The sequence below is a fragment of the Centroberyx gerrardi genome, chromosome 24 (assembly GCF_048128805.1).
Source record: "Centroberyx gerrardi isolate f3 chromosome 24, fCenGer3.hap1.cur.20231027, whole genome shotgun sequence".
In the NCBI taxonomy this organism is placed as follows: domain Eukaryota; kingdom Metazoa; phylum Chordata; class Actinopteri; order Beryciformes; family Berycidae; genus Centroberyx; species Centroberyx gerrardi.
In genome coordinates, this window is record NC_136020.1 from 19,308,707 (window position 1) to 19,380,795 (window position 72,089).

The 72,089-nt window shown below is 43.8% G+C and overlaps 2 protein-coding genes and 1 pseudogene across 4 annotated transcripts in view; 1 reads left to right on the top strand and 2 right to left on the bottom strand.

Annotated features, from left to right (window-relative positions):
• LOC139912146 (histidine ammonia-lyase-like) overlaps nt 1–3,637 on the bottom strand; it is a 12,531-nt pseudogene extending 8,894 nt beyond the window's left edge. The window contains exons 1-6 of the transcript XR_013504072.1: nt 3,387–3,637; nt 3,252–3,303; nt 2,663–2,693; nt 2,467–2,541; nt 1,657–1,729; nt 17–83 (exon numbers count right to left, since the gene is read on the bottom strand). The product of XR_013504072.1 is annotated as a histidine ammonia-lyase-like (transcript). The remainder of the gene's footprint in view (nt 1–16; nt 84–1,656; nt 1,730–2,466; nt 2,542–2,662; nt 2,694–3,251; nt 3,304–3,386) is intronic.
• A 21,874-nt stretch (nt 3,638–25,511) lies between these two features.
• On the top strand, nt 25,512–33,059 carry podxl (podocalyxin-like). The gene is made up of 7 exons (XM_071899863.2): nt 25,512–26,205; nt 27,077–27,279; nt 27,461–27,484; nt 28,757–28,895; nt 29,011–29,054; nt 29,192–29,311; nt 31,129–33,059. The coding sequence occupies exons 1-7, from the start codon at nt 25,512–25,514 to the stop codon at nt 31,321–31,323; spliced, it is 1,419 nt and encodes a 472-aa protein (XP_071755964.2). The 3' UTR covers nt 31,324–33,059.
• Nucleotides 33,060–37,506: 4,447 nt separating this feature from the next.
• Nucleotides 37,507–59,067, bottom strand: mkln1 (muskelin 1, intracellular mediator containing kelch motifs). Of its 2 annotated transcripts, none has more exons than XM_071899865.2 (18): nt 58,983–59,067; nt 57,703–57,772; nt 55,651–55,793; nt 55,007–55,095; nt 54,577–54,686; nt 53,536–53,728; nt 53,244–53,321; nt 52,882–52,947; nt 50,875–50,987; nt 49,861–50,073; nt 49,067–49,288; nt 48,224–48,353; nt 43,668–43,815; nt 42,537–42,651; nt 41,640–41,779; nt 41,069–41,171; nt 39,903–39,957; nt 37,507–38,136 (listed from the first exon to the last, which is right to left on the bottom strand). In XM_071899865.2, the coding sequence occupies exons 1-18, from the start codon at nt 59,060–59,062 to the stop codon at nt 38,015–38,017; spliced, it is 2,190 nt and encodes a 729-aa protein (XP_071755966.1). In that variant the 5' UTR covers nt 59,063–59,067; the 3' UTR covers nt 37,507–38,014. The 2 variants fall into 2 exon arrangements, with proteins under 2 accessions (XP_071755966.1, XP_071755965.1); XM_071899864.2 differs by having other exon boundaries at nt 53,205–53,321.
• Nucleotides 59,068–72,089: the final 13,022 nt, after the last annotated feature.

The window sequence follows — 72,089 nt, forward strand, 5'->3', positions numbered from 1 at the left end:
ATTAGCAACCACTTACGTGAGCTGTTCTTTCGGTATGAGTGCGTGCGCAAACTTGCCAAAGCCGGTGTTGACGCCATACACAACTGCAGGGAAGAACAATTAAAGTTGGAAAAGATTCAATCTGGTCAATCTCAAAATAACTGACAGCAACAAATTAAAACAACAAACAAATCACAGTAGTGTTTTTTTAACAAAGTCCTTAGTTGACAAAATGATAACACTTTTACTGATTGGACCATCTATATTTTAGAAATATTGAATGATAGATAGATCAGGCAGTGACTCCAAAATGTTCCAGGATTTTGGAAATTAACTCACACTACCAGTCAAAAGTTTGCACACACCTTACTGAATGTACTGTTTTTAGTTTAGTTTAGTTTAGTTTAGTTTATTTCGGTCATATTCAGTTCCAGTGAATCAACATATTTCACTGTGTTTGAAACAAAGAAATAAAAAAAATCAAATGTAACATCTCAAATACAATACATTCATGACTGAAAAGGTATAGGCTGAAGCCAAAGCTTATTATGCCTACCCTTATTCCATTACTTACAGTTATCCCAAAATGTATAAATTAAAAAATGAAAAACAAACGATTAACCTTTTACTGTACAAAAAGTATTCAATTAATAGTTTTGTAACTGTCAAATATATCATTTCCAAACATTCTTTTAAACTTGCCTAAAGTACTACACATTTTTAGTTCATCTTTTGCATTGTTCCATAATTGAACCCCTACAACTGACACACATCTATTTTTTACATTTGTCTTGACCTACATACAGTCTGGAAGTGTTTTGTTTTGGGCTCTATAAATTATTTGTATCGTTTTAAAGTTAACTATATCCATACATTTTAAAGTATGTGAATGAATGAATAATGGGTTGGTTGGGTCATGATAATCAGCTTTGTTGATTATTCTTATGGATCTTTTTTGAAGTAAGAAGATAGCATTTGTGTTTGTCTTATAAATGTTTCCCAATACCTCCACACAGTATGTCATGTATGGAACTATGAGTGAACAGTACAGAATGTATAATGATTTATGATTCAATATGTCCTTAGTTTTGTATAATATTGCAATAGATTTAGACATTTTTAATTTAACATGATTTATGTGTGATTTCCAACAGAGCTTATGATCTATTATCACACCCAAGAATTTGTTTTCATACACTCTCGCAATTTCTACATCATTAATCATTATTTTTGTATCAGAATTTAGTTAAATTTAATGATAATTTATTAATATCAAACCATTTCTTTAGGATTTTCAATTCTCCTTCAATTGTATCCATCAGTTGTTGTCAATTTTTCCCAGAGTAAAATAAATTTGTATCATCTGCAAATATTACAGATTTTAATAAATCTGAATTTTTCATTCTCTTAAAGCCATTTTGATCTAAAGTCTTCTGCTTAAATGCTTGAAATTTATTTCTTAGACAAATATAAATAGTAAAGTTGATCCTGTGTATGAATTTCTTTCTAAACCCTTTGCCTTTCCATCAAGGCAAAGAATCTAAAATATAAGATAGTTTGGATTTGTTTAACACTTTTTTTGGTCACTGCATAATTGCATTTGTGTTATTTCATAGTTTTGATGTCTTTACTATTATTCTAAAATGTGGAAAAAAGTAAAAAATTGAAACTCCATACCTCTGTTTTCTCTTATGATGGTGTCGATGACATCTCTGGCTTTCCTGACTCTCTGCTCAGCCTCAGCAGTCAACTGGGAGGAAAACACAAGATCAGGGGCCAGTTGCATAAAGCTGGTTTAAGACTAGTCTAGTCTAAGCCTTAGACTGGTCTTAGATTCTCAGGGTGGACTAGTCTAATTAAGACTATCTGACAACTGACTTATTTTGAGGTAGGAAAAGTTAGCCGCCTTCCCCCCTGGCTAATCTTGAATTAATAACTTTGTTGTTATGGCAACGAGTCGGCCTAACTGTCAGAGTGGGAAGTTTAAATACTGAAGCTGTTTCATTAAAGAGTATTGAATATTTGTTTTTGGAAAGAGCCTTAAGAAGGGAGCGAGTGTTTAGTGACAGAAACAAGCCATTCGAGATCCACAACAATCAAGAAGTAGTAGGAACAGGTAAATGTAAGTGTCTATAGCAAGTTTGACTTAAGGTCACATTTAAGTCTGAAGCCGCGGCCACACTGATCCGTCAGAAAACGGACAGAATTACTAACGGATAGATTTCTGTCTGTTGGGTTGTTTTGGAATGTCAACGCTATTTTAAAAAAAACGCCTCTGATTTGTGGTGACGAATCCATCCGTCCGTCCGTTTTGACAGGGACGAAATCTGACGGAGACGGACGTGTCATCAGCGCTGCCCGGACAACGGACTAACCCTAACCCTAAGACCAGGTCTATCTTTATGCAACTGGCCCCAGCTTCAGCCTGTTTGTCATTGCCTCTTCCCTCATTTTAGAATACACAGAACATATGTGAGTTTTTCTCACCTTTATTTTGAACATGCCTTTGCCCAAGCTGACCAAATCAGCTGTAGTCAGGCTGTTGCCGTCCAGGGAAAGGTACTGGGACAAGCAACGACAGGAAGAACAGCATCACTGCACTTTTTGTGTGGTAAGAACTGTCAAAAGTTAATAGATTTAGCAAAACTGTACTAAAGCATACACATAAAAGCAAGACACCAACCTCTTTGGGCTCTTGATAAGAGCTTTCCCTACTGGAAACTGGTTAAGAGAATGTTTCTGCACAGTTCAGTAATCACTTCACAAAAGACAAGATGTATTTTAGTGTCCATCACAAAATAACAATAATGATTACTACTACTACTACTGAGAAGAAGAAGAAGAAGAAGAAGAAGAAGAAGAAGAAGAAGAAGAAGAAGAAGAAGAAGTGATATATCAAAAATAGAAAACTATAAAAGATAAAACAAACTATCACACATTCTGTATGCATATCATGCTATTTCAGTCATTCCCAAAGTAGGGTCCTGGGACCTCCAGGGGTCCTGAAGGGGCTGTAAGGGGTCCTCATGATCATGAGAATCAATTTCGACAATATATTTGAATTGTTGCACAACGAAAGAATGTAGGAATTTGGCCACCTGTTGAGTAGCTGTCTAGCTTCAGTGCAGATTCAGTTCTCTCCTAAACTCATACCTAACCACTGAAGAGTCCCTCAGATGGGGATCCACAGGACAACATGATATCTAATGTGTCTATGTGAGGCTCTTTGGCCCTGAAAACATGTAGGAACCCTTGAGTTAGTTGAAGGATACGTAGCTGTGGCCAGTGGAGACGAATCGAACTTCTCCTCCTCCCCCTCGACGACTGAAGAGAAACAACCGTTTTACAATCAGAAAACGAGAGAGCAGCGAAGCCTTCTGTGCGGGACAGGGGTCGGAGATGCTTACCCAGCTGCAGGAAGTCGTCGGCCTGCAGGACGTCCTCTGCCCGGTCGTCCGGGTCGAGCAGCTCTCCTCTGGGGCACCTCCGCATGCTGACGGCCTCCTCCCCGGCTCCTTCCTCCAGCTTCTTGGCCCCGGCGGTAGCGTCGCAGGGCCTCGGACCCCAGCCACCGGACGGAGGCGGAGGGGCCGCCGCCACCGCCGCCGCAGGGCACCCGGAGCCACTCGCCCCGAACACACACCGACACACACAGCATCGTCCCGGCAACACGCTCAGAGGGAGAGATGGAGAGGCAGAGAGGGAAAACAAGCCTCTTCCAGCCTCTGCAGCAATGATCTACGAGAGGCTGTGGAGAACCAAATATATACAAAAACATATTGGTTGAACAAGTCAAACTTGTTCTTGTTGAAACATGCAAAACATTGACTGCTCTCTCTGACTCATTAACAGCTGGTACAAAGTTTAGTTATGCTCATCACAAAGTCAAACGTTAGTCGAGATTGTGGAGCTTGGAGGGACTGAATGAGTTCAGATTACTAGAACGATGTGAAAACATTTGAACAATTTATATCCTGGGGTACTAATTCATTTAAACGTGTTATCACTCACTCAGGTTTACAAGGGTTTATTACTATGCAGTGTGTCGGTGTGTGTGTGTGTGTGTGCAACAGCCTAGTTCACGTCTTGTCCATATAGAAGACATGATGCTTTTTGCATCCTTAAATGTCTCTGTTGAACCGCTGTGATATTTGACTCCTGTGTAATTACCAATAAATGCAAATAAAACATTTACAATGTGTGCATGTGTGCGTGTGTGTATGTGTGTGTTTGTGTTTGTATGTGTGTGTGCACCTGCATGTCTTGAAGGACTTTTGTCAACTAGACCAACCCTAACCCTCGATCACTGTGTGTTTCACAACTTTCCCATGATGTACAAGGTGAACTGTTTTAAAGACAGTATGTTTATGGGAGATAAGCCGGTTGGTTAACTTTAAGGGAAATGCTGCCTATTTTCAGTAGTAAAACATGTCTGTAGTGTGATTATAGGCAAAAAGTTTTAATCTGGAGCCGGCTGGGTCAGGTCAGGTTACATGACAATGCTAATTTTCGCACGTCCTCTTTTCAGGACAATGCAATGCGACTGGAGGTTTGGATCTAAGATGTGAACCTGGCAGTTTGAAAGCGAACTGAGAGCTTATAAAGTGTCTCCAAGCAGATGAGCCAAACAATTCTGAAGTGCTATTTTCTTTTGCAAAAAGAAAAAGCAATTGTGCCTCACGAAGATCCACCAAAATATTCTCTGCTTTTTTGCATGTGTCCTCAGTAGATCGTTCACTCCGGTGCTCCATGCTAACACTTTAGCATTCACTATGTTGAGTGATAGTAGGCGACTAGCATTATCTCAAAAGTGAGAAAATTGGAAATTGAAGCAGCTCTTAAGATAAATGGTTAAGTAATATTAAACCAATACAGTATGGGGCTAAGTCTGACAGTTTTGTGTAGGAGATTGGTGAAATTTACAAAAATATGCTACAAAAATAAAACAATGTTTTGAACTTGCTGGAACTAATTTCTGTTTCCATAGGAAGTGAAGGTTGCGGGTTTACAGCTAAAAATCACTGAGCAGCGGATGAATACGTGGCTTCTTACCTGAAATATAGTTCCATCAGCTATATAGAGTTAATGATATTTCAGTGTAAACATTTATGAATCTACAGACCAACAAAAAACACCAACAACTTTTCATTACTTTAAGGCCAGTCTTATTACTTTGGATAATGCTAGTCGCCTACTATCACTCAACATAGTGAATGCTAAAGAGTTAGCATGGAGCACCGGAGTGAACGATCTACCGGGGACACATGCATGATTTTGGTGTCTATGTTCTCATTACTGAACAGGTAAGTTGACCAACAGGCCAATCTCCCAAAAAACTTGGTGAATTCCTTTAAGATCCCTGTCTCTAGATCCATGTGTCCACGATTTAGGATTAAAAAAACCTTACGTCTCTCTCTGTGTCCCACTCAGCTCTCCTATTGTCTGTCATAATAAAGAAAAAAAAAGACATTAAGGGGATTTAGACAGCACACTCTTTTTAAAAACAAAACAAATGCCTTCTTGGGTTGGGCACAGATTGATCCCTCGGGGCACAGATTTCCTCAAAGCCCAGCCCGATGCCTCTAACATCCCACAGTCAAACCAAGCTAAAGATAGCAGCGCTGGCCAAAAACTGGCGACACCGGTGAGCGGTTTCCTTGAAAGGTCAATCACACTCCAGTCAGGACAGCACAGTCCACTCCTCCGTCACACAGGCTGAAATAAATAAGAAATACTTAAAGAATTACTTCACATCCCTCCCTCTCCCACATCAACATTTATTTCACCTGCTATGTTTTCTTGCCATCTACCTTTTTTCGTCCTGCACTGCCAATGCAACTTATTCTTTATTCTCTTTTTATACATTTCAATTCTTTATTTATTCTCTCATCTTACACACTTTGTCTTTTTATTTGTTTTTTTATTTATCTTATCCTGTATTTCTTATCTAATGTCTTTATTTGCCTTGTGTAAAGCACCTTGAATTGCTTTTGTGTACAAAATGTGTTATATAAACAGTCTGTAGCACTTCTCTATGTTAAAAGGTCATTTTAGGGTCATTTTAGGGTCTGTTACACTGACCGTCAAGGCACTATGGCTCCGACCTGTGCTCTCCTGACTTTTTGTTTCTTGTGATATTGCTTAATCTCTGAATCTCAGCTTTATTGTACTCATTTCAGTCCCTCTCGATAAGTGTGTCAGCTGAATGCCTAAATGCACACGTAATGTAAATGTAAAATGTCGACTTTCCTGTGGGCCGGTCCCGCCCGCCTCGGGGCCCCCAGACTGGAAGCGGTCTCCGTCAGGCACACGCCCACACGGCCCATTTCCTCCTATAGAAACGTGGGGATCGCTCCTCGCCTTTTTTCCCCGGGAAGCTCCCGCTGGCCGTTTCCTGCGCCGCTCCCACTCTGTGAATAAACACCGCATTTCTGTGTCTGCTTGACCCAGGGACGGCTCAGATCCCTTGACAGACAGACACACACACACACACTCTCTCACCAACCTGCCTGCACATCGATCTTCTGTCTGAGGAACTATTCCCAACAAACACGTACACACACACACACACACATACCGGCCTCCTCCCTTTCCTCTTCCTCCTTTTCTCCAGCTCCACCCATCAGTCGGAGCTGTCTGTTCATCCTCCCATCCCCACCCATCCACTTGTCATATTTAAAACACACTATAAATAACAGCCATCCGTCATCCATCAGTCTCTCCAGACTGGAAGCCCCCATTCAGGCTTCACTGTGGCGTAATGGTGGGAATACTTTCCAAAACACTATACATTCATTTTGGAGAAAAAAAAACACATTTAAGGCCCGAAATTCATCAGGCAATATTTCAAAACCAGGACGATCTTATCTTCAAAAACAACGCTATTTTGTAGGAAAGGGTTTTGAGATGAATCCTAACTTTAATAGTAAGCAACAATGTTCTTTACATTCATGTCAGGAATCATTTTGGAAGAGTGGATGTCAATTTGTACAAGTGGTATGGATCACATTTTGGAATTAAACTCTTCATTTGGGGTCTGGAAGCGTGGAACCGAAGAGTATAGGCGGGCGGCGACTGTATTTTAAAGGTGCTAAGTGTAGCATTTTAACATCAATACATCATCACCACAATCATTTTCAAACATTAGGATGATTACAAATGAGACCAACGGCTCCATCGTTGTTTCAACCATGGACTCATTTGTTTACAGTAATTATACCAAGGTATCACAATTAATTTGACATGATGTATTGATGTTGAAAAATGCTACATGTAGCACCTTTAAGAAGTTTGTTACACAAATCAGGATGATGTGATCAAATCCCTGCCCAGTGATGTTTTAGTGGTGAAGACCCAAGTCTCACATATGCATTGAAGGTAGGTAGGTAGGTAGGTAGGTTTTTTTGTTACAGCAGCAATAGCAATACACAGAATAGAGTCACATAACAAAATAAAATTCTAATTAAAATATGCACATATATACTATATGTGCACAATATACACATGTGGAAATATACAAATGTTACTTAAGAGCTAGGTGTGCAAAGGAGCAAAAGTCGAGGTGCATAGTGTGTGTCTGGTTTGGGGGGGGGGGGGGTGGGGGGGGTGTTGTTGTTGATGGTTAGGGATGAGTTATAGAGTCTCATGGCGGAGGACAAAAAGGACCTCCTGTGCCGCCCCGTGGTACACCGAGGCAGAATGAGTCTCCTCTGCCTGGTCAGTGTGTGTCACGGAGTGGATGAGCGGCGGCGTCCGTGACGGCCGGCGGCTTGTCCGGTTTGTTTGTCCAGAGAAGAAGAGACGAGGCCTCAAACTGGGGATTCCTCTTCCCGGAAAGAAAGAAAGAAAGAGAAGAGAGCCTCATTGTCGGGGAAGGTGGCGGTGGACAGCGGGCGTCTGCTGCGGATCTGCCTGACAGCGTGCGGTGTCGGCTGGGGATGTAGCCATGCGGCGGCCCCTCCGGATAAGTCCGGAGGGTCTGCGTGTCCTATCAGAGGCAGATAGAGGCAGATAGAGGCATCCGTCTATCAGCTTGACCCCTGCTGTCGCTGATTCCTCTGAGGCTCCTCCGCCCGACAGCTTCCTCTCAGGCCTCGCGTCTGGAGAATGTTGCTGCATCACACACACACACACACACACAAATACACCTCCACTCCCCTCTTAGGTTATCCTACGTCACCTCCTTCCTCCCGTTCACCTTTGACCCCCCCCCTCTCTCGTCCTCCCCGTCCTCTCTGCGGGGGGAGAAGGAGATGAAGCTGCTTGGCGGAGCGAGGAGCGGGAAGGAGGGTAAACTCCAAAGCTTTTCGCGGTCAAAGCGGAGGAAAAAAAAGCACAGAACTCCCTGACACTAACCCCATCACACACACACACACACACACACACACACACACAGGCGTCCAGATGCAGCTCCAGTTGGTACCAGGCTTCTGATAACAAGGTGTGGAGTGTTCTGCGTCCTATCACTATTCCTGCGGCGTCTCCCCCCCACACACACCCCCCCACACACACACACACCCCCACATAACCTCACAGAAATGCAAACACCAATGACTGTTTACGATGAAAGAGTTTGCACTCTTCACATCAGTCATCACCCTATCAAATCCCTCGCATCCCTAAAGCGAAAAGTTATGCAAATATGCAAATGAGTCAAAACTTGCAGGAAGAGATACGCAGACAGAAGACAGGCTCTGTGTTGGGGAAAATGTGGGAAAAAAATTATGTTTTTTTACTCTTTTCCACATTTTAGAATAATAGTAAAGACATCAAAACTATGAAATAACACAAATGGAATTATGCAGCGACCAAAAAAAGTGTTAAACAAATCAAAACTATCTTATATTTTAGATTATTTAAAGTAGCCGCCCTTTGCCTTGATGGAAAGGCAAAGGCTTTGGAAAGAAATTCATACATAGGATCAACCTCACTATTTATATTTGTCTAAGAAACGAATCTCAAGCATTTAAGCATAAAGCCTTTAGACCAATATGGCTTTAAGAGAATGAAAAACATAGTTAATTCAATCAGGTGGGTCCAAACTGTTGACTGGTCGTTTACACCAGATTCCCACCCGAAAGAAAAAGAATGAATGACATTTCCATTAGGCAAAACATCGCTAAATCCCAAAAGACTACGTGAGTGTTTGAGTTATGCAACAACCTTCAGCCAAATCCATTTGTAGAACCAGGAGAGATAACTTGTACTCACACACACACACACACACACACACGTCGGAGGTACCTGCAATAAATCTGCTCTGCTGGATCTTAGAGAGGGTACAAAAATGCACTGAATCATGGGGAGGATTTGAATCTTATCTCGTTGCGCTTGGTACCGCATCTCAGAGAATTTCAGAAAAGCACAGAATGGGAAATTTGATGATAAGAAAGGCTGATTTTTGGGAGGTTTGAGTTGGGTGGGAAGGGGAACTGTAGGGGGGGGGGGTAAAGGAGATGTGTAAAGGTTGCCTGAGATGTGAAGGAGTGTGTGAAGGGTGTGTGTGTGTGTGTATGGGGGAGGAGGGAGTGAAGGTTTAGGGGAGACACAGGAGGTGCTGAGGAGGTTATGGGGTGTGTGTGTGTGTGTGTGTGTGTGGGGTGGTGTATGAGGAAGAATGCATTCCTGGCATGCCCGCCTCATTGTAGCAGGCTAATGAGGCGAGGGGAGGGAGCGAGCGCTGCCCCGGGCCGAGAGACACACAAAACCCGCCGGAGCGCCGCCCGGCACGGAGCGGCTGAGCTAACAGCCGAGGAATTTCCAAACGCCGGACATGAGAGGGCAAGGCTCGCTGCCAGCGCTTTGCTCGCAGCCGGCGCTAACGCAGCTACATGCAGATACAACACACACACAAACAAACACACACACACACACACACACACATAAAGATGCAGATATACAGTATACTAGGGTTGCTGATATTGGCCTTTATTAAAAATCGGATATCAGCCAGGCAGTGTCGTCCATCTCTGATATGATGGAGGTTCTTCCCTGACCACAGCTACACTGCAAAAACTAATTTGTTAATTTATTTTCTCTTAGAGACTTATCAAGCTTATTTGGGATTTTTTTTTTAATGAAATCATCTCACTGCACCGGCAGATAATTTGACCAGTTTCCACAAATTTTACTTTTCTTTCGGGATAATGTACCTTGTTTCAGGACATTTACTTGGTAAAAGTGAAATTGTCTTGGAGAAAGTTTCTTGTTTCAAGATTTTCTTCATTGTTTTACGATGATTTCTTGACAGAAGTCATATTGGCATGTATCAGGTGAAATGTATCGAAACCGGCAAGATTATCTGTTGATAATTTGACTAAAAATATCATGAAATAAGATTGATAGGTCTGGAAACAAGATAAAATCACTAGACAGCTTGTCATTTTTTGCAGTGTACATAAACACAGTCTGTAAAACCTGAGACTAAATTTTCTTTTCGTTGTACATTGTATTTATTTTATATTATATTTTATATTTGAATTGTTGAATAATGTTTTTTGCAAATAATTTATTAATTTAACAGCAGTAATGTATCAGTGGAGAGTTTTAGTGTCCTATGATGGTCCAAATGTGCTTTCAGAGGCTTTTCCACCCTGACAAGAAGAAAATTATGGGTGAAAAACTGAATACTACTTTTTTTTTGTGCGTGAAAGTGGTCAAATTTACAGATATTGAATATTGGTACAAAATTTTGACTATTGGCAGCTTCAATCCAGAAATATCAGTCTTCAAAAACCAAATATCTGTCTAACCGTAACACAATGAAAATGATCTCAGACACACTGTGGTTGTGATCAGGACTATCGGGAGCTAAAGTTAACATCAAACTGGACACATCCTTCCTACTGATGAGTCACAGCTGACCTGACAAGATAAAACAGTCAGGAAGCTCCGAGCCGTGACACATCCTTCCCCTCCTCCTTCCCCTCCTCCCTCTGTCCCTCGTCCCGCAGCCCGCTCACTTCTCTGCCCCGTCTGCACCGTCGCTCTCTCTCCCCCACGCTCCATCCATCCCCGGCCCGGCCTGCCTGGGTCCAGCTGGTCTGATGAGGCAGGATCCAGGATACATCATCCAGGCCACATGGGGGTAATGGAGGGTAAAATCTGAGAGGAGCTCCAGGATCAAACCGCTCTGCCTCCTAAAACAAACACGACATTCCTCCGACCAGCTGCTGGAATTAGGATGATTGGTGGCAGCCATGCATGCACGCACACACACACACACACACACACACACAGCAAAGGTGTTAATTTAACTCTCAGATTGAAAAAATCAACACTATTGACCTTATTCCCACGGCTGCGATTTTGAAATCATAGGAAACTACTAGAAGATTGGCTCAGCCTATAGATATATAAAACACAAGTGAGGACTTCAGATAGACCTAACAGTTAAAATTTAGCTCACAATCTCAGGAACAACTACAGCAACTGCATACATTTAGCAGGGAAGTTAGCTAGCTTACGAGCTAGTTAGCTACTACCTAGCTATAGGCTAGATTCTGGTGGCTAGTGGGCCAAATACACAACCTTAAAATGTGATTCTTGATATCCACTCATTTCTAATATGTTTTTCATATGTTTCCCGACATGATTGCCTTTTGGCACAGGCCATAGCTTGGCTGTACTTGCTTTTCCAGGGAAAGTTTCCCATCCTGACATAAATTCAAAATGGCAGCCATGGGAATAAGATCCATGCCAGTGTTTCTGTTTTGAAGCCAGAGCCACATCAGCTCTCTGAGTGGACAAACAACTCAGTCAGCACTTGTCAAGTCCAAATAAGGCTGCATTACACTATCTGATTTACTGCTCAAGGTAAACAGCAAGAAGTTGCATGATATTTTGTGGTCAAATGATTTATTCAACAGCAATGTAATGTAATTATGTCAACAATGACATAAAAATAACTTCTGGGCATGTGTTAAGTTTCAGGATGTGACCTGCTGTGTCTAAACATCAGATGGGTCACATGTGACAATGTTTGTAAACAGAATTACCACAAAATCAGATATGAATCGGATATGAAAAAAATTTCATTGGCACTGTAAATCAAAAAATCAACAGTTATTAACACTAGAAAATTTGCTGTGACATGCACATACACACAAACACTAACACTTGGGGCTGACACACACACACATAGACAGCGGGATTAATACACATGAACAAACTGAGGCTAACACACACACACACACACCCACGCATACAGACAAATTACACACACACAATGGATTTAAATACACACAAACGGGGGCTAACACACACACATACACTCGGGCCGGTGCTGACACTGAGGCAGACACCCACGCAGGACTCACATCCCCATGTACACACACACACATACACACACACACACAATTACCCATAAATCATGAGATCACACAGTGTAACTTTTGCGGACATGAAACCCAAGCAAGGCTCCTGATGCACGATCCTGCCTTTGAAGTTCAATCTCTAAAAGCTTTATTAATGACGCCTAACTGTTTCAGCGCAGGGAGACGCCCAGGAAAACCTCCACACCCCTGATTTTATCTCTCCTTATTTTCTTTCCCAAATTTCCCATCAACAGCCACTGGACCTTGCATCATGTCCCCAAAAGCACAATAGCAGTCAGACTATTACAAAGTCTTTTTTAAAGCAGGGGGGGGAGTGTTGTTGTTGCATTTTGTATTCAAAGGACAATTTGGACTAAATCCAGCTGAGACCAGTCAGTCAAGAGAGATTTGGACCTAAATGAATGGAGGCATAGCAAAAGTGCCCTGAAAGCAATTCCTGGGAAGTTTTTGAATATCCGTTGCCATGGCTACAAGCAACTGAGTCAACTGGGTGGTTCCTGCAGGGCAACAATCTGGCCCGAGTCCCTGCTTTTAATCCAAAAGTCAAACACGTCGCCAGCTGGACCCATGTGCCCCGTTTCTAGAGTAAATTAAACTATCATTGTTGGCTAATGGCAAAGGAGCCGATGAATATTCATGATTTAAAACTACTGGAGCAGACAGATATGGGATGTGTCTATTAATGTTTCTATTGTCTGTGCATAAATTATACTGTTGGGAAGAATGTTCTGTGGGATTTTAAATAATGATTTGACTTTTATGCTGTCTTGCACCTGAAGTTTGTCATCAGCTTTTTATTTCTTTGCCATATGCATACATGCTATATATTTTAAATATATAATAATATAAGAAAGAAAGAAAGAAACAAATAAACAAACAAACAAACAAACAAAGACTGAAACAAAGAATAAAAGAAAGAAACAAAGGACAAGTTTGTGTATGTCCCAAAAAGCATTTTCCAGTAAAAAGAAAGTGAAACACACTGGAGGAAAATTTAAAAGTGACTGATTACACAAAATCAAAACCAAATTTAGTACTTTCTAAAGGGTAGAAGTAACGTGTTTGACAGAATTATAACATTTTAGACATATTGAACTCTTCTCCCCAAAATCGATATATCGTGTTTTCAGAATTAACTCTTCAAATCTAGAATCGGTTATCTGCCAACCAATTTGTTTGTTGTCCATAAGGAGGGAAATTCACATTGTAGATTTGTAAGAAAAACTCCACAGTGAGTGATAATAGGGCGCTATTATCTGTTATTTCTACATTGTGTGCTTTTGTGCTTTAAAACGCAACCTACCCCAAAGTTGTAGAAAAAAGGAATTTGACAGACTGACTGAGAATCTCCAGAAGAATCACAAATGAAGAATGAAGACGCTGCTTATTAAAACATCAAGACGGATTACAGCTACTGACTACTGACTGGACTTCTCAGCCTACTGTCCAACTAAGCTCAGTCCTTTAATAACTAAAGTTGCCATGTGTAGCATTTTTAAACATTAACATATTATTGACCAATTAATTGTGATACTTTGATACAATTACTGTAAATAATTGAGACCATGGTGGTAGCCTCTATCTCATGCCAGTGGTATTGTTAGTCTTAGTGTTTATCAAAATTAAGACCACATTTCCCATAAACCCTTCTTGATGACAGTCTCGTTTGCATGCTGTAATTACGCCAATCTCTCAAAATTAATGTGGTAATGATTTATTGATGTTAAAAAGCTACACACAGACAGATGGAAACATTGGGCATCGGTCCCTTGTTCTACACTCAGCTCAGTTTCAGACTCAGAAGCACCAGAGCAGCATACAGGTCACTGACACTAAATACAAATATTAAAAAGTACAGGCCCATCAGTTTCAGGCTCATCTTTCAGCAGGGCCAACATTCTTGGCTTTTGTGGTTTTGTCCCAGAGACCCACATGAGAGGAGGATTTGGTCTAGTGTAGGAGGGGAGATAACAGTGGACAGAGTGAAGCATCTGAATCAGAATAATGACGTTACAGACGAAGACCACCAACAGTGAGACCAAGTCAAGACCAAGACCAGAGTTTTTCAAGTCCGATTCAAGACTGAGACTTTAAGTGGGGCGAGGCCGAGTCAAGACTGAGACCAAATGGGAGTCAAGTCTCGAGTCAAGACCCAGACTGGGACATTGAAAGTCCAATTCAAGACCGTAGTAACAGCACAAAATTGACACCAGTCATTGGTTCTTATTGCACACGAGGTCAAGATCCCATCTCACTAACAAGAAAACAAAAAAATCAGACGATATATCAGGGGTGAGAATGATATTTATAGACTCGATTGGTCTTGAAGTGAAATTCAGAGTCCTCATTGTCCGAGACAGGACCGGGTAAAAACGAGGTCACTTCCTAGACGAGACCAAAACCAGAACAGTCCCGTGAAAATAAGGAAAAGACGGGACTCCACTGATCAAAACCATCACCTCAAATCATCATGTCATCTTTAACTTTTCATGATGAATCGCCACATAGAATAAAGGCTTTTTAACCTATTTTGGAGTGCCTTGGATCACTTTTTTTCTACATGACTCATTTGTTTCCATACTGCACTCAACTCCATTATCTTTAACATCAGAAGCTAAGAAGCTTTCCAGCCTCCTATCTGTTTTTTGTCGTCTTTAAAATGTCATCTCAACACCGGTCGAGATATTCGGTATTACGGCCCTACAGAACAGTCATTCTTTTACATTCTTTCTTTGTGATAACTTCCAGGAAAAAGGTAAAACTGAGCGATTGCTCATTATTTGGCCACACACCCCTTGGAAGCCCAGTTTGGGAGCCACAGGACTACTCACACTACTCGGACACCAGCCAAGGACCAGTCATCCCTGGATGGGGCGCCTGAGTGAGTGTCTGATGTTGAAAGCGATGTAAAACACCCGACAACCCCAGTTTACATCAGTGACCATGTGGCAAACCTGAATCAGGCCGGCTATTTTGTGTTAAAAATGGATGGGGAGGAAGAACAGGTTGATACGAAAATCTGGATCTACAAAGGCCTGTCCCGTGTTTGAATGACTTCAGGAGAGTCGATGTGACTCTCACCCCGTGTCCTTGAGTCATGGACCATTTTTGGAATGAATCGAAACGAGGGAACACATTGTCTCGGAGCTTCCTTTGTTATTCAAAATGTCCTGGCCGGCCTGAGTCCACCCAAAAAAAAAAAAAAAGAGCTGTGGATTGGATCTCATCTCCCCCCCTGATTTCTCATGATAAGGGAGGCTGGGACAGTGCGGAGGAATGGGCAGTACCACTGGTCTGCTTCACTGGTTGGTAACAGCTGAACACTTGCTGGGGAGAGAGAGAGAGAGGACTGACTGAGCACAATACCAACACCAGACCACTGTGGGAGAGAGAGAGAGAGAGAGAGAGAGAGAGAGAGAGAGAGGCAGAGAGACACTGAGCGACAGCGGCGCAGCCAAGGAGACCGCAGAAAAACTCTCCCCCAAATCCCCAACTCTGCGGAGAAAAGAGAAAAGAGAAAAGGAGAAGCAGAGACAAACAAAAGCATTCTTGGCTTTCAGTTTTGTTTAAAAAAAAACGAAAAAAAAAAGAGAGAAAAAACTACAATACCTTGGGCGAGATCATTTACTTCAGATACAAATTCAAGGAGATAGGCGTGACAGGACGGCGTCAGGCGGCAGCGACACTTGGGTTTATCATCTGTAAAACATTTACAAAATACAGAATAACGGATTGTACCGCAGCGCTGAATGAATGGTAAATTCATCCGGGCAAAGAAACACGCAGAAACAGGATGAGAGCGACAATGCGAATCACGTGGCAGCTGCTGCTATCACTTGGTGAGTATTCAACAGTTTATTTAAATGCGTTACGAAAAATCACTATAATATTCCTATAATATTCTCATAGGGTCTCACAGTGTGTGTCCGTGGCTTTATGGTATTTGTTTTTATCCCATATGGTACGCTATAATATTCATATGATTTTATGGTTTTGCTGTGATATTTGTATAGTATATTTCTAAATTTTACTATAGGATTTCTATTCTTGATGTATAAAAGCAAAGTGTAGCGGTCCTGTGAGTGTCAGCAACAATGAAATCAGTCGCAAAAAGAAAATCTGAATCTGAATGGCAGCAGTGTCATCCAGCAACAGGTGCGCGCGGCTGCACTGACGTCTATTTTATTTTATTTCAGTCGGGGATGAAGAGGAGGGTAAAGCATTTTCAGACTAAAGTTTACCTTTTTAGACTGACCCAAGTCTTCATAATGTAAATTCATAGTATCTATCATAGTAAATAGTATCAAACTGATGCTATAGTCTTTTAATGGCAAATGATAGAAGTCCTTTGAGAAAAATACACAAGACATAAATTCATGCTTCTCTGAGAGTGTGATTGATTTTTATTTATATTGGTGGTTGTTTTATGATGACTGCATGGAGTTTACCCATCTTTTTATTTACTTTTTTATTACTGATTTCATCTACCATACCTTACTGATTTTAATTCAGTAGCCACAGATTCACATTCTAATCCCAATTTGTCCACTTATGCAGAAAAGCCTCAAAGTTAGAAGTTTAATTGGACAATAATTGCCTTAATTGTCCTATCATGACCACAGGCCTATACCAGCGAATCCATTAATCCTCAGTCATGAAACCCCATAACTGCTGGATGTGTACAGTGTGTGTGGAACAAGTGTAGGGCTGCAGAGCTGGGACATCTTACCCCCCAACCCCCCACCCCACCCCACCCCATCCCACTCTTCAAGAGCCAGGACAGACACAAGGAGCCTGAATAATGAAGTGCACCCATGACCTCCTATGTAAGAACCTGCCTCCCTCCCTGACTGAGGGGAGGAAAGTGTTTTTCTTTAATTATGCACCTGCCCCCCCCCCCCCCCCCCCCCCCCTCCCCTCCTCTCCTACACTACAGTAGGTGAATTCAGATGGGAGGCTTTTGTTTTGTTGACACTGCGCGGGAAAAAAACAATCTGTGAGGGCTGTCAGCACTTTTTCCCTCTAAAAATAAAAGCGTCACACATTTTTGGTGCGTGTGAATGAGCATCTGGGTTCATGTGTAGGAGGGAGAAAAACATGCCAGACACAAGAGCAGAGTAGGAGAGAGCTGCACAACTAATCTATAATCGTCTATAATCGTATATCGCGATTTTAGTTTGCACAATTAATAATCGTAGAATATCAGCGATATAGAAAAATGTCATTCAATTTAGAATGTCTGCTGTGGTCAAAACTAGTCAGGATGTTTCTATAAGATGTAAAAAGTCCCTCAATTTGTTCCTCAAATCATCAATAATAATAATCATGATTAATAATCGTGACTGCATCATTTTAGCCCTTTTCATGCAGCCTTAATACAAGTATTAAACTGATTTATGACTGTCATCACTCATCATTCATCATCATTACAGGCCTACAACATCATCAAAATGTTAAAGGTGATATTAGTGCTTAAAAAAAAACACTTTGGCAGGCTGGATCAGTCTCTCTAACGGAGCCGATACGTTGTAGGAAGAGTTATCACTCCTGTCCAGGGGTCCGCTCCGCTTCCTGACCTCCAACCACACCGTCTCTCTCTTCTTCGCTGGTCGGGGTCATGAGGGTTCGTGACGTGTTAGTTTCCTACAAGATAAAGCCGGCCCGGACCCCGGTGGGGACGCCGCCTGGCACATTCGGCTGCTGCCGCCCGCGCGAGCCCCGAAAGCACATGGGAGAGAGCGGAGAACAATAGATGGGAAAACTTTATCAACATCCCAGTTCCCAAGGAAGGCGTGGCAGCGGCAGACACTTCCCCTCTCCCACTCAGCCGCAGGGACACTTTCCCTGCGGCTGGAGAAACGAGAGAAACGATGTGGGGAAATTTTATTTGTAGGGAGGATAAAAACAAGGGGTTCCCATGCACCTAAATAGATGTGTTAACCCTTTGAACCCCTTGATTTTATCCTCAAATTCCTCCTTAAGTAGCTTTAAAGTTAGAAAAAAAAATTTTGTCCATACTGTACGACATTCTGTATCTGCTCGTTCATTGAAGCTATAGCTGTTTATATTGAGTGAAATATTCAAAGCTAAGATGCCATTTTTTTTTTACAGCAAATGGAAAAAATCTAGATGTCTTGTGCATCATTTTATACACATTTCCCTGCAATTCAGCATGATATATTTGGTATCTTTGGAAACCTCGGGATCTTGACGAGAATATAAGATACAGTTCTGTGGGTTTGAACAAAGCTTGGCCGCACAACATGCGTTTATAATGATGGATGCACCATTGGGACCAGCAGGGCTAGATAGATAGATGATTTAGTGCGGGATACGCGAGGAGATAACATCGCGGAGAGTCTCACTGTGCTAACTTTGAGTAAGTTAAATAATTATAAAATTCTAATTCGGGACCCCTGGAGCGCTCTCAAGGACCCATGGGAGTCCCGGGAACCCAGTTTGGGAACCGCAGAGGATCTTGTTTTTCAAAGGGCTGAGATATGGAGACAGGTTTCCTTCAGGGAGGAACCTCTGATCGCTGTAAAGCTGTGCATTTCATCACTGTCCGCTGCGGAAGATAAAGAGCCGCTCGCCTTCACCTCTACTGTAACCTCGCACTCCTACCCCCCCTTACCCAGCATGCCCTGCTGCACACCCAGGTGTCCATTAATCAAGCCCTGCGGCTGGTACCGCCACGGACCTTCGCTCAACTCCTGCTCTCCCCGTTCCTCCCCTTCTCTCCTGCTCTTTCACTCCATCTCCCTTCATCTTTCTCTCTCACACACACACACACACACACACACACACACACCTATTTGTGTCTTCATCCCCTCTTTACTTTCTCAACACTCTTCTCTCTGTCTCATCACTCCATGGGAACTCCCTTCACTTCTCCACTTCTAAGAAAACAGAAAGGCTGTTCCTTCATTAGCCAGGAGCAGTGCAAACAAAAAGTGTGTGTGCGTGTGTGTGTGTGTGTAAGAAGAGGCATGCCTAAGCAAAGGCCTGGTCTTCACTGGACCTCTCCAAATTCTCTTAAGTGATGTTGACTAATATCCCTCTGAATCCGACAGGAGATAAATGGCGTCTTAAACTCCCCCTGTTGCTCAATTTATCTCCTATCCTAACATACTTTCCAGAGGAGTGTGAGTGTGTGTGTGTGTGTGTGAGTGTGTGTGTGGTTGGAGCTGTAACATTGAACTTTACCATTAGCGCTCCCCACAGCTCAACTTATATAAACACACAGACCAGCCTGGTCTCCAAGGACGGGGAATGTGGCTGTTTGTGGACAAGTGTCTTGTGTGTGCATGCATGTGTGTTTCTGTGTGTGTGTGTGTGTGTGTGTGGCCAGTCATTTCCATTTGGCCGTTAGATTTACAGCGTCTAAAACCCCTCTACTTTCTCTCTCCTTGTCCTCCCCCTCCCCACCCTTCTCTCCTCCCTTTCACTTGTCTCCCTTTTATTCCCGAGGAGCGTTTTTACATTCACAGCTCCTCGCCTCCCTTCATTGGAGTGCACTTTGTATGAGAAGCCGAGCAAAGACAGCCTCTCCCCCTCTCAGTCCCTAGATCTGGGCTGAATTACCTCTCTCAATGGGACATGGTCTCTGGGGAGGAGGAGGAGGAGGAGGAGGAGGAGGAGGAAGGGGGGGGGGGGCACTGAACCCTAAAAGGCCCTGGCTGCAGCAGGGGGCCGGAGTGAGGGAGTGACCCGTCCTGGCAGAGCCGCACGTGGGGGCGAGAGGGGCCTTTGTGTGGGCTGTCACCTAGCTAACGGGGCGGCTTTGTCCCGCCGCGGCTTTGGAGCGACAGCTACATTTATTTATTTACTCTCTTCCCTTTGGCGCGTACGGTGCGAGTTCACGCTCAGGCGCACATCAATCCGGGGTTACAGTTGGTCTGCCTGGCAGGCCGGCGGGATAACTGGCTGGATGGCTGGCATGCACATGTGTAATCGCACACACACACACACACACACACACACTGGTTGCGCTGTGAAGCCCCCTGTGAAGGGAAAATCCGCCCTAAAACCCCCAAAGTATGACAGAAATGTTATGAATTTCCAGCTCCACAGTTCATATGCATAGTACATTTTTCCTTGAACTTTGCATAGTTCAAGAATAAAATCCACCCTAAAACACTGTTAAAAAAAATACGTATTCCTAGATAACTAGATGACATGACGTCATGCCAAGATATTTCCAGTGCAGCTATAATGGAGTTTAATAGCAGAAAGTTGTTGAAAGTCATTCTGGGAAATTTAGGGAAAGTGGGTACAACAAAAAAGTAAGTGACAACACTTCATCACAAAATAACTCCTGGAATGCAGTGAACATCACAGATTGATATTTAACAGTGTAAGAGTATATGAGGGGGGATTTTACAGTATTTGCTGAGGCAGGGAGCCATAAAACCGCTGCTTCTCTCCGCCCTTCTTCTCCTTTCTCTCCCTTCTTCTTCTCCTCTCGCTCCATGTTTCAGTGTGTGTGGGGCCTTGCTCCTGCGGGTATTTTTACAACATGGCAGACAGGAAGGCAGGACAATTCAACAAGTCTCCACCCTCCGGCCCGATTGTCATTCTGCTTTAACTGCGTACGGATGGAGGCTCTCACACTAAACAGGATTGGGTTGACGCCCGCTGAAGCCAAACAACAGGACCTCCTGTAGGGAGGGCAGGGAGAGAGCGACCTCTGACCCCTTCACTGGCCCTCCACAGTCTCACAGAGTATCAGGCCAAACAGCGCCAAGGTCCACAGGTTTACTATGGGACCGGCTTCAAAGGTAGATCAGGTCACTGAGGCCAGACAAATTTGAGATCTATAATTACAATTATACTTTTTGTGCAATTGGCATTTTCTAATTTAGCTAGCTTTGGGGCAAAAGTAGAGTGGGAGTGAGGAATTTATAGTTTTAAAGGAATAATCCGCAACATTCTTTCTTATTGATAAATGTCAGTTTTGCCTCTCTCTTTCGCCAATTGATATAATACATTAGTGATTCAACCTATATCCAGTTCATGAAAGCTTTTCCATTTGCTGTTCTAAACACTCGGTGTCTGGTAGGTCTTTCCCGGGAAAAAATGTCTGGCGCACAGGAAGTGATGCGTTTTACACTTCCAGCAGCAGCAACAGCGGTTTGTTTGGAGTAAACAGAAGAAGAACTGGGTAGTTAGCATGAGCAGCGATAGCCACCATGGCTGAACAGACAAAGAAAAGAGAAACTCAAACTGCATCAACAGAAAAACCAAGCTCCGCCCACACTGTTTGATTGACAGGTGATCTCTGGGAAAGGCAGTGCAGAAACACCACAGCAATGAGCGCTTCGCAACAAAGATATTGACAAAAAAAACAACCAAAAAACACAAGGAACTTGCAGATTACAACTCTCTAGTTAACACGCATTCACACATATCACATATACATAAGTCACACAGGCACAAATCAACAAAGCCATTTCCCATTGCTGTAGTGAGCCAAGAAGTGGAAGAGAGAAGAGCCAGGGAAAACAAAACAGGACGGTGCTCACACGCTCTCCTGTCTGACCCTCACGCAGCCCAGATGAACAGGTCGGACCGTGGGACAAACACACGGGACAACACGACAGGGGTCAGACCTGGTACAAACTTCTATATTCTGGTTGGATGTAGGTTAAGCTAGCAGCAGCGAGTCTGGAGGTGTGACAGTTGTAGTATAGGCTAGGTGAGGCACCGTTAGTGGTAAACATGGACACATGTGCTTGGGAATAACAAGCTCTGTTACTCCCTGGCAGTGTTGGGAGTACTCTGATTACTTTTTTGTGGTAACTAGAAACATAAGGCTTTCTTGTAATGTGTGTTATTAGTTCCTTTTCAAAATCAGAATGTCATTACTTTCACTTTTCTTTCCTATTGTTTCATTTTTGTCAGTGCAAGTTGAAAAAAAAAACACCTGAAAATCCTGCAGCATCGTGTGCAGACAACATGCTGCTAATAGGAAAAAAAAAAAGAAATCTAAGTCTGTTTAGTGAGATTGGTTTACTGTTTTAAAAACAGAGCAATAGACTTGCATTTCATTTGAAAACAAAGATCAACTCACTTGGCAGCACAAGCCATATATACGCAAAGTACTCAAGTTACTTCTAATATCGAGTAACTTTGTAATGTATCTGGTTATTTTTTAAGGTACGTAATAAAGTAACTAATTACTTTTAAAAGTAACTTTACCCAACACTGTACCCTAGGCAGATTAAGACACACCAGGAAGGATGGACTGTGTGTTAAAGCTCCTCTGTTGTCTTTTTCCATACCTACTGCGTGGAGGGAGGAGGGAGGCAGTGCAAGTGGATTTGAGAGACTACAGGTGGTGCCGTGTGTGTGTGTGTGTGTGTGTGTGTGGGGGGGGGGGTTGTGTGGCTTGGAATGTGTGGGTGAGGTAAAAACAGCCTTGGTACTGATAGCAGCAGGATCAGAGGGTGCTGTCACCCGCTAAGAAACAGATGCAGCAGTGACAGCTCGGGTCAGCGGGGGTCGGCCCAAACAGGACACCCGAGTTGACAGAGACAGTTATGAGATGATAGTTATACAAGTAAAAGCATGTATGGATTATGCAAGGGACGTATAATTCTTGACTTTTGCCAGACATTTCATAGTAGAAGGCTGGCAGGTTAGTGGTTACAGAGAGCGTCCCGTAAGATAAAGATTACAACTGATGTGTTGATCAGCAGCCGTGAGTCCTCCTTGGAAAAATACAGTTCCCAAAGTATGATGTAATGTTGAATATCTTTCCAGCTCCATAGTCAAAGGAAAAATCCACCCTAAAAGCCTTAAACACTATTAAAAAAAAACTATTGGCGATGTAAACTTGAATTCATAGGCCCATTTTGTTGTTTGGTTGTGTATTTTTGTTTTGAAATGTAGGAAATCACTGATGAAGCAGTAGTAGAGGAGGCAGGTTTAGGGAAAGTGGGTACACAACAAAGTAAATTACAACATTTCACCACAAAATAACTCCTGGAACGCACTGAATATCACAGAGTGATGATATACAACAGCGTAAGAGTATCTGAGGCTGGATTTTTCCTTTAATGCTGCTTGCTTCAATCGTTAAAGCAAGCCAAGCCTAGTTTAGGCCCCCGACAAAGCTGTCTAGTTCTGTCTCCAAGCCTCATAGGGAAAGGCCTATAGGAAACAAGTGTTGCATGCTGTCAAAATGCCACAGAGCAAAGAGCACCAGATGTACTGTAAACCGAAACACTCAGCTGAATCAAAGCGGCTCCTCTGAGTGGAGAACTTCAACAGTATTACCCTCTTAGTGATGATGTTCAGGGCAGCTGCCCCAGGCATGATAAGTGATGTGTCTGTGGTATCCAGAGACAGGACAGGCTTGGCTCTACACCCCTCCACTTGACCAGAACAGACTCTTATCTGGCAACTCCCGATACCGCCCTGATTGCCATGACGACCTGTAAAGTCCAGACTTACACTGTATTACAGGGTGGCATGTTTCCACTAGCGGTTGGGTGTGGTTCTACCCTGAAATATGAGAACTATGTGGAAATCAATTGATTTGGTCCAAGAATCGTTCCATTAATTGACTTGATGCATTGATGCAAGCTTTGATGTGGATTGTAGCAACATGGCTGCAATGTTTTTTGAGTGTGGTTATGGTAGGGAGTCAATTATGATGTTAAAGCTTGATGAAGAAGATTTATTTTATATTACAGAGTGCAAATGTGTAGAGGGAACTAGAAAAACATGATCTATTAAATACAAAAGTTTACTAATGTACTGTATATGTGGAGTGCTGATTTACTTGATGAAGCCCATGCACAGAATTTGTTCATGTATAATAAATGTCTATGGGAATTGTATTCTCTAGAACATTATCAATCTGACACATAATATATTTGCATGTCGCTATTGTTGGATGAAAACCTCCAAAATGTCAACTTTTCAGGAACTAAAAAAGACAAATTTGTTTTTAGCTTGATGACCATGCATTTTTGAGTTTATCTAATTGGTTTGGAAAAGGTTTCATAAAACATAGAAATCACTAAAATTGGAGTTACAAGGTTTTCACCCGACAGCGACAATGTTCAATATTCCACGATGAATGTATAATATAGTACAGGTGCGTGTCAGGGAATGTGTCACTGCACATGTACAGTATGCTGAAAACCTATGGTTGTGTGTGGTGTTGGGTGGGGGGGTAGATGGATGGGTAGATTGGGGTGTTGGAGGGGGGGGGGGGGAGGGGGGCATGAAGGAGGCGGATGCCATTGTTCTCAATCCCCGGGGTCTGAAGCTAAAGCCAGGCCAGGATTGTTCGCGGCGCACCAGGACAAGCCCGCGGTCGAGGGTGTGGTGCTTCCTAGGTTATTGTGTGGAGCGTCCTGTCCTGTTCACTATAAATAGAGAAACAGAAGGAGATGAAGCTCTGTTGCCGAAGTTTACAGCTGCCCTAGGAGCAGGAAATCAAAGAGCACAGGTCAACACACAGTTCATCATTGCTATCAGATAGATTTCCTAGTGTTCAGTCACCTTGAACCTTCACTGTCCAAGAAAAGGTGTGATTCTTGTAAATGTCCCGCATCTTAAGTTAATAAGCTGTTATCTTTACTATTCATGGGTTTGTTTCAATACTACACATTTAGCAACCGAGGTAATGTTTTGTGTTTGTTTTCTCTAGGCCTCCTATTTCACTGCGTCTGTTCAGAAACTGAAAATGGAGGAGCTGCTGTTCCGACGAAGAATCCTGATGCTGATCTTGTTCCGACGAAGAATCCTGGTGCTGGTCTTGTTCCGACGGAGAATCCCGGTGCTGATCTTGTTCCGACGAAGAATCCTGGTGCTGATCTTGTTCCTACGAAGAATCCTGATGCTGGTCTTGTTCCTACGAAGAATCCTGATGCTGGTCTTGTTCCAACGGAGAAAATTGATGCTGAACCTGTTGGGACGGGAACTGGTGGTAGCCCGACTGTGATAGGGGAAACTGGTGCTGACACGACTGGGACGGGGAAAACTGGTGGTGACGGCACTGGGAAGAAGGAAGCCGGCGGTGACGGCACTGGGACGGGGAAAACTGGTGGTGACGACACTGAGAAGAAGGAAGCCGGCGGTGACGGCACTGGGACGGGGAAAACTGGTGGTGACGACACTGAGAAGAAGGAAGCCGGCGGTGACGGCACTGGGACGGGGAAAACTGGTGGTGACGGCACTGGGATGAAGGAAGCCGCCGGTGACGGCACTGGGACGGGGAAAACTGGTGGTGACGACACTGGGAAGAAGGAAGCCGGCGGTGACGGCACTGGGACGGGGAAAACTGGTGGTGACGACACTGGGAAGAAGGAAGCCGGCAGTGACGGCACTGGGGTGACGGAAGCTGGCAGTGATGGCACTGGGAAGAAGGAAGCCGGCGGTGACGGCACTGGAGCGCAGACAGCCGGCGGTGACGGCACTGGAGCGCAGACAGCTGGCGGTGACAGCACTGGGACGAGCGAACCTGTAGTGGACAAAGTACCTACGAAGGAGCCAACAATCCCAACCTTGAACCCTAAGCCCAACGCAAGAACCACAGCTCCCACTGCTGTCCAGCTAACAGACAAACCAGCCACCGCCGTCCCCACGATCACCCCACGTGGTGCTGACCCTCCCAATACCACCAAACTGCCAATCACCCCACCCGCTGTGGCCCACCCCACAGTGGTGGACCTCAGCAGCAGCGGCTCAGGGGCGTCCACGAGACCCAACGTGTTTGTCGTGTCACCTTCAGTTCCTGAGATTAGAGTCACAGACAGCTCTGACAGCAAGGGGAAGCCCGCAACCACAATGACCTCATCAGGACTCACTAAACCAGGGCAGGACACCACCGGCTCCGTGACGCACACCGCCTCCAGCTCCAAGGATAGCAAAGGAGGTAAGGACTGTACCCTCGTCCCCAATGCTGATGAAAATCAGGTGGGTGGAGGGATGGATAGGGCTCCGCATGTCTATATGTTCGCCCGTCCGTCCTTCAAGAATAATATCTCAGGTGATTTCTCAGACATCACTGGTCTGTTTTTAACGAAACATGGAGGGATGATGCATTTGGCGCTGTGTTCCAGCATTAAAAAAATACACTAATTGACCTGATGGGGGCGCTATAATTAAAGGTCAGTATTTCTATCTTCGAAAGGCCCTAACTCGCCCTAAACCGCTAACTGAAACTAAACTTACTACACACGTCCAGCTGTCCTTATGGATTACAATGATTTGCCTAATGAGGGCGCTATGATTAAAGCTAGACATTTTTAACTCAAACAGACACCACTGATCCAATTTTGACAAAACTTGGAGGGATGATGCATCTTGTTACCGATTGGCCCAAAGGGGTGCCTGCATTATTCCTGGGGACCGATATGTTTTTTACTTGTTAATTATATACACTTCTCCCTGAAAAAGAACTCATCATCAATTATTTACTACCAAACACTGCACAGAGGGTGACAGTCCACCCGCCTTTAGGATTTTTGTTTTGACAGTTTGTTCGATCATTGACTTTTGTTCGATTATTCGTTTATTAATTTGTTCGTTCGTCCATGTCTCACATGCATCTCAGACACCCTTGTTCTCATTTTGACAAAACTTGAATTTGGAAAACTTGGAAAATGATGCATCCCACCACTGCATTCTTAGTGCATTCTTGCAGGTCAAAACAAGGTGACATTTGTCACTGATTGGCCCAGAGGGGATCTGCCTATTCATTGGAGACGACATGTTTACTGTTACCTTGTTTTTTCTACTTGAAGACGCAGTAGCAGATGTCACTACGAAGACAACGTTAGCTGTGGACCCAGCACAGGCAACATCCAGGACCTCACAACCACTAGGGGGCGCTGTAACCAAAACCGCTGTCACAGGCAAGATAGTAGCTACTCCAGGACAGACCGCAACTACAGCCCCGTCTCCTACAAGCACCAGCTTCACAACCGCAAAGAAAAAGACGTTTTCGGTAAGACAGAAATGGAGACAGATAGTGCTAATATGCGAGAAATACTGACAAATTTGCCTGAACCAGATTTTTCATGAACATCTGAGAAATAAGACTGTTATATAGAGACCCAAGGTTCACTGGTGCTTTTGCCTTACTCAGATATGACTCACATTCTATTTTCTGCTTCTTTTTTCTACAGTTTTCTCTGAATGAAGTACGGGAGGTAAGATATTGCTTTCTTTTGAAGTCAGTATCTTTAAATCTGAGCACCAGACTGTTTCTATTCAGTTCCATTAACATAAACAATTCATGTAATAATAAACAGAGTTCCTGCTCTGACTCTCATCAAACCTCGACTATTGTCCTGTCCATGGGAGGCAGGCTCCCACCCTTTCCACTCTTTCCTCACTAATATTTCCTCTCAAATGTTTCTTCGATTTAGAGAGTGGGTTGAGCAATTGCTTTGCACCCAGTTTTAGGTGTGGGCTTTTATAGCAGTAATACATAGGCGCCTGTTTTTTTTTACTGTGATAATGAGTATGCAATATGTACAAGGTGCTGCTGAATGCCGTTGCCATCACTTAAGTACGATTACAGAACATCCTTAAGGGTATTATGGCTTTTATACAGCAGTTACCCATGCATGTGTACTAATCTTACGTTTTATTAAAAGTAATATACATACATAAGACTAAAAAACAGGACAAAACAAAGAAAGATTGCTTGTAACTAGCTACCTAGTTACCAAAAGAGTTGGCATAGCAACCAGTAACACATGTGTATCTGTGCTTTATGGGAAAAAAACTAGCCTAAGTCTAACTCTGCTTGATATGAATGAGATTGTCTTCCCGTTTTTTTTTTTGCATCGCATTTTAAAACAGTGGTCGACAACACACCCCGCAGCACAAGCCATGGCATTTTTTGAAGTGCAAAACACAAAAGCACTGTAATAAGTTACTCTTAATAAAGAGTAACTCTGTAACATAACTAGTTACTTTAGTGAAGCAACTACTTTTAAAAGTAACTTGCCAAAACACTGAGTGAAAGTCACTGGAGGTTTCTGAAGAGAGGAGACGCTGCTAAACTTTCTGTTTCCAGCAGCAGGACAGGAAACAGTGAAGCACGCTATAAAAAAAAAAGGATTCCCGTCACTGGGTGGAAAAAGTATCTTAGTGGGAACCCTTCCTGCCTTTCACTAGTTTCCTTCTTTCCCACACCTCTCTCATGTTCACCCTCTTTCTGGCTCGCTACGCAGCTGGGCCGTTCCATAATACACCAGGAATAATCCGCACATCACAGCACAGGAAGCTGTGATCTCAACATTAACCTTTGACCTTTCTGTCCATCCACCCTCTGGCAGAATAGTAGTAAAGGAACGGTGATGTCATATCAGCCCAACCGCTGTTAGGTGAATTGTTTTTGGCAAGGATACAAATGAGATGAGATACAGATCAATCTAGATGTTTATAGATATTTTGCTTTGTCTCACGTTCAGAAAGAGGATGAGAAGGAGCTGGCAGCAGTGTGCAAGCGGCTGATGAAGGACATGCATGCCGGTAGCTGCACCCTGACATGGCAGCAGCACAGTGACAATGGCAAGACCGTGTTTGACAACGTAGAGATAAGTGGAACAGGTACCGCACCATCCTCCATTTGGAAAAGTAAAACTGTGGTCACATTAATTCAAAACAACAGAATATTCTATAAACTATCTGCAAAAACATAAAATCATAATTATTTATCTTACAGTGAAACCCTCCCTTGCAAGCCAGTACTATGACGAGCTCACCAAGGTAATGATGATTAATATCTGGATATATAGTATATGTTTAACAGTCTTTAATGGGTAGTGGGCAGTGTTAATGTACTTACTAACAGCCACTAAATGCACTAAATGTAAATAATTTCCCTCTGTCTTTTCCTCTTCCAGAAACGCAGTGATAACACCACCCTGATAGCCATCCTGGCCTCCTGCGGAGCTCTGCTAGCCATGATCATCGGCCTGGCCATTTACGCCTCCCACCACCGCAAGCCCTACAATGAGAACCAAGTAGGCAACAATATTCATATTCAATAACATCCTACTAAGAAACAACAAATTCCCACATCTGATCTGGTGCCATCATGGAGCTCCATTAGAGAATTGGCTTTGAGCAAATAATGGCTAAATATATAAAGCAGAGAAAAAGAGAGATAGCCTACCTGAAAAAGATTGTTGTGGTGTATAAGTAGGTCAAGTCAGTAATGTTATGCGTAAAACTGAATCTGATAAGGTAATTTGTTTCCAAATGTAGGTTACTTTGACACAGAAAATCCTAGCCTGTACTCCAAAGCACCACAGGTTTTGGCTTGGGAAGAATCAGCTCAGTTAGCCTGAACAAACAGTTGGTTTTTGGCTTTGTTAGCTAGCTAGCTAACTAGCCAACAGGCTAATTTCAAAGCAATCAAAGCAACCACTGTTAATGCTACTAACTCCTAACTATAGCCACTAACGCTAGCCTCTAATAGATATGTTAGCTAGTGTGCAAATCAGATGTGTTGGTTAAGACCGAGATTGTTAGCTAAACAGATGCTATTAGCTTACGGTGACCAGACGTCCCGGTTTGTCCGGGATTGTCCTGGTTTCAAGATGGGTGTCCCGAGTCCCAACAAATATCTGTAAAACACTAAAATGTCCCGGTTTTCAACATTCACTACCAAATTGTCCCGGTTTTCACCACAATTAAAATAATAGTAATAGTATTATACTTGTTTTCAGCGCTTACATAGACGTTTATCATGTTCTGTCCCGCTCATTATTACCTAACCCAATCAAAAAACATTAACAATGCACCACGCGTCTGAATTCAACACTGATTTGTCTGTATGTGTGTCAATCAATCAATGTGTCGTTGTCAAGGCTGTTGCTAGCCTGTGACGCTTGTGGCTGTCTGACAGAATCTGTCAGTACGCTAACGGTTAGCCGTCGTGCCGAAGAGAGAGTCGCTCTTTTCTAAAGACCTCCAGAAGGCTTATTACTCTTTTCTTCCTGAAGTAGCCGGCAACGAAAATGCTGCGTTCTGCACACACTGCCAGAGTACATTTTTGGTCGCACACGGTGGAAATGCCAAAATAAAAGATCATATTAAGACGGCCAAACATAAGCGGTGGCTACAAGCTAGTAGTCGCACCGTTGCGACCTACTTCAGCGGGGCAAACGCCGGTGACAGTGATCTGAAACTGGCAAATTTTAAAGGTATCTGACAATCAATAAATATGTTATATTACACCAGTGCAATCCTTGTGTTTTGTGTTTACTAGTGTTATTATACAGTTTTCAAATAAACTATGTTTTGGTGGATTTTTGGAGACAAAACATCATTTTTTGTTTGCTGAGGCGCTGTCCATGGTGTTGAAAGGTGCAGTCACTAGGTGTGCTAAGCGCTGAAATAATTGTCCGCCATCCTGATGAAAACGTCTATGGTGCGTGCATAAGTGCATACATGTGCGCGTGCATGAAAGTGCGGTACACTTAAGGGTCCCGGTTTGGGGGTTTGAAAATGTGGTCACCCAATATTAGCTAGTTAACAAGCTGACATTATCTAAACATAAAATCTAAGTGATCAGTTCCCAATCAAAATCAGCACAAGAATTATCAATTTCTATTGAATTATATTGAGATGGCCGAATTTTTAGAAGTTTAGAAACGCAGTCAGTTCACAGCCAAAAACTGATGACCTCCAATATGGCCGCCAGAGTGTGTGTCACAGTTACATCATCTGAAAGCCCTCTATAGGCGAGCACAGTTGTAACAATTCATCCCTACTGTCAGCTTAACCAGTCTGGAGAATAGATAGAACCTGAACTTTGCCCTCTTGATCTCCACAGCAACACCTGACGGAGGAGCTGCACACGGTGGAGAACGGTTACCATGACAACCCCACGCTGGAGGTGATGGAGGTGCAGCCGGAGATGCAGGAGAAGAAGATGGCGCTGAACGGCGAGTGCAACGACAGCTGGATCGTCCCCATCGACAACCTGCTGAAGGAGGACATGGCCGACGAGGAGGACACCCACCTGTAGGGACGGGGAGGGGGATAATAGAGGAAGAGAAGAAGAAAAAAAAAAAGACAGTGACAGGACCTAGCCACCCCCCCTCCCCTCCCACCACCAAAAAATATATATCCACGCTTCTCCACACCAGCCCCGCCCACTCACCCACACTCCTGACCCCAGCGTCCCGGTCCTATAGCGAGAAAAGACTCTTTCCCAGATGGAAATACATCAAAATAGAACAAGCAAGATCTCCAGTCATTTTTATTAAGAGCTGGTGATCAGCTCTATTTGATGTATTTCTGTGTTGCCATTTTCAGACTCTGAAAAGGCCTGAAAGCGGCAAATGACACGTCGAAACACTTTGACGATGAAACAAATCAAATCCAGACACATAGAGGCCTTGGAAGCATAAAGGACATGTTTATGGACATGTATATTTTAACCTACAGAGACTAAATTCTTCCCTGTTTTTATACAAATATTTAGAAACTGTGACCGCCTGCTGAGCACAATTCAAAATTCACAACTCTTAGTGCCATTTATTACACTGCTGTCATTTCAGTCGTAGACAATTCTGCAGGTAGGTTTAAGTTTCACCTTTTCTTATACCGTTCTCACCAAAAGAGTGTTGATTTGTACACGAGCATCTGTAAATAGAGTATTTTTATATTTGGAGGAAGGAAGGAGGAAGGAGCCGGCCCCCCTCGAGCCGGAGGATCTCGCAAATTGACGAACTTGCGTCATCCTGCGGCTCCGGAGGGCCAGGCGGGCAGGGAGAGGAAGAGAGGATCAAAAAAAAAAAAAAGGTAACGGCAACGTCAGCTGCCCCGGCAGTTCTGTGGGTAGAAACACTAACTTAGATAAGACGACCTCGGGATAACTCGACCCGTCCTGGTGATTTCGACTAGTGCGTCTCGGCTCTGAGGACCGCACCGGTGCAACAGAGCGTTAACTTTAACCACGAAAGAGACCAAGTAGACACTGCTGAGGAGGAGGCTTCTAGAGACGTGAAGACACATGAAGGGTTTCAGTCCAAAAAGCCATGTGTCCCATTTTGGCAAATTGCTCCACACAAGACAATTGCATTGTTTAAAATGTTCAGGAAACTTTACAAATATTTAATCGTGAGCTTTACTTTGATTCCGGAAATCATTTTGTCAGGCGAGGTGCCGCATTTTTCTCATTTTGGAACGAAACTCTTCAAGTGGACGCTGTAAATAGAATGACATTTTACACTGTTGTTGTTGTTGTTGTTGTTGTTGTTGCTGATGCTGCAGGGGGTCGAGTCTTCTGACATTTTGAATCGCCCGACTCGACGTCAAAAAGCCCCACAGCTTTACCTGTGCACATTTCTAGTTTGTTTATTTTTTCTATTCTGTTCTGCCAATCAACTGAAGTTAAAAATTTGACTTCCCTTTCATTTAAAATTTAATATATATTTACATTCACCATCGGTCCAAAACATATACAAGCGAATCGATTTACCTTGGGCACTCCAATCCAACCTGATGTTTGTTTGTCCTTATTCTGTGTTTGTTTGTGTGTGTACAGTTTCACTTTTATTATACTTGTGCCATTTTCACCAAAGTACGTACCAGTATTTTATGTATTTATGGTTTGTTTGCCGATGAAGGCGAACAACAGGGGTCTGACACACTGGAAGCTGTAAATTGTCAATCGCCTTGCTTTTTTTTCTAATCAGGGCGGTCATGTTTTCTTATACCAGTTAAGATTTGCAAATAAAGGAAGTGTTTTCCCATCTGGCTCCAGAGTGTGTCTCTTATATACAGATCGTACTACAACTATCAGTGTTACAAATGCTCAGAGGTGGGGACTCGAGTCACATGACTTGGACTCAAGCCCCAGTTTTAATTGCTTGAGACTTGATTTGATGCATGAAGAGAAGACTTGAGACTTGACTTGGGTTCTGGTGACTTGGGACTTGACTCTGACTTGTACTTTGATGACTTGAAAAGGTTTCTAAAGTCTTGACTTGAGATCTTGTGTTTGTGTAAATGACTTAGATTGAAAGTGATGAGATTTGTTCCAGCAGACGACTGAATTTAAATTCTGTTTTCTGAATTTGTATGGAATGATTGAATTTATTGAAGTTGAAACTGATTATAGAAATCAAACTCATGATGCTCTTACCAAGTTTTTATCCTATTAAAACCATATTGCATTGAAAAGTCCTAGATATTTAGTTTTCTTTAAGATATTAAATTGATACTGGACTCTTGATTTGTTCTGACTTGACTTGCTGTTCTACATTTAGACTTGAGACTTGACATTAATGACATGGACTTGACTTGGACTTGACTTGAGACTTGTGCCTCAAGACTTGAGACTGACTTGGGACTCGACTTGGTCACACCTCTGCAAATGCTAAAAAGAAAGAGCCCACTAGGGGGCAGAAGGACCACTGAGGCAGCAATTAAGAAAACCTGAACAAAATACAATCTTTATTCGTTATGTACATTACATACAATGCGATACTACAAGGCTTTCTACACATTCACGGTATCCACAGAGTAGTGCTCACTGATCCAAGAGTACCAGCCTTTACTCCTGAGTCCCACCCAGGGGTTGGAAGAAGGGCGAGATGGAAAAAAAAAAAAAAAGAAAATTAAAAAATAACATTCCATCCAGCAAACGTGTCAAGGATATTTACCCTAAAATAGCAACAAAAAAAGTAGTATTTGGCATTGTGTTGTCTTTTTTTTTTTTTTTTTTTTTTTTTTTTACAAAAGGTGCTTTCAATTGTTCTTTTTAAACACAGTTTTCTTCTGGCACAAAAAAAATAAATCCTAAAGCAAGCATGATGAGCCCTAAGTGTTGTAAAAGCATCATAAATAACGATCCCTCCCACAGCAGGCCCTTTTTCTTCTTTTTTTTTTTGCTGAACTAAATGCATTTTTTTTTTTTTTTGCTCTGGTATATTTTTCTTATCAGAGAACCGTTTCCATTAATCAGGGCAGCAGAAGCATTGGGCAAAACACACAGACACAGGCACATTACAACACACACACACACACACACACTCAATCATCCTCCTCCCCCCCAACCAAAACACACAAGCGCACAAGAATGACTTCTAAATAATCTGAGTAGTATTAAGCAACAGCAGCAGCTCTATCGCAAGAATTCGACTGAAATAAATCGGTTCAGGTGTCATTTTCCAAATGAATTCACCCGTCAGTCCCTGCTGATGCAAATCTGTCCTCACTAGCTTGAATCTGAATGGGGAGTGATGGGGAAGTGACTGATCTGCCATGTCAGTGACAGAGAGAGAGGTTTTACTGTGGCAGATTATGGAAATACCACCAGCGAGGGTGTTATTTACAGTGATGATGGGCACAACAGTAATGTAGCTCGGTACAATCTGCAGCCGAAGTACCCATAATCACAGTAAAGAACGTCCTCGAAGGTAGTATACATTGTATATAATGATGCGCTGTTTTCATCAAAGTAGAATAAATACATATGAATAAGAAAAAGGCCAGGAGAAAGCAAGCAGGATCGTCCGCTAGTCGATTTGATCAGTCAGGCTGCAGAATCCAGATGAATAAATGCAATAAGTGTAAAGCGCTTTCTATAAGAATGCCGTTCAAGCGGGGGTTCATATAAGAGTCACATGGGAGTCTCCATTCACCTCTACTCACCTCTATTTTCTTCCTCACTCTCACTCTCTGGTTACAGGTTTGGCAAATCCTCAAGTCAAAGTAGTGTTGAATGTGAAAGCTTAGTTTTCATAATTGTCTCATCCAGAAAGTTACACAATTAAACAGAATTGTCTGTAAAAAAAAAAAAAAAAAAAAAAAAAAAATACCCAATCCTGCCTTCTTGTGATATTGACCTAATGATTTTTGTCCGTCCTTAATGTTCTACAAGCTCACAGAGGGAAATATAGTGTTGATTCTGTGCATTACACACAAAATGTGTACAGATTCGGGTTAACAGTCGTAGCAAATATACTAGGAATGACTCATTATACTGAGAAACAAATCATGTAGTGTTTTGCTGCATCACAGTTCTTCTACATGTAGGCTTGGGAGAGAGAATCGTCTCACATGTTGCTCTCAGTCTATCAGTACATACATGTCGATTTTTTTTTTTGCTGAAGTGAATGATCGTAGTGAAGCCTGTCGGCCGTGTTGCTCCCACATCACACAGCTGATCCAACAGACGGAGCAGGACTTCCTCGAGCGAGCGGTAAGCACCGATGAGCGTGGACCCGAAATCCTCGACAGTGATTTGGCGACGGCAGAGGGAGCTCAGCAACGCTCGCAGCCGGACACAGCAAGCACAGTGACGGCGTTATTGTGATTATAGTGGGTAGGGAGGATCGAATCTGACCTTTGACCTCTCTGTGGAGGGGGCGAGAGAAAAGACTATTTCCCTATAGGCAGCGTCCCAAATTAACTTCCTGGCTCGCCTGCCGCGGGCTGGGAAACAAAAATGTCACCCTGCTCCTTTTCAATGCAATTTTGTGTGAGCAGATTTAGAGTTTTAATTTAAAACTTTCTCACTCACTTATACAACGGATCTACAACTATAATATTCAATTTCTACTAACAAATTTCTACTAATCTGGTTAACTATTAGACAGCAGAGAAACAGAAGTTTAGATGCTTCTGCTTTGTGTAGAGAAGCACAACAGGCAGCCAATCAGGAGCCTGTTTGATATAGAGCCTTTGATTTTTGGATTTGATTTGATTGGGTTATGGTCAGAGAGGGTGGGTACGGTGGCCAGCAGGGACAAAGTTTGTACACAGTCAAAGACCAAAGACTGTGTATATGCCTGACCAAGGCATTCAAATGTTATCAAATCAAAAGTAGCAGCCAGAGTGGCAGGTGACCCTTACTGATTTATGCACTAAAGACAAAATTTTACTGGTATTTGGTGCTTGGCAGGTGTTAATTTCGGACCCTACCTATGAGGATCGATCAGGTATCACATTATTATTATCATAACAAGCCTTTCAATGATGAACGCAGGCAAACTCTACCAGACTCGTCGCGTCACTGTGTTTCTGCATGGCGTTCCCTCCAGATAGAGACAGAAGGTTGAATGGAGCCACTAAGATGGAGAACGATCGGTCTGCACAGGTTGCATATCAGAGACCGAGAGCACCCGAGGTGAGAGCGTGCAGCCCGCCGCTACAGACAGGCTCGTGTCTGAACTGAAACCACCTGATGCGTGCGAGAGTCGATCGATTTCGTTACTGAATTAGCCAAATCAGAGCCAGCTCTGTCTGTACAAACATCAAACCCCCCCGTCTACTACAGGAAATAATTCAGGTGGACACTTGGGATTTTAAAGAAGGAAAAAAAAAAAGAAAATGTTATCCACCAACACGTCACATTAAAGAGACATCCTGGCATCACACCAGGACAGACAGACCGACAACTCCGTTTCCACTGTAATTTTCATTACAACTGGATTATTGGCACCGGCAGGCTCAATTCACACACACACTAATATATAAGTATATATAGATATATATATTAAACTTTATGTCTTAGGATCATTCCTCTATTGTTTCTACAACACTATTAAAATTGTTGACGCCGTATGCATCTGCACGGGCGTCGTTATCATAAATAGGGGCGTGTGTTACGGGGCAAAAGCAAGCAAACCAAAGCATGAAAGCAGGGGTTTCATGTCAAGAACCCCCAAATAAATACACAATAAGCCACGGACTCCCTTGAGATTGAATGAGGGACGCCCATCTGTGAGGATTGTTGTTGTTGGATATGATTTGGTAATCCTGTAGCTGGGGAGAGTGAAACCTCTGATGAGAAAGGATCCCTGCATCATTCTCACACTGTCCTACCTTGAAAATGAATGAAATAACAGTGAAATCAAACTATTCCTCAGCACCTAAAGGACCACCGGGGGTCTCCAAACCTCACTTTGGGAACCGCCGACCTGTTTAAATACAACTTCACCACACGCAAGCCTGAAGCGGACGTCTCTCCTCGTCTAAACGAGTGGATGAATGCCTGCGCCTGTGGTGGAAGGTGTGTGCAAGTGTGTTGTTTGTGTGCGTGTGGGTATGAAGTGCAAATCCAAGACAAAAAAAAAATCATTATAAAAAGAAAAATCAAATAGTGAAGAAGAATACAGACATTAAGCGACAAATGCCGGCAAAACATTGCGTGCAAATCCTCTTTTTTTTTTTTTTTTTTTGGCGTAAACCTTCTGGGAAAATCAAGTCAAAAATGAACAACAAAAGCAACGTTTGGCAGAGTTCAGAGGTTCGTCGCACGCTCCAGGAAATCGTCAAATCGTCAAAGAAAAAAAAAAAAGAAAAAAAAAAAAAAGGATATCAGGCCTTGAAGGAAAAAGAACAAAAACACACCGCCTCAGGTCGCCATGGAGTTTCGCTCAAATCCAAATAACACAGTGTTGTTCAGTCGCGCCCCGCCCGACCATCCACAGCCCCGAACCTGTGTGTGTTTACTGTTTACGGCCCGCATTCTGTTGTTGTTGTTGTTGTTGTTGTTGTTTCAGACGAGTTTAATCCCATGAGCAGGGTTCAGGTATAGAAAAATAACTCGCCTCTCTCTCACTCTCTCTCTCTCTCTCTCTCTTGCGTCCAATCAGAGAGTCCCGTCGTGGGCGCGTGGGCGGGTGTTGAGTCAGCTGGAAGGGTGGCGGGGCGGGGCGGGGTGCGGCTGGCTGGCTGGGGCGGGAGGGGGGGAGTGGGCGGGGCTACAGGGTGATGAGGTCCACCAGGTTGCCCTTGGGTGGCGTCATGCTGTCCGGGAAGAAGTTGACGAGCGTGTCGAAGAGCTGCGTCCGCTGGGCGTACGTCTGGTCCACGTCTGAGAAACCTGAGAGAGAGAGGGAGAGAGAGAGAGAGAGAGAGAGAGAGAGAGAGAGAGAGAGAGAGAGAGAGAGGAAAGTGAGTGGGTGGAGAGAAGAGAGAGAATGAGGGAAAGAGGCAGAAAATAGAGAGAGAGAGGGGGGAGAGAGAGAGAGAGAGGAAAGTGAGTGGGTGGAGAGAAGAGAGAGAATGAGGGAAAGAGGCAGAAAATAGAGAGAGAGGGGGGAGAGAGAGCGCAAGAGACAGAGAGAGGAAAAGGGAAAGAGGAAAGTGAGTGGGTGGAGAGAAGAGAGAGAATGAGAGGGAAAGAGGCAGACAAAGATAGAGCGAGGCAGAAAACAAAGAGAGACAGAGAGAGAGACAGAGCAAGAGACAGAGAGAGAGAGACAGAGCGAGAGAGACAGACAGACAGACAGACAGAGAGAGAGACAGAGCGAGAGAGACAGAGAGAGAGAGAGACAGAGAGAGAGAGAGAGAGAGACAGACAGACAGACAGACAGAGAGAGAGAGAGACAGAGAGAGAGAGACCGAGCGAGAGAGAGAGACAGAGAGAGAGAGACACAGAGCGAGAGAGAGAGACAGACAGACAGGCAGACAGAGAGAGAGAGAGAGACAGAGCGAGAGAGAGAGAGAGAGAGAGAGAGAGAGAGACACAGACAGAGAGTGGGTGGGTGGTGAACAGCTGATTTCCAGCAGGAAGGTATGGTGCTATAGATAGCAGAAGGTCAGGAAAACATACATCATCAAAAACCATGCGGAGGACTTGCATAATGTGTTTCTACTGACTGAATCCAGCTCAGTTCACACTGACAGACGCGAGGCCTCATGATTTGTTTTCATTGCTCTTTCATTCGGTGGCATTAGTGTGTAAATGTGAATTAATCTGTCAGTAGCCATCCTCGTGTGAATGTTACTGTAGCCGTCAGGGAGAAACATTTCTACTTTCCCTCAACCTGCCTCGTCTACTTCTACTTCAGTTAGTGATTTCCTACACTTCCCAGAATGCCTTTCAACAATCCTCAGAGAACGTACTTGAACTCGTTGCATGCGGTACATGTAGGTAGAGAGAGCGATAACGATAGCGATAGCATCGTAAGAGCAATTTTTCCAGTTGAGAAATAGTGTGAGTCACGCTCCTGACTCCAAACACAGCCTGTCTTGATGCTGCAGTGCATTCTGGTCTATTGAGGCTGCTGTCAGCGGAGGAATTGGTCTCTCTGCCTCTTCTATGATGGATTTCCCCCTGGTCGACTGTTGTTTTAGATTGCTGAAACATTTTCTGCTATGTGACGTGACGTTTACGTTTGGTCAGTTATAAGAAAAAATACATCAAACAAAAAAAAAATTAGCCCAGGAATGCAAAGTACATCACCAAAAGCTATTTTTAATCAATGTTTAAGTGTTCTAGGGTGGATTTTTCTCTCCAGCCTAAACTTCTATTCTTTGCTGCTGCAATGACCCAATTTCCCCTCGGACATCAGTAAAGCTGATCTTATATTATCTTAAAAGCTTTGTTCCAGACTGAGGTATCCACCATTTGACAAAAGTGGCTCCTGCACTTAGAAAATAACTGACAGCACAAAATCCAAACAAATGACGATATTTTGCCAAGGACAGCAGGAGTCGGGCAGTCCTCGGTTTACAAAATGACGATACTTTTACACGCCGGATCCTCTGTATTTTACAGATATTGAGCGCTGAAGTTTAGGTAATCCTTTGAACTAAATTGTAGATGTAGTGTTTTTGGGGACTGGGCTCGGACCAGGCTCTTACCCAGAGGGATGAAGTCGGAGCTGGACTTGAAGAGCGCAGAGGGCAGGAGCTGGAACTGAAGCACAACACAAACGTTCGAGTCACTTTAACATTCGACACCGCAGAAAACAAACAGTCAGACGGCAGATGAACCGGCTGCAGCGGACGGGCATGCAGATGTGGGCTGAATGTTATTATATTTATAACCCTAACACTATTATATTCCTTCCTTGTCGAGGAGTTTCAGATCCAACGTGCATCTGGGAAGTGGGAGGTTATAAATCTCAGCTGCAGCTCTGCTCATGATGCTACTTTTACATTATTCACAAGCTTAGACATGTTTGACGTTCACCTCCCTCTCTCTCTCTCTCTCCATCTCTATACCTGTCTCTCTAGCTCTCTCATCCCCCCCCTCTAGCTCTCGGTTTACCTCTCTCCATCTCCGCCTCTCTCTTCCTCTTTCTACCCCTCTCTTAAAAATTCAAAATCTCTCTCTCTCTCCACCTCGGTCTATTTTTACCCCATCTATATTTCTCTTCTCTAACTCTCTCTTTATCCCTCACTTTACCTCCCTTCCTGTCTTTCTTGACCTCTCTCACTCTCTCCCCTCCTACATGTCTGTCTGTTTTTTTTTTACCTCCCTCTCTCTCGCTCCCAGTCAAGGTTACAGTAAGATAAAAAAATAATATGAAAAAAAAATATATGAATACTAGGTGTTCTGTGTTCTGTTGTAAACTGAAATAAAAATAAAAACTTGGTGAAAAAACTAAAACTGAACTAAGACTATCTTTTCTGCTGGCAAAACTAACTGAAATAAAATAAAAATAGGCCTATAGGTGAGCTGTTTTTAGTTTTCCTCTTTGTTTACGTGCAAGACAGTTAATTTTGAAAGGATAATTTTGGCTATTTTTACAGAATTCTGACTGAAAAATGTATGTAAATACATTTTTAAAAGAATTTAGGATTTATTGTTTGTATTACATAATACCTGTTCTGAACTTTCTTTCTTGAACACCTTTAAAAAAAAATACCACCACTACCAAAAATACTAAAAACTAAACTAAAACTACCAAAGCCAAATTGTAAACCAACTAAAACTGAACTGAAATTGAAATAAAAACTGAAAACCATCTAAAAAATAAAAACTAATGAGAAGTCCCGTGCTACAGCAGCCCTGCTCCCAGCACCTCTTTGGTCTCGTCCGGGTCGGTGTGGTCCACAGTCAGCGACAGGTCGTTCTGCAGGTACTTCAGGGCGCTGAGCGGCTCAGACTGGGCTTTCTCCTCAAACCTGACCGTCCCAAACACAGACAGCAAAACGTCAAACACACTGCGGGGCTGCAGTAGCAACAACTGATCACTAGATGGCAACATGAGTACAGCGATCACATCCTCGAGCTTCAGTAATCAGGTTTCCCACCCTGGCCCTGTTGTAATATTCCAGGACTTTCCACAACTAAGTCGGAGAGCTTCCATGACCTAAACATTTGATTTCTTCCTGGTTTGTTGTTATTTTTCAGCTCAGAAAAGTTCCAAAAAGGATCAACAATCTGGTTTCCACTACAGTTGGGCTGCTGCAGAGAAAACAGCTCAAAACTACTACTACTGCAATAAATGTGTGAAACAAGTTGTAAAACACATTCTGGTATATTCTTGTAAAGTGACCCGTTTGTAAAAATCCCTGATATTATATATGGCGAGATGTTGTCAAACTGTTTTGAGGAGAACTGGTGCGGTTCTCCAAAAAACAAACCCAGACCTGTATTTCCTGATGAGGTATCTGCAGTGGCGGAGCAGGTACTCCTTGGAGGGCCGACACAGTTTGAGGGACCAGAAGTCGTCCAGACGCATCTTGGGAGAACAAGACTTCCCCGGGTTTCCACCGAACAGGTAATGCACCTGGAGACACACGGGACAAGAGGCAGCACACACTGAGGTCACACTGTACTTGGACGGTCCAGTGATGATGCTCGACTACAATGTTACATTACATCGGACGCTCCAAATAAAGTGTTACCCACACTGCTACCACTAAATACACAGTAAACTAACCAAAGCAAACTAATTACACACTAAACTAACTAAATTCAATTTGTTTTGTGATGTCCTATTATGTGGCGATTGTAGGTTCCATGGTTAATTATCATAGAATTCATATAGAAAAATAGTAAAATAATTTTGTTCCCCCAAATAATCAAGACTAATAACCATGATTTATAATGGTGACTCTAATATCAAGCGAGATAACTGGGTTCATCATTTCGGCCATAATTTTGTGTGTCCCTGCTTTTGTATTTATTTTCCAACTTTGAAAGAACCAAAAGGTCCTAAAGCGTGACTTTAAAATACTCCCTTCCTCTGATCTTGTTTTTTCATTTTCACAAGGGAAAAACTCTAATTTTAAAAGCTTATTTTACAGAACACAGCTGTGTAAATGAGAAGAGAGAGGGAGAGAAGAGAAGAGTTTGTCTGATGTAGCATCAATAAAAATGATGATAACAAAAATAATTTGTTTAAAAAGTGTTGGAGTGTGTTTTTCCATGACACTTTTTTGGTCAAGTGTCAACCAGGGATATAAGGGTTAGAGGTTAGGAATTAGAGTAACATCCTCGTGTGTGTGTGTGTGTGTATGTGTGTGTGTGTGTGTGTGTGTTACCTTGTGCATCTCGTCGTAGACCAGCTGGTGGGCGAAGCGCGGACACGGCTCCTCCTCCTGCAGAGCCTTACTCGGGTTTTCTTTCACTGCCTGATCGTTCTTATACACACATGACCTAAGCAGTAACACACACACACACACACACACACACACACAGAGGAAAAAACACGGAGGAAGCAAACGCACATTAGTGGCAATAAAAAAAAAAGCCTCCCTCAAGCAAATGCTGTACAACGAATTGAGTTCATTACACACACACACACACACACACACACACACACACACACACACACACACACACACACACCTAGCACAGAGGAACGAACACACATCCACACACACAATGCTGGAAGTGTCTCATTGACTTATTTCACTGGACACTCCGTACAGGAACAGCAACTGAAATCAATGTACTGGAACAGGGCGGGCTGCAGCCTGACAGCCTGTTCTTTCACAACCGCTGATCCAAACATCGAGGAAGGCACGTGCGCACACACAAACACACACACACACACCCACACAAACACACACAAACACACACACAAATACAGAGAACACGCAGTTCCCTTTGGAAGGGCAGAAGGATTACAAACTCTGTTTAAGGAGGCCAGGAAATGCTTTGAAACGTGATCCGTGGTTATGATTGTATAAAAATGTCACAAATACACAGAGGCGAGTGTGTGTGTGTGTGTGTGTGTGTGTGTGCGTGCGCGTGTGTGTGTGTGTGTGCATGATATCTACTACTTGTTGTGGTAAGACGATTATATAAAAATGTCTACGTTACATAGTTTGTGTGTGTGTGTGTGTGTGTGTGTGTGTGTCAGCGCGCTCCCTACTAGTTGTTATGGTGCTGTATAAAAATGTCATGATTAGAAAGAGCTGGTGTGTGTGTGTGTGTATGTGTGTGTTTCGTACCATTGCTGCGCTGACGATTATATAACAATGTCTTGACTACACAGACTGACAGACTGAGTGTGTCTTAACTACCTTGTGTGTGTGTGTGTGTGTGTGTCCACAGAGTGTGTGCTCCCTCCTAGTTCTTGCAGTAACGATTATATAAAAATATCTCCACTGTACAGAATGTGTGTGTGTGTGTGTGTGTTCATTTTTTTTTTTACACTCGCTCCCTACCAGTTGTTGCGGGCGATGTCGTAGATCCAGAAGGAGTTGCGGACGTTCTCCTCCCTCTTGTCCTTGTCCTTGCTGAGGCCCGACAGGACGTGGATCTCGTTGAGCTCGGGGTCGATGGTGGCTCTCTGGGTGAAGCCCGTCATCGGCACTGCGGAGCGAAAACAAAACAACCATAAATCACCGGCGCGCACACGGGGAGGTCAAGTCACAGATAATATCATTTCCCCGTTCCAGCGCCGAGTCATACACGCATCTGACGGGAACGCTGCCGCAGCTCAGACACGTAACTGCCGATGCTCACAAGCTATCTGGGCCAGTAGGTCGTATTAGCATGGAGAAGAAGTAAAAATCACAGCATGATGAAAGGAAGCCTCTGAAACACGAATTCGACGAGCCGCATTAATAATGGACCTTTCTTCCACCTCGAAATGAAACGAAAAAAAATAAAAAATGAAACCAGGAAAGAACACGACGAGAGGATATCAAAGCCAAGTGCTTGATAACATAGCAACGCGCCGCCATGGCAACAAGGCCCGGCGGAGACCGAGAAGAACGGGATGCAAATTCAGCCGGTGTGATCGTCGACGCCGACGCCCACTGTTGTTCTTCTGTGGTTGCAGGAGGGGAGACGGGTGCTGTTTGACTGTGGATCGGCGGCTACAGCAAGGCACCCACGCTGCAGGGTCGGGGGTTCGATTCCCTGTGGTGAGCAAGGCACCGACGCTGCAGGGTCGGGGGTTCGATTCCCTGTGGTGAGCAAGGCACCGACGCTGCAGGGTCGGGGGTTCGATTCCCTGTGGTGAGCAAGGCACCGACGCTGCAGTATCAGGGGTTCGATTCCCTGTGGTGAGCAAGGCACCGACGCTGCAGTATCAGGGGTTCGATTCCCTGTGGTGAGCAAGGCACCGACGCTGCAGGGTCGGGGGTTCGATTCCCTGTGGTGAGCAAGGCACCGACGCTGCAGGGTCGGGGGTTCGATTCCCTGTGGTGAGCAAGGCACCGACGCTGCAGGGTCGGGGGTTCGATTCCCACCCATGCTAACACGTCCGCACTCCTGGTACTGAAAGGATAAATGTATAATTATGTGGCGATTTTATGTTCCACAGTTAATAAAGCACATAATTCAGTCATATTGAAACTAATACTAAAATACTAAAATACAATATTTCATCAAGAACACTGAAAAGTGTCAAGATGTTGATATAAAATGCCCCAAATGTTCCCCCAAATAATCAAGACTAATAAACATGATTTATAATTGAGACACTAATATCAAGTAAGATAACTGGGATTATCATTTCGGCCATTTTGCAGCCCTACTGTGTTTTCCTGTTTTTGTATTTATTTTCCAACTTTGTAAGAACCAAAAAGTCCTGAAGAGTCTGACTGTAAAATACTTTCTTTTTTTTATTGTTTTTCCAGTCCTCACAAGGGAAAATGCTTATTTTACAGAAAACAGGTGTGTGAATGAAGGTTTATGAAGAGAAGAGTTAATAATTTGTTTAAAAAGTGTTTTGGGTGTGTGTTTCATGACATTTTGGGGACGCTGGGGCCACCCATGCTAACACATCTGCACTCCTGGTACTGGAGGGCGCTAGATAAAAGCCTCAGCCGAATGGCAAATTTCAAAAAGTAAACAGTGTGTGCATACAGAGGAATGAGGGGAAAAAAAAAAACACACACATGGAGGCTGAAGTCTTTGTTGGCGCGGCGCTGACCAGCTTCACACACTACTAACGCAGGAAGAAAAGAGCAGAATTGATCCAATTACTGCCAAGTCAGGCCCGCTAGTTTAAAACGTCTTTTTCATGAGTTTCTCAATGGGGGAATACAGGAAAATTAGGGTCATTTCTCCAGCAAGCTTCACAGAGCCAGACAGTCAAGGATTATTCATCATCATTACCTTCCAATACTGACACATTAATTTTGATTTAACGGTAACACAGAGACTAAACCTCAAATATTACCCTGCGCTGGCACAGCGGGGCAACACTGACAACGTTTAATTAATTGCCCGAATTTAATCTAAATTAAGTTAATTTGAGAAAAACTCCCAGATGGGATCAGACAGACTAACTACAGACAGAGAGCGGACTGACCGACAGACTTGGGCGCCCCCCACACAGAGGCTGGGCTCATTAGATCGGGCTTATGAGACGAAAACGAACAGGACAGAGATGATGTTGTTGCAGCGCTGAGCCTGGCCCAAGCCACGGCATACATAAACATTCGAGAATGATTACGAGAGAGCAAGATAGAGAGAGAGAAAGACAGAGAGAGACAGAGAGAGAGAGAGAGAGAGAGAGAGTGAGAGAGAGAGAGAGAACTGTTTGGGCTTGCTGCTTCCTTCCTGCCAAAATACATTCTGTTCTTTCTTGCTCTCTGTTTCACTCTTGCTCACCGCTTTGAATTTTTCAATTTCTCCCTCTCGCTCATACATCCAAATTTTCTCTCTCTCCCATCTCGCCCCTTTCTCTCCCTCCCTCCCTCCCTCCCTCCCTCCCGGTGCTGGGCGGACAAGACAGAAGCGAGAGGTCCGCAGACAGACAGAGGTCTATTTATACTGTGTTTGGGGTAGAGCGGACTGCGTGGCAGAGATCTCAGTCAATCTGTCTGTCAGGGCAGGAAGTGTGTGACTGCTGCCGGAGCTGCAGAGAATCTGTCACATCCCCTCTAATAGAGGCAGAGACGCCATCGCCTTCTGCAGGCGTCCGAACCCACGGCGCCCGCCCATTAGAGCCTTCCAATGTAGCGGCGGACATGTCTGCCATGACAGTCGGGGGTTGTTTATTTTGTCTAATGGAGCCACAGCCTTGATGAAAAAAAAAAAAGACACACGTTTACCCATGAGGCAACGGGGCAGCTACACAAAAAAGACTCGCACCCGACCGCAGGAGTCAGCTGACGGCATCTAAAAGGAGTGCATTGTCAGAATTTGCATAGCCAAGCACGCAGCCCGACACACTTCTGTGTCAAGAGACGAGAGAAAATGCATCAAGCAACGGTTTTAACTGCGAGAGAGCATGTGTGAGAAAAGGAAGAAAGATGTTTTGTGTTAAAGACGATGTGCCAAAGCAGCGACGTTGTAAATCCTCCTTATATCGTATAAAAATCCCACAGAACAGAGTGGGTGGGGAATTTCTGACAATCCATTTGCCCCGGACTACATTTAAAATCGCTGTGCCTGATGAAATCAATATTGCTCTCCAGGGAAAATGGCCGAGTCCCAACAGCCGTTTCGTGGCTGGATGTAAACATGCAAGACGCTCGATGCAGGATGTAACACTAGATACAGTTCTCCATGTCTGCTTGATTTTCTCCATGGATTTTACTCTGATTGCCCCACAGAGGCAGTACATGGAGCCAGTATCTTCCCAGTAGCGGCTGTTACTGGGTGTTTATATGTGGAGTGATATGTGAGGTCTGCAGTCTGTTGCGTGTCCTGACCTGTACTGTCCTCTTGCACTGAACATGAGGTCCTGCTGTCCCTGCAGCAGTGTGCAACTACAGCATGTACTTATATCACTATGCGAGTTGCTGATAAACTCCTGAACCACTGTCACCAAGATAAATTGTGAATTGAATTTGGGGAATAAAGCGATTCAGATTCATTCAAGCCTATCCTGCTCTGTGCAGTATAGGCCTCCATCCTGTAGCCTGGACTGGCAGCGATGACAGGCGAGTCCGAATCTTAACTAACCTCATGTTCACATTGCGAGCGACTTGGTTGATTTGTCGCTCTATTCTGAACGAGTGTTGGCGGTGCGAGAGGCTCTGATTGCAGTCTGCAGCTTCAATGTTTTCAAAAGGCAAATTATGGATTTTTGACTGCTTTGGTATTGCCTTTCTTAATGTTACATTGTTCGCATCTATCTAGGTAGGCATTAATCAGAAATAACAATACTTCAGAGCTTAGCATCGACCCCAACGATGGATGCAGACGTTTTCCAAGCATCGTTTTTGAGATGTTTATTCCTGCAGTCTTTCAAATAAAAAGCCATAGAGAACTGGGAAGCTTTGAATGGCTGTAATCAACTTCAATAGCTCCACTTGCCAGGTGGAACTATTGTTCATGAATCAAAATCACATCGGTAGGGAAACAAGGAAGGAATCTAATTGGCTGTTGGCAGTTGATGACTGCAAAAAGTTCACCTGTGGCCAACTTTTCTCAGCCAACAAGCTTGTTGGCCGTCCAGACTTCAATCGAGCTTCCCTGTTCGCTCATGAATGGACTTCTGGTGACTTGTTGATCGTGTTGCTCACAGTGTGAAGTTCAACTTTTAAAATAGATTTTCGCTGCTCACTACTGCCTCCTACGGTGTATTTTAGTGAACGAAGATTGTGAGAATAACAGACAACCAGCTCTAAAAACGCAAGTGCTGCTTGGTGCTCAGTGGACTCTTATGATTTAGAAAAGTTTTTAAGTTATGTTAAGTCCGGTATGCATGTTTCCCGAAGACAATGTCAAAATTTAAATTCCAGATTTTGTTGTGGAGTCTGACATGACGTTCCCTCCCTCCTGAGACTGACTGGTACGTACGGAGGCTGAATCTTACCCATGCCCGAGTCCTTCTTCGTGCCATCAGATATTATCTCTACGTGATCTCCGTCGACATCGTAGCTGAAGAAATCATTCAGGTACGTCTTGGACCTCTGACCCCCAAACACGTAGAGGCAGCGGTTTCTCTGCGGAGAGAAAAGAGAGAAGGAGGTAAACAAAGAGGCAAAGACAGTGTGAGAACAACCGCTGGAGAGAAAGAGAGAGGCCAGCCTGGTCAGTTTGACATTCACGCCAACGCTCTGAATAGCTGACATTTCCCCACTGTTCCCATTTTCTTTGGCAACTTAAAAAGGCCTTGAAGTAAATCTGGTGCATATTTCATATCGTTTATGACACTGGATATGATACAAAGGGGAAAGAGTGACATTTTTTGTACTACACTTCTCAGTGAACAAACTATCAATTATGAGTATTTCCTGCATTAAATATAGAGTATAAACTCCTTACCAAGTAGCTGCTTTGTACCAGATGCTGCATAGTGAATTATCTGTGTATACTGGTATATCCCCATTTAGTTTCCATAATTAATAATCACAGAATATGGAAATGTTTAATTTTATTCACTCATTGTAAGTCTCTCTGGATAAGATCATCAGTTTAATGCCTAAAATGTAATCTAATTTCATTAAGAACACCGGCAATAATTGAAAATAATCAAGATAAAAAGACGAAGACAAAAAAAAAAAATTGTTCTTCAAATCACTGAGACCAATAAACATGATTAATAATTAAGCTCACAACAAAAATAATCAGGAGGGATTTTAACCATAATGATGCATCCTTATCCTAACAGTGCTACTCAACCGCCCAACATCGGCAGCCAGGCCGGCGGACTCACAGTATGGAAGAGCATGCAGTGTCCGATGCGGGACTGGACGTCCTCCGGCCCGGCGTTGCAGGAGTCTTCCCGGAGCAGGCTCCACGTTCCGGCCTGGCAGTGGTAGGCGTACAGGCCGCTGAACTGAGGCTCCGACGTCCGGCTGTCCTCCACGCTGCCGTTACACGTCAGGATCCGACCGCCGAACGTGTAGATCATGTGCTTCTCCGAGTCCATGCACATCTGCGGGGGAAGGGAGGGGAGGAGGGCAAGAAACGGAGAGGAAGAGCGAGAAAGCAAAAGAGGGATAGGAGAAGAGGTAAAGAAGAGGACAGCAGGATAAGATTCTGTATTCCACTGTTGGACTTGGAGAGGTCTCAGATATACTAGGCAAATATTGGCTTCAATTCTATTTTCAAAAATGGGTAAAAAAGAGAAAGTCAGGAGTAGGTGGTGTGTGTATTTGAAGGACCTGGGGAATCACATCTCAACTGGCAAATACCTCAAAGGAACTCAGAGACCTGCAGGCTTCTGCTGGATGAAAGCAAAACCGTCTATGGCTGTGGGGTGTGCAAACTGGGCAGGAAATAAGTTATACAAACTGATATTTTACCAGCCAAATATGATTTTTAGGATAGAATAGGACCTCTGTGCAATGGCTGGTCACCTGCCAAGGTGGCTGGAAGAGTAGACACTTACCAGCCGCAGCCAAAATTAATAATTCACACCCTATGTGTAAAAGGTGTTTGAGAGGGAAGATAAACGAAAAAGAAAAAGGAGGACGGTACAAACAGAGAGAGGGAGGGACCAGCTACCTGGTGATCAAACACCAACTTCGGCCCTCCGTCGGCGGACGTGTCCTCGCTCAGTAGCGTCCAGGTGTTGGCGTCGATGTCGTAGCGGTAGAAGTCGCTCTTCAGGGACTTGCTGTTCCGGACGCTGGAGTCGAGGTAGCGGCCCAGCGTGTAGATCTGACGCCGCTGGGAGTCGATGCACATCTTGTGGCAGGAGCGAGCGCTCGGACCACTCTGGTGATTTATACACAGAGAGAGAGAGAGAGAGAGAGAGAGAGAGAGAGAGAGAGAGAGAGAGAGAGAGAGAGAGAGAGAGAGAGAGAGAGAGAGAGAGAGAGAGAGAGAGAGAGAGAGAGAAGAGAGAGAGAGAGAGAGAGAGAGAGAGAGAGAGAGAGAGAGAGAGAGAGAGAGAGAGAGAGAGAGAGAGAGAGAGAGATCTGGTTGTAAAAACATTTCTTCATCACCGGGGTAGACATCGTTAAAATTTACTCAATGTCAAAAAGGTGGTGCAATATTTCACATTAGAGCTGCATACTCAACTGAGCATAAGTGATTGAAGTTTCCATAATATTAGCATATCGCAATATTGAAACACTTCATTTAATTTGATTGTTCACTGCAGTTGAAAATAGTCAAGATGTTAATATAAGATGCCAAAAGCATGCTACAATAATTCCTGTTCCTCAATTCATCAAGATGTTGAGGCATTGATGATGCTTAATTATTATAATTGCAAGATTGACATTTTAGCCATAATCGTGCAGCCCTACTTGACATTCAACTTTTCTAATACCTTTCTTTATTGAATGAAAGCACACTTCACTATGAAACTAAACTATTTTCTGTTAAACATTTATACGTGCCATCGCTCTAAGAAGCGAACATTTTGGAGCTTTTCCAAACCTCTTGACTCCTACAAAACAATATCAAAAATATGTGTGATTGCGAAAAGATATTGTTTTCCGAACCAGCCGCATTTCAAAATCATCACCGTCATTATCGTCTATCTCCCTCAGCCTTCTCCGTCTCTCTCACCTCCTTCTCGGTGTCTCTGGAGATGCAGGCCCACTGGTTCTCCTGAACGCTGTAAGCCCAGAAGTCAGCCAGGTCCTGTGTGCCGTCCCAACCCCCGAACAGGTACACCGTCTCTGCAGGACGGCGCAGAAACACCGGTCGACAAGTGGATCATGTTCACACTTCAGCTCCGCAACATCGAACCTCTGCTTGTCATGTGCAGACGCCTTCAGTTTCAACAGGTAGTGCCAGCAGCCGGCGGAGCTCGAGCGCTCCACCGGCCTTTTACTCAGAAGAAACTCCATTACTCACTTGGTACATTTACACTCATGCAGTTACTGTGAATAATCAGATTAAGCTTTAATTCAAGCATTTACATTGTTACCAGCAAGACAATCTCCCACAATAAACTGGATTTAGTTTTGATAGTCGGGTATACTGACTCAAAAGGATGTGACGCGATGAGATTAAGCCTGCGGTGTCTCCATATCAGACAAAACACATAATGTTGCAAGCGATACTATTCTCAGTGTTAGCTGAAAGCGGAAGATGTAACGTACTCATGCATGAGTCATGAGCCATGAGCCATTTGAGCAGATAAACACACCGCCGCTGCATCCCGGTCACGTCCTCTGTGACCTTTTTAACACATACACACATTTTAAAAACTGAATGAAATCAGACTTAAGGTGTTTACACCCAAGAAATGTGGGTATGTTGGCCAGGCACCGATTACACCAATCACAACCACACTCTGATTAAAGGCGAAATAAGTAAGATGTTTACTGCCTGAAATACTATAAATTACAAGCACAGCATGACCATAACATATCTGTGGAGTTGATAGGGTTGTTGATCAATACAAATGACGATACAAATGCGATTACTTCACCATGTGCTGAGATTTCTGGCTTTCAAAACTCATTTTCTAGCCTGTACTCTTGTTTTTTTGGAACTAAAACTCCCCGCCCGTTGGCATTTCATTTCTCCGAAAACACATTTTCATTTCAAGCGTTGGAAGACACTTGACTTATTGTGATATATTACCTCTTAACTAGACGTTTCTGAGGAGAGATCCAGCTCTAATTGGCTAGTTTACTCGTCTCTATGGGAAAATTGGGACTTTATTGTTTACGTCAGTTACAGGCCACCGTAGCTCAAAGGGACGGGAGTTGTGGCGGGTTGGGGCTGTATCAGAGACTTGTGCAGGAGGAAATAAGTTCTTCCGATGTTGTTGCAAATCCACAACAGAGTAGGGGTTGAAAAATGAATTGTGAAAGCCAGAAAGGATTCATACAGCCACTGGTATTGATTAAAAAACCCTATCAACCCACCGCAGATATATGGTTGTGTGGCTTGGGGCAGTAAAAATCTGACTTATTGCACTTTTACATCAGTTTGATTGAATTATTAGTATGCATGTAAATGTAGCCATTGTGGAACATGATGACTGTTTAAACAACAACAAAGCATCGTTTGGGATCGCGCCCTCTCTGCGGTGATCCTCATGTTCAGTGGATTGTAACCATATGTGTGGCTGCAGGGCCTGGGAGGTGCAGGCGAACCCCGAGCCGACGGGTTACTGCAGCGCGTTTGAACCCAATATCCACTATTGCTACCCAAACACTGAACTCAGTGTGTGAGGCCCGGGACACAGACCAGAGGGATGCAAGGCCTTCTCACAGCTCTCACACAATATGCAGACACTGCATCACTCTCTCCCTCGCTCACACACACACTCACACGCATACAATGCAGGCTTTTGTCTTTCAGATGGCCAGCGGGGAAGTACACCACCAAAAGCGTCGCCAAATGCTGTAAAAACAATAGTTGTGTGTCTCAAACAAAACAACAGCCATGATTAATGCACTCGTTTAGAAATACCCTCAGGCCAGTTTTGTTTTGGAGGAGAGGAGGGGGGGGCTTTAATTTGATTAAACAGTGATGGATCTCCGCGTTTGTGAGGGGATATGAGTCATAACGCCGGTTGAATGGCCAAGTCATAACATTGAGCTGAGCTGGTCTCACCCGTCTGGACGTCTATGACCATTTGGTGTCCTCCCCTCATGCCTGGCCGGTTGTCGTCGCCGTCACCTGGGGAGAGGAGGCGAAGGAGGAGAGAAGGATGGGGTATGAGTGTGAGAGAGCGATGGAAACGTAAAGAAGAGAGAGAGAGAAGAAAATGGAGAATGGGTGGAACGATGGGAGGAGCAGAGGGCCGACAACAGGGCGAAAAGGGGGGGGGGGGGGAGGAGGAGGCATTTTTTTTAGCTGCAGGGCTACAGGCTTCAGCAGGGAACTGAAATGTCTGACAGATCGGGAAGATTCCCTGCTTGAATAGATGGTCTCACTGTTCATGTCGTCTCGGTTGGTTTCTTGGGCGCTTGTACCTTTGTTGCATTTCGGGATGATCTGACTCCACCTGGGCTTGTACTCCTGCTGGCTGATATACTGGTTAAACAACCCGTCTAGCAAAAGAAAGAAGAGGGTCAAACATAGTGAAATTCTCATAAGCGCAAGCAGAGACGAGGCATAAACACCAGTTTTTTTGTAATTAACTGTCACCGCCAACACGTGATTCTTTATGTCATTCCCAAAAACGCATAAAAAGATCAGGGTAGCCTTTAACTCAGCAGCAGCCTTTCACAATTAATTGAAGTTTGCTCGGCTTGAGTGCGGTACCTCTCACAGCTTTGTCGATGAGCTCCTCGCAGGCGTCGAAGTCTCCGCGCAGCACCAGCCGGTCGTGCAGGTGGGTGAGCATCGGGTGCTCCAGCGCTATCCGGGTCTTCTTCTGCAGCGACTCGAAGGCCTCCGTGTAGTTATGCTGCCGGAAGTGCTTGAGGCAAAGGCGGATGGCTTCCTGTTCTCTGTACTACAGGGGCACGACGTCGGGGAGACAGTGATACAGGAGGGATCAGTCCTGTGACTCTACTCAACTGTTAATGATACTCAAATAAACAGCAATCCTCTCCCCATCTAAGCCCAGGACCTCAGAGTGTGCGTTCATGCATGCATCTGCGGTCTAAGAAGAAGTTTTTGACCTTTATCCTTCGTCAACAACACCCTGTTTCACATTCAGTGTTAGGAGTGAGAACGTAATCCGAACCAATTACAGGAAACGACTCCGAAACGCAAGGGTTTATGGGTGTAAGGAGATGGATGTTGACATTTGATAGCCAGCAGTTCCTTATGCTTGGAAAGCCTAGCATAACAAAATGTACCAAGGTCAAACTGCAGTCTGGACTGATGCTCATATTCTGGTATTTCTTCATGCATTCTTAACTGGTATGAACACCAGAGAGTGTAAATTACAGTGAAGAGTGCAGACAAGTCCATCATGCTTAGCTAAAGTTACAGGGACTGGAATAGGAAATCTCAAACCTGGCAGGATGACAGGTCACAGAAACTCTGTCCAATAAACAAGCTACTTGTGAGTCCATGTGGCTTTTGTTTACAAACCCTGCTTTGCTTGTAATTGGGCAGTGAGAACCTAAACTAACCAAATACAAAAAATGCAATAAAGTGAACTTTTCCACTATGGTTTGGACGGAAGAAAAACTCTAAGTGTGATCGCACCAAGTTACCTTGCTAAAGCCCTTGCCTTGTTAATGGACACCTCAGCAGTAGTTGTTGTAGTAGTTCACCTTGCTCAAATTTTCCCATTATTAATAATTATTAATCTTCCAGTCCAGGCCCACTTTTCTACCCTCGGGTGCTTACCTTGCTGTACCAGTTAAGGCAGGGCTGCACCACATCAGGATCTTCAATGCCATGCAGCTCAATGTACCAGATGCTGAAGTTAAAACTTGGGCCCCAGGACATCAGAGGCACTGAGGCGAAAAACAAGTTATTTATTTGTACGTTTTGACTATGACTGTGTACTTAATCTTCTATAATCATCTACTGAAATTTCAGTCTCCATAGTTAATAATCTTACAATATTGGCATGTTAGTAATACTTCGTAATCGTGATTACCATATCTAGCAAGATAATAGGGATTATCACTTTATAACTGTGCAGCCAGAGTTTTGACTATTTCATCAAAATCTATCCTCTTCCATTATTTTAAGGCTAACAGAGACCACACACACACACACACACACACACACACACACATACACACAAGTGCCACACCATTTGAACTCTCACCTATTTTGACAAATCTGCAGGGAAACATCTGCTCATCGATCTTGTGCTTTAAGGTGAACGTCTCTTTGTTGTAGTCATTCTTAAGGCCACTGGCAGGAAGAGGAAGAGGATGGAGATGATGCAGCTGTTTCACAATGTACATTACTTACCGTGGGGGGAACTACCACCAGCCAAATGCTGGTAAATGTTGGCTACTCTACTGACTCACTTTGGTGATTAACCCAAAGTCATTTGTCACTGACTGATTCTTTCTTTTCCAAAAAAGAAAAAGAAAAACATCAGTCTCTCTGGTAAAATAGTGGAACTGCATGGCTAATGGGATAGTGTGATTCACAGATTACCAAGATAAATTAGCTTCCTGCACTGATTACGTCATACGGTATTGGAGGTTTGCCAGAGGTCTAGTATTAAAGAAAAAACACATCCAATATTAACTTTTACCCCAAGTGTGTGCTAATATAAATGGCAGCAGTTTCCAAGAGGACTGGGTTTTATCAGATATGCACAAACACAAAACAGAATATATGAGAAACCAAAAGCTGGCAATTTAAATTCCTATCCTAATTGGCTTTTGGAAGCAAAAGGTTGGACTCAACTTGCATAAACAGTCACATCTCTATCACTGCATCCTCTCTCTCTCTCACCTGGACAGAAGCTCTGTCATGTTCTCTTCACTCATTCCACCAAACACTTTGAACTTCTTCAGGTTGCAAACGTGAGTCTTCTCATACTTCCCGAAGGTGATGCTCTGAACAATTGCCGGCCTTTCCAACTTCAATATTAAGTACTGGAGGGGAAAGAGCGCAGAAAAAAAAAAAGAAGGACAGATATTAAGTTATTAGTGTGCCTGGAGTACCATGGAAACTGCCGACCGCTTATGGAAGACCAGCCACTGTGAAAAGATTTATTCATTATCTAAACGACCACAGCGGGGTCAATCTGCTGCTTCAGGTAAGTGGCATTACATGCAATCTATGAGCCGCATCCACCTGTCACTGGTGTGCTAACAAGACAGAACATTTAACAACAAATCCCTGGGGTCCATTAGGACAGAGTGGCGACCACAGACCAGAACACTGATTAAATGTGCCACTCGGAAGCGGGCGTTCAGCAAACCCTGGAGACCAATGATTTCACATCCTCTCCAATAAAAGATGTGCCTAACATCGTGCGGCTGTGTATTCTACCAATTGCAATCCATTTCCAGAAAGCCTTCATCAATATTAATCCGTGGTGAAAGTTTAACGGCGAAACCCAATGTGATTTACAAGTTTTCTGACATGAATTTATCTTAAACCCGTCCGATCGATGAAGAATAGACACAGCTCTATTGACTTTTTTTACTCTTCTCTCAGGTATTGATCTTGGTCTTTCAACATCGCCCCTGTGTGTCATGAGGCAACATATGTGATAATACAGCCTGGTCCTCCCATCAGGCTCTCTTGGCGACTCATGCTGCCAAGGACATTATTTACAGATCTGAGGCCCACTCTCTGCTTTAATTGACAGAGGAGGTACAAAGAATATCAGCAATGTGATTCTCATTTCTGGGGCAATGCTACAGTTTGCCTTTTTCAAACATGGCTGATGTTCTCTGCCTGTGATCACTTATTTTATGTTTCAATATAGCTTGTAACACAATACAGATGTAATAGATATATCTTTCTGTTTCTGTTGTCAGACAAATGCACGACTATTGAAAAAGTGATTGAGGGTCACAAAATGCTAACTGGCTAACCAAAGCTAACGGTAATGTCTGGGCTGTTAGCATTTTGTTACCCTAAATCACGTCACTTTTTTATAGTTGTGCAGTCGTCTGACAACAGAAACAGAAAGACATATCAATGACAACACCTGTATTGTGTTATAAGCTATACTGAAACACAAAATAAGTGATCACAGACAGAGCTGGAGGCGACAGAAAGTTTCTTAACATTGCTGCCAACGGTGAGAACCGATGTAGGCCTATACCCTGCGGAGGTACGTCAGCCATATTTGTGAAAAGGGTCTATTGATCCCTGAGAGAGAAATATGTATTTTTGCTTGGTCAGGTTCAGCTACAGAACAGCGCTCCTAGAGCTGGAAGGGATTCGGCGATCTTGCTCAAAGACACTTCACCAGGCAAGATGCTTGCTGACACGGCCTAATCACAACCCTAATCACTACACCACCCTGCTGCCTTAAACCTGCACATTGTAAAAGTTTTGTAGTTTTGCATGCTCGCGTCCGCTGGTGAGCGGTTAACCATTGTTTTGAAACGCTTCATTTCCTCTTGCCGTACAACACAAACTTTCAGTTCTAACCTCAGAATCAGCCTGCCTGCCACAGTGTTTGCTGCAGTAGGTCATGGAGTTCAAGAGACAAGACGAGAAACAACTTTTTCATCGTCCGAAGTAGGCAGATGCGTCGACAGACCTGTGCATCGTTGGGAGGGCACTAAAAGTATGGAAATTACAGGTCTGCAGAGCTGTAGTCCGCACTACCACTACCTGACAGTCAAGGTGACCGTACCAAAGTATAAGGTGGATACCAGATATTCAGGGACTTGAGGGGTTAGGGAAAAGATGGCAGGGAAAGCGTCTGTAGTGGCTAAACTAACAAGATTCCTCCTCATACCTGCTGTATGCAGTCATCTATTCCTATACTGACCTGACAAATTAAATTGAGACGGTGTGTCTGGACAACAGCAGGCCTACCTGTGGTGGGTAGTTGCTCTCAGAAGACCATCTAGAAGACTGATCATTAGGTTTGTCCACCAAGATATTCCTATAAACACAAGTCAGATAGATAAACAGACAGGCGGGCAGTTACTTTATTTATCCCAGAGTGAAGTTAAACCATCACAGCAGCAACACAAACCTGAGACACAAAATACACAACATTACAAAAACGCTACATCAAAGCTTCACAACCTATTAACATGCACAGTAATCACAAAACACTGTAGGGTGAGAAGAACTGAATCAGAGGTGTGTGTGTGTGTGTGTGTGTGTGTGTGTGTTTGTGTAACCTAGCTGTAATGGGATCCTATAACAATGTGCTTACTTATATAGATAGTCCTAGATTGTGCTAGCAGCTGCAATGAATCTATTGTAGAATTATACTACTATCAGCTAGCTAGCTGTTGTTAGCTAGAGCTAAAATGATCTTGAGTCCTAAATCAGCAACAGGCAAATACCCTAAAACTATGGGTGACTAAGCTTATTAATTATAGCATTTAGGAGTGCTTATTTACATAACCAAGCTATCACGGTTGACGGGTCGTTTGATAACATCAGATTTTATGTAGCTTGTAAACAAGCTGGTTAGCCCATGTTGCTAATGCAGAGCTCTTTGGTTAGATAACGATATCTACTTTAGCTCTGGAGTCGGGAGGTAGCTAGTAGTAGACGTTCGTTTAGGATTAACTTGCTACCGGCTTGTCATAAGGCTGAATCAAATTAGAAAAGGCGGTGCTGTTTAAACTGATTAGTCTGAAGTTGTCAACAACGTAAGTAGCTACTAGTGTGTTTTGGGAACTGAATGCTGGCAACGTTAATCCATATCGAAACCAAAACTCGTCTATAAATAGAGGAAAATATAGTGAAACCAGAAATATTGACTCCGAGTCTCTGGCGGAGCTACAGTGCACAACAAAGATAGTCTTATTTACCAATCTAGACAATATTGACAATTATCTGGAGGTTCCTGCGAAATGTTTATCATGATCTTATCTGATAAATAATCCGCTGTGCGCTTGTCTTTAACGTAGAAGCTTCAACTGATCAACGACCATATGACGATCGGGCGGCTGGCGTACACAAACCAAACGCCACTAATGTTACTGACAAAGCTAACGTTAGCTGGCTCGGATCGCAGACGAGCTAGGCCAGACAGGCCAGCCGGGGAAACACTGGGTGCACCGGGGCGATAAAGACCACCTGTAACTACGAAAACCAATGCATACCCCCGGCCAGTTAATAGGTGCATTACTCACTCAGGTAAATATGTGGAGGAGTAAGAGCTCCATTTAAAAACGCTGAAGGAGAGGACTCTGTTCTCAGGAACGACAGCCATCTTGTTGCACAAAATAACAAGCAGCGGCGGCTAGCAGAGGACCGAGCGACAGCTCTTAAAGAGACAGTACACCCAATAGGGGTTTCTGTTTGTTTTGTTGGGATTTGTTTGTTTTTGTTTTGTTTTTTGGGAGGGGGGGGGGGGGTTAATCAGTATTGCATATGTCCGGGCATATATCCCTCTATCCCCTATTCATGTCATTTGTCCCTAAAGCCTCCTTGCCCTAAAACCATAGGGGTCCTGAGAGGGTTCAAGGGGGTCCCAAGCAAATAACATTAGGGGATTAGTTTGATTAACATATTATTGCATTCACCATACCTAAGGCTGGGCGATATGGTTGAAATCAATATCATGATCATCACGATATTGATATATATCACGATATGGCTCACATATGCAAAATCACATGTTAAATATAATCAAATGAATGTGCATCCCATTGAACCGAATGGTAATGTTAGGTGTAATGTCAAACAAAACTGAAATTTTCAAATAATATTCCTTAAAATGTTTCATATCTCATTTTGTTTTTGAGTTTTAAAATACAATTTTCTTGTTACCATCAGTTTAGAAAGCTGAATTGTGTGTCATGATATCCCAAAATCACCATATCACCACGATATAATTCCACTGACAGATGATAAATGATAATATTGAATTATCGCCCAGCCCTAGTTAGCACCAGGAGCGAATGTATAATAAGTTGTGTGGTTAGAGGTTTCACTCTACACTGTTTTTACCCCACCTTCAATATAATCAGCCATATGTTTTTTTGGGAGCCCCCGATCAGGCCATGCACCAAACCCAGAAACCTCACAATACTGAAAGGCAGAAGTTGATGATAACAGATGTTGGACTGTAGATCATTGGCCTGCTGTACAGCATTATCTTACAGGAGCTTACATAACAGTGGAGCGCAGCCTGTCTGAGGGAAAGATAACTGCCGGGCTTTTTTTTTTACCCCACCTTTCTGGGTGATCTCAATCCTTCACTACATGTCAGGTCATTAATAGCTTACAGGGCAAGTGAATCATCTGGTGAGTAATGTGAACGTGGCACCATTCCAGTAAACTGGATCTCCTTTCCAGTTACTGTAGTATCTGCTTAACACCACCCCCCACCTCCTTTTCCCCCTCTCCCTCTGTCTCTCTCTCTCTCTCTCTCTCTCTCTCTGTCTCTCTCTCCCTCCCCAGTGGAGAAAGAGGCAGCTCAACCCCTTTATTCATGTAAAAGTTAATGCCCTTTGATCTTACATGCACTTTGGTATCAAAAGCATATGCTCAATACATATATTTTATTCTTTTAAATGCGGTGTTAAGAAGTGCTCTATGTTCAGTAGCACTAAAAGCGTCTGTGGGTCAGTGTGCTTCCTCTGCTTGGCTGCTGTTTGGCATGCGAGGCTTTTCTCCAGATCAGATTGGTCTTAATGTGATGCAGTAAAAGGTATATTTTCTTTTACATATCCTGGAGTAGTAACTTAAAGTAACTTAAAAGTAAACGTAACCTCCGGTGAAGAGTAGAAGTTGGCTTCTTAGTTACTTCCCACATCTCTCTCTCTCTCTCTTTCTCTCTCTCTAATCCCATCAATCTGAATTATTAATTATATTTACAATTTATTTTTACCATTCATAAATCCACTTAGGATTTGTCTCATTATAATATCCTGTAATTTTAAAATAAAGCAGCAAACAACGTTCTATAATTTGTATTTTATATGTTTAACCTTTATTTAACCAGACATGTCAATTTAGAACATTGTTGTTATTATTTAATTATTATGTTATTAACAATGACGGCCTGGCAAGAGGCAAAATGCCACTTGGGCATTGATGGGGAACTGGGGGGAAAAGGGGACAAAATAAATCAACATAAAATAAAGTAATGTATTTTACTGTATAATAATAAAAACAGGGAGACAAGATAAGAAGGCTAGTTTGTATGATGTTATACGAGCTATATAAAATCTTTACAAGCAGTTGATAAATGTCTATTTTATACCTTCTGTATGGGTTGAGAGCACAAAGGAGCCACTTCTAGTTGGCAGTGTCACTTCTCCGACCAATTGGCCCTGGCGAGGGAGAGAGAGGAGCAGATAGCACAAAAACCAGCCGAGGGAATGGAGAGGTGTCTTTTGTTGCCGAGAGTTGTAATCCCCTCTAATTCAAACCACAGGGGGTCTGCGAGCCACAGAAACCCCGGACCTCTGGTATGTTCACACGGTCCCGGCTGCCAGTGTTTGTGGGGCGAGACGCTCCTTTGCACCGCCTGAGGAAGAGTGTATCAAGTTGAAAAGTGTCGAGTAAAGACATGCATGTTTCAGAGACTTACTGTTCCACGGCCTGTGTATGCATTTTTATCTGTGTGACTGTCGGCTTGAATGCATAGTTTTCATCAGAAGTGGCTTATTTTTAGCACTCTCAAAGACACCACAAAGGAAGAAGAGGGTGGAAAGTAGAGTATTGAACTTGAACAGCGTTACACTCAGCCTGCAGCCCCGCCCGACGCTCTCTCTGCATTATAATACCCAATACTTAAGCCTTAGTTAGACTGTGATTTATGTATTTCCGTAAAATCCTGGTAAAATTGTTAGTTTCTGATGAATCATCTTGAACTGGACCTCTCCCAAGCTTGATGATGTGAAGTGAATGATAATGGCATTTTCTTCTAAGTGCCCGTCCAAGCACTTGGCAGACCCCTTGCTTCCACTTACTGCAAATGGAAGGGCGCTGGTCAGGTTTAATTTGCAGGGATGTAAGCCCGGGCGCTGGGAGGACAAGTGAGAATGGTTTTATTATTGAGTAACACTGGCGAGCGCGGCTGCAGTCCTTCATGTAAAAGTTAGAGGTTAAACGTGCACATCTGTTTTCATCGCATTTCTAGGTGTTTCTCACACAGGAAGCAGGTTGGGTTTGGTTTAGGTTATTGATCCTTAAAAGTCTTGACATTAAAGGAAAAATCCACCCTCCGATACTCTTACATGACTAAACATCTCTTCAGTCTGAGATGTTCAATGCATTACATACAGGAGTTATTTTGTGTTGTAATTTACTTTTTTGGTGAACCCACTTTCCCTCAATCTGCCTCATCTGCTTCTACTTCAGTTCAGGATTGCCTTCATTTCCCAGAATGCCTTTCGACAACCCCCAGTGAACAGACTTGAACTTGTCTTTCAGCTGTGGGTTATATGTGTAGGCGGAGAGAGCGATATCACTACTGATAGCATAATAATAGCGAGACAGCAAGGTTTTCTAGTTGACACAAAATGAGAGTCGGCCCCCTTACTCGAAACTCAACCTGTTTTGTGGCTGCATTGCATTCTGGTCTATTAGGTCTCTCTGCCTCTTCTACGATGGATTTCTCCCTGTATGATTGTTGAACGTCTCTTGGTACAAAATGGCGGCTCTAGAAAGAAGCCCTCGCTCTTTGATTCGGAGAGACTGACACCAAAACCTGATATTTACCGTTGATGTTTTATCACAATGTGACATGACATTGTCTACATTTGGCCAGTTATCCACAGAAATTAAAAAAAATAATCACCAAAAAACAAAATGGACCCAGAAATGCACAATAGTTGTTTTTAACAGTTTTAAATTGTTTTAGAGTGGATTTTTCCTTTAATACAAAGCAAAAACCCACAAAACATAGTGATATACAATACATTAGACTCTATACAGTCTAAGTAGCAGATTTACGGTATACTTTAAAAAGTTTTCAGTCTATAAACAAGTTATATCTGCAGCATCATTAGAGGCTGTCAGACGTATGGTGTGATCTCTGCTTGAGAGTGAGATCAGCTCGGAGAACGGAACAGAATTTCCCCACAGCGTTAGTCATCTTGTAATGATGTCACACACAGCATGAGCTCACTGAAGGACGAAGAAATGACTGCCATCATCATCAGTGTCATCTTCATCACCAATATCAGCAGCATCAGAATTACAATCATCATCACCATCATCGTCATCAAAATCATCACCACCACCATTAACATCTCCACCACTACAACCACCATCAATAACATCATCATCATCAAAATCATAAAATCATCATTATCTCCATCATTGTCGCCACCACCAACACCATTATCATCATCAAAATCATCATCACCATCTCTACCACTACCACCATTATCAATAACATCATCATCATCATAGTTGTTATTATCATCATCAAATCATCATTATCACCATCATTGTCACCACCACTAACCACTAACTATTGTATTCATCATTATCATCCTCATCCTCCTCTTCCTCATCATCATCACCACCATCATCACCACCATCATTATCATCATCATCCTCCTCCTCCTCCTCCTCATCATCATCATAATCACTACCACTAACACCATTATCATCACCACCGCCATCATCAAAAACACATGAATCGGTGAAAAACCGATGATAAAAACAACCAGAGTGTTTACAGGCCTGCCGGGAAGGTTTAGTTTCACTGAAGGCGCAGCATCTTATTTCCCCGGGACGCGCACTGGCCGCCGTGACCGCGCAAGGAGCGCATCACGTGGGAGGTCCCTTTAAGTTTCCATTGACAGGCCTGAGCGTGTCACATGGACATGATATAATGAAAAGGCAGGAACAGAAAGCCAGAGTGTACTCTTGGCTGATGGAAAAGGGGCGAAATCTACGCAATCATCTGCAAACAGCCGGCAGCGCTGCCGGGAGAGGGACGGCGGGCCGGGCCGGTCCGGTCCGGACTCACTGCGCCTCAGCAGACGGGACTTCTCCGTTCGCAATTGCACCTGCTGCCAGCTATGACACGCACTTTAAGAGGAGGAAAATGTCGTCTGTAAGTGCGCGTTTATTCCGTCTTCGCCCCGGAGCCGAAGCGCTGAAGAGGAGCGCATTTTCAACGTGAGTGAAGTTATTTCTAATAGCCCATCCTGAGGCTGGCTGGTGTTGGGATCGGCGCTGTGTCGCTGCCGCAGGTGCGTTTGCGCGCTTCTGTGTGCCTGGTAGTCTGCTATATTCTAGAGAGGAGCCGCATCTCTTAGCTTTTTGGAAGTGTGTTGTTGGAAAACGCACAGTGTTCCTGCAGGGAGATTCTTGATCATGTGCCATGTGCCTTTTTCGCACTCTGTGTTCGCCAATGTCCGCATTCCAGGTGGTGTTGCGCACATTGAAATTGAAGTTGAAGTAAACAAGTGGGAATAAGGCCTTGTTCTGGAGCATGAAAACAATGTTTTGATTTTCAGCACGGTGCTCCAGGCTTCGCTCGAAACATCCCGCCCCTCTTTTACGAGCCTAACCTGATGCTACAAGACCCAGATGCCAAGAACAAGTGAAGCTGTTGACGATTTTGCTTGACATTCATAGGAACTTTCATAACATTTATCAGTTGCGTAAATGAATGAGTAAGCCTAAGTGACGAAAGGTATGCAATTTAATACTGTTGCTAAAATAGGTTCAGCCTAATAAAAAGTAGGTATTTTTAAATTGTAGATTGTAGAAGTTAATGGGCAGTGATGTCGCAAAGTCGGATTAAAGGTTTACAAATTATAGGTTGCGTGGTAAAACGTGATGATATGTCAGTTTTTGGCTGTGAAAATAATTCATGCGCGTGTAGCCTTTGGCAGGATTGTTTATTAAGGCCTTCCCATTGGCCTTATGTTTGGCAAATGTGCCTACAAAGTGTCGTCAGCGCTTCAGTGTTTGCCAGGGACAAAAACAACAAAACCACCTGCACCTGACTGCGTGGAGAGAGCTGCTCCATCTATTGCGCAAAGAGGGGTACTAACACCGCCCCCCTCAATCCACACACACCCTCTCTTTCTCTCACACAAACACACGCCCTCCCTCAGACACACACACACACACACACACACACCCCTGCACCTCAACATTTCGCCGTTTCATCGAACAGGACAGTCACATCTGTGCGTATCGATGACACATGCAAATAGCCCTCAGTAAATATTGGCCACAGTTTCCATGGCTCAAGCAGGAGGGGAAATAATTCATTATGTTATGCAAATATTTCTTCCGGAGATGGCTCCCAGGCCAGCAGCAGAGGGCTCCCACCAAGACGCCTCATACTGGGCCAACTGGAACAGGGACTGGTTGACGGGTGGCTGGCCAGACCCAGAAATCTGATTCATCAGCAGGGAAGAAGTGGAGGGAAACCCAAACTCACTTTATACCGGCCTTTAATCTGCAGAATAGTTTCTTTACGATATAGATTCATAGTATACAGAACATCGTAGTGAGTAGCATCAAACTAATGGAAGTTATATGAAGATAGGGAAGGAAAGCTTTTCTGAAACTAGAGTTGATTTTTGTTCATATTGGTAGTTCTTTGCCTTATGATCAGCAACAACTGGAGTTCATATTATCCACCTTTTTACCCATTTACCCTTAAATGGCCATTTATCACTACACAAAACAGTCCTGAAAATACATTGCGTTTGGTGCAATATTGAACCATCTTCTCATGGCATTATATAGAACCATGTGAGAATCAAATGGATCTTTATTCATATTAGTTGAAAAACATTCAGCTACTCAGTGAAGATTTGAGCAAGATTTGAACCGAGGCCGCAGAAGTACGAACAGCCATTTATTGTTCAATATGGAACCGTTAAAAGACATCCATTTGGTTCTCTATAGGCCCGTTCTTAAACCAAAGAACTAGCAAGGAACCATTTCATCGCTGCCGGGTGAAAAACCTCATATCTCCAAAATGTCGACTTTTTAGGAACTAAGAAACTCGGCCTTGCTTTTAGCTTGACGACGATGCATTTTTGACATTATCCAGCAGGTTTTGAAAGTGTTTCAAAAGCCCAAAGAGGTTGCAGAATTCTCTCAGCCCACAGAGGAACCATGCAACGCTTCAAGTGAAGTGAGAAAATGACCAAAATTGGAGTTGTAAGCTTTTCACGTGACAACAGCGGCGTGTTTCTGTATAGAGTCACTTGTTACGATATAAAATAAGCAATGGTGCTTTGAATGATCTAAGAGTTAAAGGTCCAGTCTGAAGGTGTGGAGCCTGTTGAGACACAGCTGGCCCACTGCTGGTACTGTTTACATTGTTTACATATTGAATTTAATGCATTTTAACAACCTGAAATGTATGATATGAACTTTTGATGTAAGGATGGACATTATGTAACAGCTAACCAGCTTAACAGTGACTCTAACCAATAACGAAGCTCTGAAGGAGCATTGTTTTTCAGTGTGGAGGATACATCCTGTTTTGCATCCCATCAAGAACAGGGACGGGTTGAATTTCAGGGAACTGTCTGGTGTGTGTGTGTGTGTGTGTGTGTGTGTGTGTGTTTGCATGTTTCTTGTATGTTATCCGAGGCTGCTGGCTCCTGCTTCTGTGGACGTTTTGCATATTTGCGTTTCCAATGAAACTTCTTTTACTTCCTCCTTCCTTTTTTCGCCAAACTAACCGAACGTGTTTTGTTCCTCCGCATTCGGTGCGTTCTGTGGGATTATGTTTCACACACAGATAAACAAATCAACAACTGTGCCCCGACAAGTACGAGCAAGGAGGAACGTGGGCATTTGCAAGTTCGCCACTCGACAGTATTAGCACGGGAATGAAAATTTGCCAGCGGTAATCCTGTTGTTGGAGCTCTTATTAGCGGAGAACAAATCCAACACCCTTTTGAAGAATAGTTTCACAGCCATAAGCAGTTATTTCCGCCCGTGAGAGCATTACTTAGCAAAGCTATACACAAGAACTCCACCAATGAGATTAGTGAAATGTTTGAAATGGCTGGAGTGTGTCACTTGAGTCCAGAGGTGATAACAGGGCCGTGTGTTTGTTTCTGTGTATCTGTGTGTGTGTGTGTGTGTGTGTTTATCTGTGTGTGTGTGTGTGTCTGTGGCTGCGCGTGTGCATGTGCTTACTGAAGACAGACATTGCCATCTGCGTCACAAGCTATGTATGACGTCTGTCAGATGTTTATGGTCTCCTTGTTTCAACAAATGGATCTGTTTCGTTCTGATACAAACGAGCATGTGTTGTTTTCACCCGTCGTTTACTCCGGTGTCGCGCATAAGCGGCCCGGCCCGGCGCCGCGTCGTTCAGAGCCGGATCCAATTTTGTTTTTCCCCTTATTGCTCCCGGTCTACGCCATTAAAAACCTTCCTCTCTCTCACATCCTTCTCACTAAACCTCTCAGCCCTTCGCTCTCTCCGTTCCCCTTCACAAGCAGCCGCAGCAGAAGAAATCTTTGCCATTCGTAACCCAAGCATCAGAGAAACGAGCCCATTACGCCTGACGCCTTTTTTTTTTTTCCCCCGTCTCTGTAGTACGTTTGCTGAATAATTGAAGCAAATGGGGCGTTTTTTCAGTGTATTATGAGCTTCTGTGTGAGTGTAGCTCAAAAAGCCAGCTGTGAAAGTTGTATTTCCGCTGGGTTTATGTGGTCATAATTAGCAGCTCCCATGTGACTGACTCTGTGTGTGACTGACTCTGCATGTGTGTGTGTGTGTGTGTGTGCACGCGCTTGTATGTGAGAGTACGCCTGCGAGCATGGGTGTGCTTGTGTTTACATGACAGCCGACCAGGAAGGGAAGTGACGCAGGAAGCAGCCGAGGGGCGAGAGCTGCAGACATTACACTGCTGCAGAGAGAGAGAGAGAGAGAGAGATATGAGAGAGAGAGAGAGAGAGAGAAGGCAGGAAAACCATAGACAGATGAAAAAAGGGAGACAGAAACCAATGAGCGACCGGTTCTCTCTCTCTCCGTTGCTGCTATCGACTCCCGGCTCCCAGCCTCCCTCTGCTGCCGGATCCGCCGTAAACAAACACACACACACACACATATGCAATAAAAATGAGTCAGTGTCCGCGTAGGTCGTGCAAGTGCGCATTTGATTATGAAATGTGTTTACTCGCCGCTCACTGTAAAGAAGTGACACAGCCTTTTGTTTGTCCAGAGCTTTGCCTGTTCCAGCTTTGAGCCAATCTCCCTGGTTGCTATTCAGTGACCTCATCATCTCTCTGTCTGCCCCCCCCTCCCCCCACCCCCCCCCGACTGGAGCAGACTAGAACTTTCTTGGCTGTGATCAGACTTTCATAACAGCTTCGGTAATGGACACTCCTCAAATATTTCCTGAGCAAACGTTGGACTACCTAAGGGATGGAAAATGGACATGGGCTGATGGTTCTCAAAGCGCCATGCGAGGCCCCAAAGAGCCGTCTTGACAGAGCGTATTATCCAGGGATGGAGTGGAGGGTAAACCTACTTAAACTCTTGTTTGCCCTCCGGTTTTTTATTTGTGGAATAGAGTTTATTCACCTTTTCAGGCTGACAGAAATCTTTTGATATGAAATTCAGACTATACATCATCCGAGCGCTGCAAATTACATCCGAAAAAAAAAGCGTAAATTAATGACTTTCTGCAGATACGGTATAATTAATTTTGTTTTGATTTGTAATGGTTTTCTTTACGATAATAATCACGGTTTACCACTTTTTTATTTACTACTGCGTCACTGCTTATACCCCTATTACTCATTCTTATTTCCCTTCGTACGGTATATACTTCTAAATGCTTTCAGCTGCATTATGTACACTCTAAGGCTTTCTTGAAGGCTTTTGATAAAATTGTGAATGGAGTTGCTCCGGTCGGAGGCGAGCGGCAGATTGCATTGTTAAGCAGCCTGCAGGATGGAGGATGAGTTGGCAGGGAGAGTCTGGCCTGGCACCGAGCTGCTTGGCATACAACTGGCCTGGGGAGGACGTGAAATGAAACCTCAGCAGGGCCACGGGTAATGGAGGAGAAAACTGCCCACGTCTTTATTAGATAGAGAGGGGGGGGGGGGCAGAGAGAGGGGGGGAAAGACAGAGAGAGAATGTCAACAAAATGAGATGTAGAAAAATAGTAAAAAACCACAGTATTTGTCCTCAGCGTGTTTTGTATGTTTGTTATTTGTCTTGATTTCCCTCTCTCGTTTGGCAGTACCACCATAGAGACATCAGATCTGGCTTAAATAAAGATCTAACGTTTTCTGGCAACGGCCCACTGTCCATATGTCTGCTGGTCACGGCAATTAAACCAACTGGAATTTGCATAAGAGAGAGAAAATGAGCTGTGGGGGCGAGATATGAGCAGAGGAATGTAAAGAAACAGAGAGAGAGAGAGTTGTCTAGCTGAATGGGGTAGAAGTGATGATCTGGGTAGTTGTGGGTTAGCAGGAGGGGAATGACAAGTTGTTAGTTGTGTGTTTTCTCCCTCAGCACTCCCCCCCCTCTCTCTCACTCACACACACACACACACTCTCCTTGTTTGCTTTGATTCTCATCCAGAACAAGGTGTTCGCGTTTCAGAACATGACCCAGAGCTCTGCCACCAGGAAGCGCTCAGAGGAGCAGAACGGAGATAGTTGGAGAAGAGACAGAAGAGAGAAGGTTGGAGGGGAGAGAGGTGGAGGGACGTTAGTTGGGGGAGGTAGTTGGGAAAGAGGTAGTTAAAGGGGAGATAGATGGAGGGGAGGTAGTTGGGAAAGAGGTAGTTAAAGGGAAGATAGATGGGAAGGAGGTAGTTGGGAAAGAGGTAGTTAAAGGGGAGATAGATGGAGGGGAGGTAGTTGGGAAGGAGGTAGTTAAAGGGAAGATAGATGGGAAGGAGGTAGTTAAAGGGGAGATAGATGGAGGGGAGGTAGTTGGGAAGGAGGTAGTTAAAGGGAAGATAGATGGGAAAGAGGTAGTTAAAGGGGAGATAGATGGAGGGGAGGTAGTTGGGAAGGAGGTAGTTAAAGGGGAGATAGATGGGAAAGAGGTAGTTAAAGGGGAGATAGATGGAGGGGAGGTAGTTGGGAAAGAGGTAGTTAAAGGGGAGATAGATGGAGGGGAGGTAGTTGGGAAAGAGGTAGTTAAAGGGGAGATAGATGGAGGGGAGGTAGTTGGGAAAGAGGTAGTTAAAGGGGAGATAGATGGAGGGGAGGTAGTTGGGAAGGAGGTAGTTAAAGGGAAGATAGATGGGAAGGAGGTAGTTAAAGGGGAGATAGATGGAGGGGAGGTAGTTGGGAAGGAGGTAGTTAAAGGGGAGATAGATGGGAAGGAGGTAGTTAAAGGGGAGATAGATGGAGGGGAGGTAGTTGGGAAGGAGGTAGTTAAAGGGAAGATAGATGGGAAGGAGGTAGTTAAAGGGGAGATAGATGGAGGGGAGGTAGTTGGAGAGAAGATCCTAGTTTGAGGAGAGATAGTTGAAGGGGAGTTAGTTGGAGGGGAGAGACTAGTTTGAGAGAATCTGAGGAGAGTTGGAGAAGAGATACTTGGAGAAGAGATAGTTGGATAACAAGTAGTTGGGGAGATAGTTGGAGAGGAGTTTGTTGGAGGGAGTAGTTAGTTGAAGAGGAGATAGTAGGAGGGGAGATACTAGTCTGAGACGAGATATTTGGGGAAGAGATAGTTGAATAAGCAGTAGTTGGGGGAGATCTGTTGGAGGGAGTAGTTAGTTGAAGAGGAGATAGTTGGAGGGGAGGGGACTAGTTTGAGAGATACTAGACTGAGGAGAGATAGTTCGAGGGGAATTTGTTGAAAAGGAGATAGTTTGAGAAGAAATAGGAGATAACTGGAGAAGAGTTAGCTGAAGAAGAGATAGTTGAAGGGGAGATAGATGAAAAGGAGATATTCGGAGCGGAGATAATTCGGGGGGAGATATTTGAATGGGGAGTTAGCTGGAGAAGACGTAGTTGAAGGGGAGATAGATGAAAAGGAGATATTTAGAGCAGAGATAATTCGGGGGGAGATATTTGAATGGGGAGTTAGTTGGAGGGGAGAGAGAGTTTGAGAAGATATACTTGGAGAGGAGATAGTTTGAGGGGAGTTAGTTGAACAGGAGCTAGTTGGAGGGGAGATACTAGATTGGGGTAAGATTGAGAAGATATACTTGGAGAGAAGATAGTTGAAGGGGAGATAGATATTTGAATGGGCTACTTGGAGGGGAGATACTAGATTGGGGAGAGTTAGTTGGAGAAGACGTAGTTGAAGAAGAGTTAGTTGAAGGGGAGATAGATGAAAAGGAGGTAGTTGGAGAAGAGATAGTCGGAGAGACAGTTGGAGGGGAGTTAGTTGGAGGAGAGATAGCTAGCTGCAGAATGCTACAGCTAGCTAAGTAGGGCAAAGGCACGGGGGAGTGTCACATGAACCAACGCTGCTATGTTAGCCATTCTCCAGTGTCTTGTTCAGCCACAGATAGAGAGAGAGAGAGAGAGAGAGAGAGAGAGAGAGAGAGAGAGAGCATTTAATGTGTGTCATGCATCCCATGCTGCTTGACGTCTTTGCATGACACCCAAAACCACATTGCTGAAAAGGGGAAGCACTCATTTCCATTGGCCCGGAGACCGCACTGACCTTTTCCTGGCCACTCTAACCAGCGCCGAGGGTCACGGAGCCCAGCGGGGCCGAATTTTACACGTCGAGGGCCGGCGTCCAGCTCTTATCTGAGGTCGCGAAGGCCACAGGAAATTAGGTCACTTCCTCAGTGTCACAGCGGCCTGTGGCGAAACTGTGACCGGCCTCTCTCTCGTCTGTTTACCGCCTGGCACGCTATGCCATCTCTCACCGCCACCAACCACCAACCACCTCCTCCTCCTCCTCCTCCTCCTCCTCCTCCTCCTCCTCCCTCCTCCCTCCACACTCTCTCACACCCATCGCCCTGCAAGCCCACTAAAGTGAGATCGATCCCCAAGGCAACAGAAGGGATGGTGACACCAGCCATGAAGGGAAAGAGAGAGCGAGAGCAAGAGAGAGAGAGAGAAAGAAAAGGGGGAGGAGGGGGTTAGAGAAACAGTTGCGAGAGAGAGAGAGAGAGAGAGAGAGAGAGAGAGAGAGAGAGAGAGAGAGAGATGAATAGGGAAAGAGACAGAGAGCAAACAAATAGACAAACCAATCGATGCTGCCCATTTTTGGGCCCCTGCTACTGACAGGGCTGTATTTGCATTTGGATTTATTTCCGTCTCTCTCACCCTCTCTCTCTCGCTCTCCCTCTCTCTCTCTCTCTCTCTCTCCCCCCCCCCCCCCCCCCCCTCTGAATGTGTGTGTGTACA

Coding starts and splice junctions, on each gene's coding strand:
- podxl (XM_071899863.2), top strand. CDS start 25,512: ATGAAGGAAGCCGCCGGTGACGGCACTGGGACGGGGAAAACTGGTGGT. Junction 26,206..27,076: donor CTCCAAGGATAGCAAAGGAG/GTAAGGACTGTA, acceptor TTCTACTTGAAG/ACGCAGTAGCAGATGTCACT. Junction 27,485..28,756: donor CTCTGAATGAAGTACGGGAG/GTAAGATATTGC, acceptor TCTCACGTTCAG/AAAGAGGATGAGAAGGAGCT.
- mkln1 (XM_071899864.2), bottom strand. CDS start 59,062: ATGGCTGTCGTTCCTGAGAACAGAGTCCTCTCCTTCAGCGTTTTTAAA. Junction 42,652..43,667: donor GACATCGCCCGCAACAACTG/GTAGGGAGCGAG, acceptor GTTACTGCTTAG/GTCATGTGTGTATAAGAACG. Junction 41,780..42,536: donor TCTACGACGAGATGCACAAG/GTAACACACACA, acceptor GTGTGTCTCCAG/GTGCATTACCTGTTCGGTGG.